Source organism: Pseudorasbora parva, chromosome 4 (genome assembly GCF_024679245.1).
Source record: "Pseudorasbora parva isolate DD20220531a chromosome 4, ASM2467924v1, whole genome shotgun sequence".
Taxonomy (NCBI): Eukaryota; Metazoa; Chordata; class Actinopteri; order Cypriniformes; family Gobionidae; genus Pseudorasbora; species Pseudorasbora parva.
Window position 1 is genome coordinate 3,710,444 of NC_090175.1, and position 72,089 is coordinate 3,782,532.

The following is a 72,089-nucleotide window of genomic DNA, read 5'->3' on the forward strand; positions in this document are numbered from 1 at the left end:
GAAAACCTGATGTCGGTACTTCTTCACGCTCTTGCCCGCATTCTCCACCAGTGTGACGGGGTGAAGAAGTACACGACACAGGATGGCAGGTGAAATCCCCGAAGGGTGGATTTATTGGTGTCAGAGGGGTGAATGAAAGTGAAAGTGCGGCGTGTAGAGTGCTCGGTGCTCGGCGTGGTTCTCTCTCTCTCTTCCTCGGTGCTCGCAGTGATAAGGGTCCATGCTCTTACTGTCCGAGTGAGGGCTGGTCGTCACACGCTGCTCTCTGAGGGGGAAACGGAGACAACAGTTAGCCGAGTCTTCTGGAGACATCTCTCACCTCTCTGGTCGGCGGGCGGGTTTATAAAGCCCGCTGATGATCTGCAGGTTTGACGGCTCAGCCCGTGATGAGCGGGTGCAGGTGTGACTGCCTCGTTTCCAGGGCGACGCTGATGAGCGCTCGAGACACTTGTCACACTACTTTATTTTTATTTAATGTTCTGGCCCACATGCTGCGATGAATGACGGCCCTTGAGTGGCCACTTGAGTGTGAGTATCGCTACTCACACCTCTACATTCTGTGCATGTGTGGAACAAGTCCAGCAGCAAGACCACAGCATACACTTTCAGTAGTATTAATACAAGTAGTCTGAATCCATACCATCCGCAGCTGTCCGTGTGCAAACTCAAAGTGGAGTATAACTGAGGTTCCCTTTCGAGAGAGGTTCTTCGTATTGCGTATGGGAAAAATTCATTTTCTCGAGAATATGAAGCAAAACTTTAAAATAAAGGTATCTATGTAAAGCACAGTGCAGCTGCACGGCAATAGCCTGCACAAGGAGCATTCTGATTAGCCGGGCCGCGGCAAATGCAGGAGCCTATGGTGAGGAGCGAAACACTGGGGGCGTTTCAGAGAGTCTGCTGAAAAAGGGGCCTATATTAGCATACAGGAGGCTATATAAGACCCTGACTCACCATAGGTGTCAGATTTTATCTCCTTTAGCGACACCGTCGCTGACCTCCGGAATCAAGCAAACCGCCGTCGAAAAGCAACCAGCGGAAAATTCCTGCAGCCCTGAGGACGCCGGATTCCCACCGGGTCTCTGCCTACAGCCACCTGCGTTTCCAGCTGCACCATCCGGCGTTAAATATCCTTTATTCTGTGTGTCTATGTTTAGTGTGTGTGTGTGTGTGTTGCCGCTGCAACGGCACTTCTAAGAGCTTACAGGCTTGTTCTATGCGAGGACTCTCTGGTTCCGCCGCGCCGTATAAGCGCTGCGGAAAAACGGAGCTCTTCTCGCTCTCCCTCTTCTCTCGTTCTGTCGCGCTGAATAAGTGCCGCGGAAAGAGAGAATGTTAGAGGACATGAGCAAACTCAAGCCGAAGCTCTTTTCACTCTGCCGCCGCCGCGGCTCTTCTTCCGCCGCCGCCGCAGAGTTGTCCTCACTCTTCCTCTTTTCTCGTTCCGCCGCGCTACCACCGCGGACAGAGAATAATACTAGAGTAAATAAACAAACTCGAACCGAAGCTCTCGTCACTATTCCGCCATGCTGTAGAAGCGCCACGGACAGACAGAATTTTCCTCACTCTTCCTCTTCTCTCGTTCCGTCTCGCTACCGCCACGGACAGAGAATACTAGAGTAAGTTAGTCAAGCGAGCTCAGGCTGTTGGGTATGTCAAGAATGTTCTCACTGCAGCGCATACTTAAGCCAACGAAGTTGTAATGGCTGCCTTGTCATGATAGCGCGCGCCCCTTTCACAGCGCATTTGCTGACTAGAGCGTGACTTGTCATAGCACGCTCTCACTGTCAGAGCATAAGGGCGTCGGAATATGGCTGCCAAGTTAAGCTCTTTTTTCACTCCATCACGTCCAGTCCCCTTTATTCAGGCGGCTGGAAGGGTTTTTACACTGTAGACAAAGTGTCCACTACACAGTGTGCACCCCTACATAAGCACTGTTAATTCAGCCCCACAAAATCACAAATAAATCCCGCTGCGGCCGGATTACACCATGGACTTCCTTATATTCTCCCTGTTCCCTTGGTTCAGGTGACTGAAGATGTAATATTGCAGTCAACTAGCCTGTGGTCAAACACGCTTGTCTGCACACGCGCTTTCAGTCTAGACTAGAGCATAACGGCATTGTGGAATGGCTTCCATACCACCTGCACTCCCTTACATTCTCCCAGTTCCCTTAGTTAAGTGACTGGAGATTAAATATTTTTATTTTTTATAAAAGGTATAATATATTGATGTAAGTAAATCTGAATCCTTATCCAAGTTCATGTAAACACTTTAATCGTCTACGGTTCTGGAATAAATATTGAGCTTAATGCGTTTTGAAATTTCCACATAAAGTAGACAAAACACAAATAGGAGATGATTTGTATATCTACATGTTTATATGAATAATTTCTGAACTTACCACAGCAAATGTGTCTGTTTAAGTATCCAGTGTTAACAGGATTAAAGCCTCTAAAAATTGTGTCTCTTCTTTTCTCCCTCTTTTAGTTTTGATTCTAGTTATCTGGTAACTAGACACAGAAACTCCACCCATATGAAAAACAAACACACACTCTCTAGCGGCGCAGATCGTCATCATATTCCGTGAGTCTCAGAGCTGGTGTCTTCAGGCAACTGAATTAAAGTTAAACACAATATGAAAACTAGACGTCAATTTTATGTGGTTTAACAAGGTAAATAATGGCTGTTTGTTGCCAGTCACCACTCCATTACAATCTAACCAACCTGTAGTTTAAATAATGACATTGTGTAGCCGTTCTTAAATGGACTATATGGACTGTTTCAGTGGTCTCTCTCACTTCTGACTCACAGCGGTCAGATGATCCAGACAGAGCAGGGACAGACTCCTGTCATGTCCCAGAAAGACACATGAAATGGAGGAGAGCAGACAGTGTGTGGGTGTAACGTCTGTCCTCAGACACATGATGTAAACACACACTAATAACTGCAACATCTCAATGTTTAGTGTCTGAATCTCTCAGTGCTGAATCTGAACTGTACAAATGTAACGTGACAGAAAGTGAATGTGCTTCACCATGTGCAAAGATTTACTGAAGATATCCAACAGGCTATATATTATCAAAACGACAAAATCCCACTGTAAATCAACTAATGGACAAAAGCCACTAGTTAATAATAATAATTTGTTACATTTATATAGTACTTTTCTAGGCACTCAAAGTGCTTGATTTGATTTAGTTAGACTACCCAACAAAATAAAATCAAATAACATGAGCTGCTCTGGACTCTGACTTTGCAGAACTGGTTGAACAGGTTATTGACACACATTGACCAGGAGACTGAGCGCTACTGGAACCAACGAGTCTCAGAGTTCAGTAACTGTGGTGACACATGATACGTCACAAAGATACAAATCACCAAAAGTGTCTGCAGAGCAACAGGAAGAGCTGTGGGAGATTGAGAGGTGGATAAAGGAACAATCCTTATCTCAAAGTTTAGCAGTAATTTGGTTTGAAATCAGCAATAAACTGCTGTGGAAAAACAAGACTGTAAAAATAATATAAAGAGACAGTCTCTACGACAGATGTTCACACTATCCCCAGCATTTATAATCATGACATGACATGTGTCATGAATATGAAGGAGTTTTTATGCATGTTTATGACAACTGTCATTAAGTGTCATTCACTTAATTATGTCATTTTTAATCCAATGATGACATTTCGGAGTTGTCTTTGTTATGAACTTGACATAAACCAATACATCATAACCTGTCAGTATCATTGTCATGACAACTTGACATTACCAAGACAACATAACCAGTCATAAACAGACATGAAATGACATAGCAGATTAATTATTACATTTAAGAAACTACTTAGCTTTATGGGTTAATATTACATTACATTAGTTGCTAGGCACCTGCCTCTTTGCCCCTTGATGCCCAAAGTGCCCTTTTTGTGAAGGCAAAAACAAACACACACAAAAAAAACACGATTATATTCATATATATATATATAATCAAAGGTCCTTTTGTGAAGGCCTGCCCAATCTAACTATTAGTAAAATTAAATAAATTAAACAAAATGAATCACATGATGACCTTTCACCCGATGACCTCATCTCTCACGCCGCTCGCGCGTGCCAGTGGAGAGTGGACTGAGAAGCGGATTCTTCAATACACCGGTAACGTTAAGTGTTGTTCTCAGCGAAGTGTTTGTTTAGTTAGTTATTATTTTACAAGAACGACGTGGAGAGAGCATGGAGCTGTTGTTTATATTGCTGTTTCCTGTATGTGTAGCTTGTAGAAGTAACGTTAACGTTAGTTTGCTGTTTGAGGGAGAAAAGTTTCACCGGCGTAGAGTTACACACAGTCTTGTCTTTGTTATTTTACTAAAAACTATTTATACTTTAAACCTATTATTTTTATTCTAGTATTTATTTAAAAACACTGGTAAAGGCTTATACTGATTTTTCATCCTCTGAATTAGCCTATATCTGTTTTTTATTATCATTAAAAATTAGGGCCGGGACTCGATTAAAAAAATTAATCTAATTAATTAGAGGCTTTGTAATTAATTAATCAAAATTAATCACATTTTAATTGCATATAAATATTTGACCTGAGAACAATGGGAAGAAATTTTTCACATGTATTTTTAGTATCCCATTGAATAATGACTGAATGCATAAGCTTAATCAACAAAATATTTATTTATTTCAGTCCAGCAGACCAGCGCAATGTTTGCCATTAAGTTTAGCAAAAGCATATTTGTGATATCTGAGGCTCGATGTGCTGCAGTGATACACAAATTCCTTGTTGTATAGCTTGCACACAACCATGCTCTTGACGACGCTTCCATTCTTTCGTTTTTTAAAACAAAATTTCCCATCAACGGGGCCAACCAAAGCAGTCTCATCAGCTTCTTCGTTCATGTTCACTCATGCCCTGCGTCTCAATCAGCTCCCTAGTTCACTACTCAGGGCACTGATCAGGACATAAGTCAATGGGCTGAGTCCCTGATCAGTGCCCTGACTACTGAACTAGGGAGCTGATTGAGACGCACCCATGGTTTGTTGTTGTCGTGACTCCGGAGCGCTAGTTGGTGTTCCAGTATAATCAGTCCGTCGAAACTCATTCATTGAAAAACGTTCCGCGGTGCAAAAATAAGTGTGGTTAATTGTTTTTTTTAAATTATTTTTTTGTGTAATTAATTAACGAGTTAAAGTCACGTAATTAAATTAATCTTAATTAACACGTTAAAGTCCCGGCCCTATTAAAAATATAACGTTATATCAATTCAGAACAGGTTTCGATCATGTTCATCACAGAGAAAAATGTGTAGCTTTAATGATAATTCAGAAAGGTTTTGATAATGATAATTCTATTATGTTTTCTGTCTAAAAGGCCACCGGTAAATATAACATTTATTATAATGGGTTTATATAAAGATTGTTTTAAGTTCACTTAAATTGAGTGTTTTTTAAAGCCTAATAAATATTGAAATTGGTAGCTTTCATTTATACTGTAATTAGGGATGTCCCGATCCGATCACGTGATTTCAGACTCGATCGGAATCGGACGTTACATCCCGATCAGGACTCGGATATATATGTATATTCTGGGGTGAGAGACAAAGTGAGCACTTGCACCGCGGTTCATCTCACATCTGATGACGCAATAATATAGGTTGTAACTTGAAAATAATGCTTTATGTAGGCGGCTATGTTTCTGTAGATGGATACACGTGCTGGCTCCTCAGTGATACATTACAACAGCGCTAATAAAAGAAAACCGTGGGCAAAACGGTCTATCTGTGTAAACTTTGTTCAATTCATGCGAGTGCTGCCGTATGTTTGAATATGAGCAGTCATTTTCAGTCATCCCCGGGTATATTCGGGAAGACGCGAATGAGAACGTGGGCGCTGATCTGTCTCTGTGCATCATCCGAAAGCGCGCACTTGTCTCACCGCGCGCAAATATTGAGCTCTCTTTCAAGTCTTGCACTTAAACGGACCAACTCACACAAGAAGTGTGTCAGCATGTCCATCTTGATGAGTATCCAAGCAAACATGGTCTGAATATGCTTTAAGAGGACTTTATACAGTCGAGAAAGACGACGCAGAGCCTTCCTTCAGGAATAAGTTTAGTTTTAGTTAGTTATTTGATGCTATAAAAACGGCTGTGGTGTCATGATTGACAGCTGAGATCGACGTCTTCTCTGAGTGAAGTTGTCACTGAGGCACTAACAGACTTTTTTCTGGATTTTTGGGAGCAGATTATTTAATTTAATTTCCATAACTGTTTATTTCACACCAACATAATTAATTGTTCTGCATCTGCAACTCCGGTCCCGGACTTTTTATATTTACTGTTGCACTAAAATCCAAAAGTGAAGAATTTATGTTATTTATTACTTGATTGTTCAAGCTACCTCACAGAAGTGCTCTGTTTGTTAGAGTTGTTGAGTGTTAAAATAAGGTGAATAAAATAAAAAATAAGGAACATCCTGGTTTGTTTTTTCGCTCTTCTTTATTAATGTATTATAGAAGTATCGGATCAGGACTCTGTATCGGCAGATACTCAAAATCAAATGGCTCGGACTCGGACTCGAGGGCAAAAAAACCTGATCAGGACATCCCTAACTGTAATGCAATGTCATAATGTTTCATAGAGACATTAGTATCAGTGATACTGGCCTTCATTCGTAAAAAGATGCCAATACAACACATATTTACAATATGTTGTCTTTAAATTGTTTCTACATTAATTTGGAGAGTAACTGAAATTATTACAATATCAAAATATTAAAAATGCCCATGTTTTTAAATCATCAATTATCTTGATTAATTACAGAAAAAAATTGATTAATTAGTTAATTTGTTTAAATCGATTCTCAGCACTAATTTTAATATGAAAAAAATATGTTTTTCTGTAACAGTAGTGTTTACAACACCAAAATCACTATAGCCTCTAAACTCAATAATATATCTCTGGAAATAATACTTTAAAATTATTATTAAAAATATCGATGTCAATATAAAATGAACCTGACCTAACATCAAAGTGCAGAGTACATGAGATATGGCCCTAGTAGATTTATGGAAACGGTGTGAAAATACCCAGGTTATGAATATGAAGGAGTTTTTATATTTTTAATGCAAAGATGACATTATGTGAGATGTGTTTATGACAACTTTAAATTTTTAAGTTTGTCACTATCACTAACAAGACATGTCACATAGTCATCTTTGCATTAATTGAGCGAACGACACTTAATGACAGTTGTTATAAACATACATAAAAACTCCTTCATATTCATGACGTGTCATGTCAGTCTGATGCCAACACCTTTAAGTAAAGTGTTAGCGCTTGTTTTAATGTCTATAGTCTCAGATATACTCCAGCAGTCTCAGCAGCAGAGGCAGCAAACCCACTAAAGGATTGATTTAGGAATTTAAGATTAAAAGATTTTACCAGAAAAGGTTTTAGAAGTTAATGTTAAAAATCTTGTAAAATATTGCTGTTTTTTTGTTTTTTGCTTGGTTTTTATTTTTATTGCATAAATGTAACTCTTGTATATTTGTAATTCAGTTTTTGCCATGAAAATAGCCACAGATACTGACATGACGTTAAATAAAACTATTCACTACTGTACGTAACGGGCCACGTTGATTTTGAATAATGACCATGTCCTACAGTTTACTATAACAGCTGTTCTTTACTATTCTGTATAACATAATCATAAGTATAACAGTTTCTAATCCCAGAGTTATTAATAGGTGGAAAGATTATTATTATTTTACTTTTAAAATATTTTTTTAACTTTTGACCTTTTAAAGGTTTCTTATCAAAACTGCATCACAGCAATTGCTGCCATGTCAATACAGAAACATCCGTATTGAAAGGAACGTTTCAATATATTGCTGTATTGATATTTTGAGCACAGCCCGATTAAAAGCCTTGTTCCATGTGCCCCTTTTATACTTTGAGCACCTGCCCCTCCAACGGTCTCTGCACGGCCCTGGTCTACAGAAACAATTTTTATACTTTCTTTTTCAGAGTACTTACATTTTAATTATGTATTGATATATCAATACAGTTTAAACAAATTTGGGGGGGGAGGGGCGTTTTTTTTAGCCAATTCTTACCTACCCTACCTTTAATTAATGATTGCTTGCTAATTGAAGACACCAGAGATGGTTGTTCTTCTGGAAGGTTCTCCTCTCTCCACAGAGAAATGCTGGAGCTAGTGATGGGCAGACCGAGGCTTCGTGAAGCACTGAAACAGTTGAAGCAAATGTGCCGAAGCTTCGAAACAACACCCGACACCCGTCTCCATGACGACATCTAGTGGACACTGGCGTGTATTGATCTGAAAGTGATCTACTATGTAAAAAATACATTTTTAACATCTGTCTGACAACTACTTGGTTTTGTAACCTGTAGCCTCCTCATTGTAAATAACATGTTTTTTTGTTTTTTTTGTTTGTTTGTTTTTTGTCATGAAAAATTAACTGTAATAAAAGAAATAAAGCCCCAATACATAGCCTAACATTTTTATTCAAAAAATATGAATTGCTCTGCTGTTGAAGGACTTTTTTTTTTTACATATAATTTCCAGCCTTTGAAAAAATGATTAAAAACAAATATTTTTTAGCAAGTGGCCTACATACAAATGAGGGAAAATTACTGAAAATTAAGTTAATGGATCATGCATTCTGGGTCAATACAATACACACTACACACATCTCACTTTATGTGTTGTTTCCAAATGGAAATGCTCCCACACCAGATGTGGTACGAGATTTTTGATAAAAAAGCATTGTCATTTCATCATTGCGATATTTTAGAGAGGCATACATTTTTAAGCTTTGATCATTTCAAACGTTTTAAGTACACTTGTTTAGTATACAAAATATTAGGCTACATAATCTTGCTTCCCCTCCACTGCATGGCTTTTTTCAAAGACTTGACAGGTGGTACACGGCCTATGTCAAAGGAGACTGCTTAACACAGTCTCTTAAAAAAACCAGAGGTGTACTCATATTTAACTGTCATACATTTATCAATTGTACATGTACACTTACACTGTAAATCTGAATGTAGTATAGAGGTGAATGAACAATGTCTTGCTATTTGTGTATTATTATTATTATTATTATTATTATTTTTGGTGAATGTGAATGATGTTGTATGATTGTTGGCTGTCTGTTATTTTTCTGTTATCTGCCTATAGGGACTGCAGATGAAAAATAGTTATTTTTTACTAATTCTGGCATATTTACATGGAGTATTTTTATAAAACAGTGTTCATGAATATGTTTGGTCCCTATTAAATAAACTAATAAAATAAAATAAAAATATATATCACCTATGGATATATATCTATATATCGTCTATATATTCTATATCTATAATTCTAACAGCCTATATGAATGTGTTACTATATCTATCCTATCTGTCACTGACACCTAATAGTCATTATATCTCATTTAAATCTAGCCTAAATATAACTAACCATAGCGCACAATAAATCTCACTTAGGCTATATCACAAAATCTCTCTCCTCTCACAAAAACCCATGAGGTGAAGATGGATTAACTTCCCTTTTAAACTGTGGGAATGAGGTTCATTGAGATGTGTGACTGTGTGGTTTGTTCCCGCCCCTTTTAATCAAAGCCGTTTCGAGAGGCGCACCTGATGAAACACTTGGGCGCTTCGTTTAGCCGTAGTCACGTGACATGGGTGTGTCGAATCACAGCTCGGAGCAGTGTTTCGACACATCTGCGCTCCGGGATCTCGATACAGTGTCGAAACGGCAGTTTCGCGTCAGCCATCCCTAGCTGGAGCTCTGTCAGATTGACCATCGAGTTCAAATGATAAATCATTTTTTTAAATGATCTAAACTCATTTGAACAGTTGCTATTTGCTGTAAGTCCACTGGAGGCAAGTTGAAGAAGAAGTGCAGTTCATTCAAAAGAAGGTCTAAAACATTAAACAAAAAACTTGACTGAACTCAACATGAACAGACTTGAAAAGAAAACAGCTTTGTCTTGAAGACAGATTTAACTTGAAACACTCACCAACAGTGGTTACAACATCAATACAAGATCAGGATGAACACAAGACCATGACCAACATGAGGGCTTAAATACACGATGAAGAGACAATTAGCCAATGATATGACCACACACGAGGGCTTGGGATTCACATGACAAAACCAGGAAGTGTATGGCTGAACAAAGCAAACTAAGAAACATGACAAACTCAAAACATGAAACCAAAAGCACACTGTGACATTCGCCCTATTAAGGAAAGAGGCAAAGTATCCCAACGTATTAAATCATTACAACATTTTATTAATATTGGTGAGAAGTTTAAATGAGCAATTTCTTTTCTTTTCAGAAATAATTATACACACGTATTTAATATTATCTCTGACATTTGAAGCCATTTCTGTTTAAATTGAAAGTTTCTTAGTGAGCTAACAACATTAAAGATAATTTACCATGTGTTATCGAGATCAAACACAAGATGCATGTAACATACCTTAGTTCTAGATTACTACATAGTATAACGACCTATTTACATGGAGTTGTGTTATAATACAAGTCTACAAAATACAACTGACAGATACATCAATCCCTTTTATAGTTATAGAAGTTATAATTTAGACTATATTTTATCAACAACACATAACCCGGAAGCTAACTAGGTTAGTTTGGTAGCTCGCTCGCTCCTTCTTGCTTACCTCACCTTCTGCAACACTTAAGTTTGTCATTTGACGAGGCATCTAGTCAATTTGTTAAAATATTTTTGTATGATTATTTTGCACATTTGTATTTCACAGTACACTCATGAGATTTCTTGGGAATGTTATCATGAATTAATATTTTCTAAGTGATTGCTGGCCAAGTGTATTTTGGATAAATCAATATTTGTCTTCTGTTCGGCTCTTGAGCTCAATTTGTCGAATCAAGACAGATCTTCTAAAAGGTAAGGCTCCTCTTCCTGAAGAATTGAGATGAATTTAGCTTTCACAGCGTCGCTCTGACTGCGCATAATGCCACAGATCTCCCTCATGCTGTCTGCACTGGTTAAATGGCCACGTGTGATTTGGGAATATTGTTCCTCATGAATTGTTTTCTGCTGAAGCAGTTTATCTGCAATGCTCCTAACATTTTTAACTCTCTGAACGAGATCGGACCAGCGTTTGTCAAACAATCGTGCTTTATACGCCTCACTATTCAGACGCGGCTCATCTTTCTTTTGATTTATCAGTTTTTTCTCAGTCCAGTTCTCCAACTGTTTAGCCAGGTTGTTCTCGCTCATCTTCCTCAGGATGTCCAGCGTGATCTTCACGGCTCCTTCTGGTCCTTCTCGCTCCACCATTACATCCACTGTCTCAATAGCATCTTTTCTCTCCAGAACAGCAGCTGGAATGGTGCCATGACTCTTTAAGAACCACTTAAACTTCTTTAGTTTGTCTGTGGTCAGTTCCTCCAGAGCTTTCAGAAGCAGCTCTTCAACGGTCGCCATCTTCTATCACTGGTGTTTCTGTGCTGGAAAAGAATATATATACTTTAAACAGCCACAATGAAACTAAATATCAAATTAGGATGAACTGAATTTACTACTGTGATAAAATACATTTAAAACCATCATCAGCATGGTCTGTGATCAGCGTGTCATTTTCTGTGCTTGTGCTCGTCTGAAATCATCTTTTTCAGAGGTTTTGTTTGTTCTATATTTTAACATTGTTGGTCAAATTCTTGTCGTTCTTGTTGTTTCAATGGTTTTTCTTTGTTTTACAGTACTCAAATTATCAATCAAAACTGATGTTTCAATAGTGGATTTTAATCTAAAGCAAGGTTTTCACTTTCAGTTTGGACCTAAAACAGGATTAACGTTAGTAGTGCACTTTTGATTTGGCTGTTTCTGATTATTGCATACTTATAGCTCTGTTTTACTGTCAACAAGTGTTTACATCTTATTAATATTGCAATGAATTTAACTTAAATATAGTTTGATGCTATTGTGAGTTGTGCAAGTGTTAGGTCTTACTCAAAATACTTTCACTCACAGTTCGGATTACGTAATCTTGATAATGTAAACCTTTTCAAACAGTAAATTATACAATAACCTCTAAACTGTCATAATGTCACGACGATAAACAGTATGCAAACTCAAACTTTAAAATCCACATTTTACATGACACATTTAAAAAGTACAAAACAACACATTTTCAAACATGCCGTCTTCAGAGCAAACACACATTTACTTTGCAATGTGTAAAGTAATAATTTCATCAACACTTCTCTTTGCAAAGCTAAATTAAATTGTTTTGTCTAGAAAAGGTGTAAAATATTGTCTTAATTTTATTGAAACTTAATTTTTGAATATACTGTTAAATACATATATTGACATCACTAATGAACAATTACTGTAAGTTACCGTATATCGTACCTTATTTAAAGCAGTGACAATCCTTAGAAACTGGACGGATATTCACTAGAAACTTCTCTTTCGGTAACAGTAAAAATGGAGCCTGGGCTGATTGAAGAGTGACGATAAAACTTGTTTGTCCTGCTTCTGTTGTAAAGAAAACACCTCTTCTTTTTCCACAGAAGTTCGAGGAGTCAGACCGAACAGAAATATCACCCACTGTCATTCAGAACCTGAAGAAGTTCAGTACAAAGAAATATCTAATAAACAAAACTTTGTCTTTCTTCTTCTGTATATTAGAATTAAATCAGCACCAGTTAACTTTTTAACCTTCATAATATATTTTCAAGACTCTTGTGATGATACGTCGACTTACAATATGTTGAATAACACGTCTGCCATAGCCTGATGGGGTCTGTATCGTTTTTAATCGTACTGGTAAACTTCAGGTTTCGTGTAGTAACCCGAGAACAAAAAGAACTACAAAATTTAACTGCTTTACGGCATATACGTCACTTCCACCAACACTTCCTTACATTCGGACGTGGAGCCCAACTATCGTTTGTTTGTCGGATGTTATAGTCATGTCCGAAGCAGCACAGAAAAATAAGAGAGCAAAGGTTTTGTTGGAGGAAAGCAATAAGAGGAAACAAGAAAATTATTGGATTAAAGGCAGGACGAGGATCAACATTGGGCCAGCGTTTGCTCGTTAGCATGAGCTGAAGGAGGCGTGCCCGGGCGATGCTGACTCGGCTGTCATGCTTGCTATGGTTATTATCTACCACTCAAACATTGAATTGAAGTATCATATAGAATCTGTAAAACGGTAACCAAAAGACTATAGGCTACTATAATGATGTTGGCTTGAAAACGTTAGCATCGCGAACATTTGGCGTCTGTAAAAATAGAAATATACGGTTAGAATGATAGAAAATATGGTTTGTACTGTATAAAAACCCTTACGCCTATGGAAAGCCCCAATAAAACATGTAAAAACAGCATGTGTGTCTTACTTGGAACTTGTCAAGTTCCCTCAGGCTGAATTACGTAAGTACAGTAGACTTCTGCCAATGAGTTTAACAAGGATGTAAAACTTACAAGCAGTTAGTCATAAGGTAGCAGAACGACCTCATCTAAATCTGTTGTCAGGAGCCGCTACTGCCAGAAAGGTAAGTCAAGTCAGCTTTATTTAGACCTGAATGGCTGTGATTCTGCGTTATTAATAAACAGCAGCGTTAGTGTTTCAAAGTCATTTCAATTTTAGTTACGGTAACATTTTAACTAAAGCAGTTGTACAGATGATAAGTGTCATGAAGTTTAATTATTAAGCAACCTATAGTTTAGGAAGTCCACAGCTGCAACGCTTTTCATTTCTTCGTAGCAAGTCCGTTCTGTTGAGAATATAATATAATTACAAAGTGTGTTTTAAAAGTTTACAAAGAAAGGCCTGCGATGTCTATCTGTGTAAGTGCTCAGTGAAGAGCATCAAAGATATCTGTTTATAACATGTTTTTGAAGCGTTGATCATTGTAGCCAGTCGCACATATGTTGAGCGCATGAACACAATGACCAATCAGAGGGGTTTGAGAATCCGCTCAACAGCGCTCATAATGCTAGAGGGAAATGCTGGTATTGACACATTTTTAAACTTTCAGAACCGATACTATAGCAATACCAATAGCACTGTTAATCAATTCATTTTTACCCGCAATCCAACTGTCCAGCAGAGAAAGGAGTCATGAAACACCTTCTGAAAAAAGCCACAGAAACCGGGACAGATCCATACCTGGCTGTTCTTAACTACAGAGCGTCACCACTGGAGAATGGTCTGTCACCAGGAGAAATGCTCATGAAAATAAATCTACGGACAAAGCTTCCATCAGCTAAGCATCACATGGCACGGGGTGAGTTGAATCCCTTAAATGAGAGACAGAGAACTAGCCTAAAAATCTAGACACACCCTAGCGACAGCAAATCTAATCTGCCCGCGAGTGTCGTCTAGGAACTCTCAATACCCTTCTGAGCTGTATTCGCCTAACTCTTGCCGGGCCAATCACATCGTGTATAGAGTCGGTGGGCGGGGCCGTAATGACAACGGCCGAGTTGCGTTTGCGTGCTTCTAGTAAACACAGAAACTGGCGAACGGCGGTCTTTCGAATCAGCTTTGACCGCGACTCTGGAAGACTTGGAGTTAAGCTTTTCTCTGAGAAAAGAACAAAGAGCGGCACTGAAGTCATTCTTAAAAAGGGAAGATGTGTTCAGAGTTTAGCCGACCGGATACGGTGAATGTTTAATCTGTCAGCGAGCTCTGCTTCACCTGCGTTGCTCTGGTTGGTGTAGCGCTATCCTATCGCGTGCAGAGGGAGTTTGAAAGACAAACATTTATCCGCCCCTCGAATTGAGCCCTGTCAATGGTGAGTTTCCAGACCAAACATCTTGATGTGGGTCAGGCTTGTCAGGCTAACAGAGAACAGCTAAACCACTGAATCTACTTTCTCAGGAAGAAGTGGTACGAGTAAGATGTGGTGGACAGTAGGGACCGTTGGCCAAAGTGGTAAAAGAGACAACATCCAGGTCATATGAAGTGCTGACAGAACATGGGAAAAAAATGAGGTGGAACAGAAGACACCTGCTGAAAGTGCCTCAGAAAGACATGAGAACCATGAACAATGACACACATGACCTGGCAAATTTAAAGCCGGCAAACTAGCCTGGATGCCAACCGAATTTAGCCCCGCCCACAAAATGTTTAGGTCCAGCAGTTCGGTCTGGCCTCGCTCCATAGAGGAGTAATTATCCCCGAACAGAAACTGTTTGGACCAATGAGATCATCAAGGCGGGCTTTAGACGATGACGGACGGATGATCAACAGTAACGTAATCATCACATCATCAAAGGGGCTTGGATTATATTTACTTGAATCCTAAACGGAGAGCTTGTTTGTATCTGCATCACCTTCACAATTTCTCTCAATGATGATGAATATTGTGGGGTAAGTACTCTGTGTATTATTATCTTTTTACAACACCGGCAAAGATCGTGTATTCCAGCCTGATTTCAGTGCGCGTGCAGACAGAGTTGCCAAGTTTTTACAACAAAACGCGCCAACTACTAGCCCTAAACAATAGCTTCTCGGGGGGTTCTCCGGGGGTTTGGGGTTTGGGGAATGGTGTTTGGGGGGTAAAATGTGTGTTATTTTGGCAAGGTTGCTGCTAAAATTCGCACTCATGGGTCTATATATCACATAATAGTCGCTTCAACCCGCGGAAAAAAAACACGGACTTCGCAACACAGTGCAGTTGAGCTCTGTTAATGCATCGCTTCGTTGCTCTGGTTGGTTTGCTCTATTGGCCTGTGATTATGAGACCTTTGTAAGTCTGTCCAATTGAGGTCTTTCCTGGTTCGGTTGAAACACGCCTCATAATCACAGCCCAATGGAGCAGTTTCAGACTCATATTCTGACTAGAGCTGAGTATGACCTCGTCAGGCTACGGACAAACAGAAATGCCAGACAGAAATAAGGTACCAGAGACTGTTAAAGAAATAAATGTATGCGTTGTGACACAGACATAGCGTCCTAAGAGATAAATAATAAGACCAGAAAGACAGATAAATAAATAAATAAAAGTAAAAAACAGAAAATAAACACCAACTTATGTAATAAACAGAAGTTGGGGAATGCACACAACAGATCTTACATTGCACAAGGTAAATTATTACATTTTGCTAATTACTTTTTTCAATATGAGAGATGTTTTAATACACTTCTTATTTCTAGTAATTGAGTTCAAAGAGTCATAGAAAATTTTAAGATCTTTACTGAAAAACATAAATGCAGGTGTGATAGACATTACTTTAGCTGTATCTATATGAAACTTCCCAAGAAGAATAATTAACTTTAATGCGTTATCAATTATATCAGATCCAGTATTACAGTCCAAGCTCTTCTATTTTAATTATTTTGTAAAATGTATCAAAAACCAACATAGATGCCTGCTTCCAAAAATGTTCTAAATATTTACAATTACAAAATAAATGTTGGAGAGTTTCAGATTCGAATTTACAAAAAGAGCATTCTGGTGAGAGGTCTTCTTTAAATTTGTTAAGAAACTCATTGCATGGATAATATCTGTGCAGTATTTTAAAATGAATTTCCTTTACCTTATTTGGCAGTAAAAACGTATTACTGACCAACTTTTCTCAATTGAAGCTATAGGGAAAAATTGTTTCCCTTTCAGATTAGCTTTTGGGTAACAACTGATATCTCGAGTAATACAATTTCTGATGTAAGCATTATTACACTTCATATCCAATATATTAACTCATCCAATAACAAGTTTTGGAGTCTGTTGACATACTGAATTGTAACTGAGATGAGCTTTCATAAGTTGAAGCAATTTAGTGGAAATTTTTTTCACCATCATAAGGAAATCTCTATTTGAAGACTCGATCCCTAATATAGAATGAAATTGCTGATAAGTATAAATCTCACCATCATCATTTAGTAAATCTGAAATAAATATAATTCCCTTATCAAATCATTCTCTTTTAAATATACTCTTTATTTTAGATAACACGTGTTGGTTATTCCATAATATGCATGAGCGTGGAGAGAAATTATGTTTATGAGAAATTATTAAATGCTATTTTCCATGCTTCTAAGGACTGCTTGTGGAAATTAGATAATTTGATAGGAAGTTTGCTGCATTTGAAGTCACAATCCAATTCAAGTCCAATTAATTTTAATAAATAAATGAAGATGTATTGATATGTGTTCTTGCATACTGAGATAATCACTAGATGGCGGTAGAAGGCCATAGTTCAGAGAAGTGGGCCGGTGTTGAGGAAGGGGGGAACTAAAATAAAGACCACGATGTGTGAGGCTCGTCAGTACATCTGACAGAAATAAAGTCAGTCTGGTTAGTAATGTGTGAAGCTGGTAATGCTGTTTGTGGAGTTGTTTAATCCTCTAATGTGAGATCGTCAGAGATTTAATGTCTTCTTTTATCTTCAGTTGATTTCATATAGCCCTATGGTAATTGTTTCTCGTGGGGTCGTAAGGTATTTTCATAATTTCCAGGAGCTGGTCTGTGATTTTATTGCCTTCCGAATCCAGAATGTCAGGCAATAAAATCATTATTCATTGATTTTTAAATAATATTATTTATATTTAATAAATAATTGAAAAGACGGCAAAGCACCTGAGCTTTAGAGTAATATTTTAATTCAGTTGTTAGTTTGCTCTGCCCATTTCACCACGGACAATTTTTCTAACCTGGGACAATATTAAGCAGGCTTTGTTTAGCATTTGATACTGGGGCAATGCCAATTATATTGCCATTGCAACCCAAGTGGCAATTTTATCCACTTTTTTTGTTTTTTACTGTTGAATCCATTTTTTTATTCCTTTAATTTTCCAATGCACAAAAATACATACAATAATACATACATCTTTTTTTTTTAATTCTGAGAAACAAATGAAAAACACAGAAAATAAATATTGCTGTTACTCAATATAATGCACAGTGATTGTCGAAAAGTATTTCCCTTTAATTGCACTTTTATCTCCCACCGCTAGAGGGCGGTGACTTCCAGCTTATTGATCTTCTGCGCTTCACACGGCACGCGACGGGTCGCGGTGAGCCTCTAACTTTAAAGCTGTGGGCGTTCATGCAGAAAAGTAAGTTAATTTATAATTTATTGTGGAAACTTACACATGTTAATGATACTGATGTTGCTGGGATGTTGTATTAACCTTTTAGGAGTATATTTGCGTAATATGACGTTCTTTGTCAATCGACCTCAGAAAGCTAGCGTGCTATACTAAACCATGTGGTACAGTCAGTGTATTGTTGTTATATTAATGTACAGATGTTGCTCTGTAGGCCATATTAAGATAATTGGTAATGATACATAATCATAATTGTGACTGTCAACGATTAGCAGACAACTATGTATCTGTTTGTTGAACATATGTATGTCTGTTTATGGGTATGTATTATCTACATGGTGATTGTATATTTAAAGATTGTATCTTTAACATATGTATTATCTTCATGGTGATTGTAATATTATTTATCTAATTTATACAATTTTAAAAAACTGTTGGAGCCATTTTTTTATTCCCTTAATTTTCCAATGCACAAAAACACATACAAGAAAAAACAAATGTAAAAAAAATCTGAAAAACAAATGAAAAAAAAGAAGAAAATAAATATTCCTGTTACTCAATATAATGCACAGTGATAGCCAAAAATACATAATTTAACCCATAAACCTGTTATATTAGGAATGTGTGTAGCCTATTATTTTCACACAGGGAAAAAATAAAGATAATCACTCTAATCAAGATAATCATTACTTCAAAATTAATAATAATAATAAAATGTGACCACATTTCCGTATAAGATATAATGCTACATTAGCCATCCTTTCCACTGCCATATGTTCTAATGATGAATTTAACCAGTGGTTGATATTTAAAGACTGCTTTGTTTTCCAGTGTTGGAGAAAAGCTTTTCCTTAGGTAATATTAGAGCAATGTTAATGTTAACTAAATTTTACATAATATAGTGCAACATCAGTCTCCAAGAACATCCTGATCAAACAGACTGAAGGAGATAATACAGTCCACAATTTCTCTATAACCTCCAACCAAAAATTCTGATCAGGAGTACAAAACCATAAGGATTTTGAGAGATTGGGCACAGATGGGAGAATTAGAAAACCCCATTTTATATTTTCTATATTGTGTAAAAATGTACTCTGTGCAAAATCTTATATTGAATAAGTTGTAAGTAACAATTATTAATCAAAGAGAAGAATGCATTTTTACAAATTAGGATCGTGGGGAAAGGATTTATCTGAAGAAGAAAAAAAATTAGTAGGTAGATAGAATAAATTATCTGTACTAAGTATATGTAATTTAGATCACATTTTGAGGGTTTGACAAATGTAGAAATGTTTTTATCCGAGTAACAAATGCAGAAAGTTAAGGCATGTTAGAAATAATATTTACTTTATTCCTAATTACCTCCTTTATATGTAAATAATGAATAAATTCTCCTTTAGGAATAGCATATTTAGATGTTATAAATAAAGGAAATAAGTCTGTTATCAGAAAATAGATGATGAAGATGAGTTGACTCCATCTACAGAGATAAAGAGGTTTACTGTTAAAATAAAATCAGGATTATACCAAATCGGAGAATGTCTACAAGGATCCATTGTAGATTTCTTTTTTTTTCTTTTTCAAGTTGTAAGAGTTGAAGAAATGCATTTATTTTTAAAAGTAGTTTTTTTTAATTGATGTTCCAATAAAATGAAAATCGTTTAATTTAATATTACCATCATATTGTTCCAAATCAATCCATGTACCTAAATCTGAATTAATATGCATCCACTTAATAAGAAATGTATTGGTTTCCCAATAAAAATCATACATAATTGTAGCAATTTAGGAGGTTCAAATTGAATCATTCAAAATTATCTAAATTAATTTGACCAGTTACTATTCGCTGTAACAAAGTCCACTGAAGGCAAGTTGAAGAACCCAAGTGCAGTTCATCAAAAGAAGATCCAAAGCATTAAATTTTAGGGTCCTATTTTAACGATCTGAAACGCAAGTGTCGAAGCGCAAGTAACTTTGTGGGCGGGTCTCGGCGCTGTTGCTATTTTCCAGGCGGGATAAATGGCTCTTGCACCCGGCGCAAATCTAAAATGGGTTGGTCTGAAGAAGCTTCTTTATTCATAGGTGTGGTTTGGGCGTAACGTGAATAAACCAATCAGAGCGGCATCCAACATTCCCTTTAAAAGCAGGTGCGCAAGTTCCATTATGGGCTGCTATTATTAAGGCGTATTTACCAGGCGCACGCCAGGAGCGGTTCACAGCCGAGGAGACTGATGTTCTTGTAAGAGCAGTGAAAGACAGAAAAGTTGTGTTGTATGGGGATGGGAGAAACCCACCCAAAATAGCATCGGTTAAACAGGCGTGGGAGGAAATAGCCACAATTGTTTCATCAGCTGGCATCCCCAGGACGTCGCCCCAGTGCCGCAAGCGCTACAATGACATCAGAAGACGGGGAAAGTTCAAGCTTGCCAGCATCAATCGGGCACGCCGTGTAACGGGAGGTGGATTTGCCTCTTCTCAGGACCTGACGCCAGCAGAGGACATCGCTGTGTCCACCCTCACCGCTGAAAGCGTTGAAGGATTTGGGGTTTTTAGAATCGGCACCCAATCAGAAACGCAAGCAGTCCAACCCCAAGGTACACATTCACATACAAGGTTTCTTATGAAAATATTGTAATCGTTATTTACATGAAAAAGATTTAACGCAGCCACACAATAAAGAAAAACAATGTAACAGCTTCGCAGGAAGACCCTGGCCTCACGAGCCGTGCGCATGGGCCATCTGAGGAGGGATCCGCGCAACCATCAAGGTCCAGACCTACTACACGCCGTGGCAGCATTGCTAGACCGGAGGACCATCCCTTCCTGCATCTCCAGCAAACCGGATTTGAAATGCTGGAGCGGGAGCTGTCTGGGATGCAGCAAAGTGTGAATGGCCGTCTTGACCGGATGGCGATGTTGCTGCGGCCTCTCGGGCGCATCTCAAGCCTGGAGAGGATTGCTGCAGCCATGGAGCGTGACCCTTCAAGTGCACCACCACCTCCTGATGTGCCTCTTCCTCCTTCCCCCACTCCATCTCCATCCACCCGTTCCACCAGGCGCACATCGTGCAATGCCATTCCCAGACCCTCAGGTGTCCAATCCCGCTGTGGCACACGTCGCAAAACTACCAGAGGAGGGAAAAAGAAAACCTTTTTCTGTTTAAATATTTTTAACCTCATTTTCCATTTGCATTTTTTTTTATCAATTACTGTTTGCTATTGATTTTTATTTTTGACAAAATACAAAGAATGTTTTGGACTCGTTCTCTCTGAATCATGAGTATGGTTATATTTTTGCAATGTAGTATAACATTAGACCGAGATAATTTTGCTTTCCTCACTATAGACGATGCAGCAGTTCTTCTGTCAAATAAGCTCTCCTCTCCCGTGCTGCTGCTGGGGCATTTGGGTTAAGTGGCATCGGCACATGCAGTTCACCATCACGTCTCCTTGAGGCCTCTAATATTTCCTCATCTATGTCAACAACACTACCTTGATTTATGGAAATGTTGTGTAAAACACAACACGCCACAAAGAATGCTGCGACCTTTTGAGGACTGTACTGTAAAGTGCCTCCTGATCTATCCAAACACCTGAAGCGCATTTTCAGTATGCCGAACGTTCATTCAATTACACAGCGTGTTTGTGTGTGTTTTCTATTAAACTGCATTTCACGAATTGTTGCTGGAATCAAATATGGTGTCATCAGCCATGTCTTTAATGGATACCCATTGTCCCCTAACAGCCACCCATCGAACGGGGGATTCCCCTCAAAGATAGCAGGAATTGTTGAGTGGAATCGTTTTTCAAAAGTTGGGATTCAGCTTAACAGGTTAAACTCAAAGGCTCCATGCAATATGTTCTTGCAAATCGAAGGAGTACTGAAATAAGACTAAAGAAAAACTCTGAAAGGGCCTCAATCTACTCAGGAGAGATTGCCAAGCTTATAAAGACAGGATATGTATCCAAGCTCAACCAAAGAGAAGCAGCCCAGAAAGAGGAGTCATGGTACCTGCCCCACCATCTGGTCAGCCGTAACAACAAATCAAGATTGGTTTTCAACTGTTCATTCACACACCATGGTCTATCTCTTAAAGGGGGGGGGGGGTGAAACACTCAGTTTCAGTCAATCTCATGTCAATCTTGAGTACCTATAGAGTAGTATTGCATCCTTCATATCTCCGAAAAGTCTTTAGTTTTATCATATTTATAAAAGAAATATAGGCTGTACCGAGTCTTTCCGGAAAAAACCGAGCGCCTGGAGGCGTATCGTGTGGGCGGAGCTAAAGAATGACAAGCGCGCAAAGCGGTGACGTCCTCAAGCGTGGAGAAACCCATGGCTATGTCAGCTAATACAGATAATGATCCAGAATCAAATCTGAGGGAGAAATAAATTGAACAGGAGAAACGGCAACATCAGGACGTCCGTCTCTGTGGTATGTAAGTTACTGTATTTAATGGCCTCTCCATATTTCTCTGTCTTTACTCGCAGTGTATGAGGACATGATTCGGTTTATGGACTATTGTATGCAACTAGACCTTAGAAGTAGCAAGCAAAACGGTTTTGCACGTCAGAATACTGTAACGTTATACAGAACAACAATGGAGTAACCGTTAGCGCATTTGAATGACGAAGCACGCGATCGTGTCGTTTACTGATGTTTACTCATGCGTCCGTAGCCAAAAGCAGAGACATTTGAAGCAGTTTAAGTTAACTCACCGGCTGCTTCCAAAGCAGGACCGAAGCTTTATCGCTGGGACTGCTCCGTCAAAAACACACTTCTTTGGTCTGATTTGGTGAAGTTCTGTGACAGCAGTGGCGTGTAAATCCATTTTGAGACAGAACTGAAACGATGTTGTGAAGCTTCCCGTCATTTCTGCGTTCAAATCGGTTCAAATGCAGCGCTGCCTTCCCGGAATGCTGTGCTGAAGCGTTGAAGTCGCTCGACGTCACCCATAGGAATAAAGAGAAGCGCGGCGCCACATAAGTGTTCACGGACGACTGGATCTGCATCTGAGAGACTGTTTACAGCGTGCTCTAGTCACGCGCGCACGCACCCTACCGGGAGAAGAGCCCGTACGGCCCATACAAGGACCTTCCGCTCTTTTTAACGTCAAGTAGACCCATACTCAAAAAAAACTCTCCGAAACTTGTGAGAAACCGGAAGGAGTATTTTTGACACAGAAATACTCCATCAAACGCCCAACATTAGTTTTTGAAACTTTGTCTATGTTTAGGATGGGAATCCAAGTCTTTAACAGTGTAAAAAGCTCAGTATGCATGAAACAGCATTTCACCCCCCCTTTAATGATCAACTCCTGGCAGGGCCTGCGCTTGGACCATCACTTTTGGGTGTCCTGCTCAGATTCAGGCAGCCTCAAGTGGCTTTAAGTGCAGATATCAAGGGCATGTTCCATCAGATCCACCTCCTGCCGAAGTACAGACCCTTTCTCCGTTTCATTTGGAGAGACCTACAGAGTGAGAACCCAAATGGCAGATGTATACAAATGGCAGGTTCTGGCCTTCGATACAACAAGCAGTCCATGCTGTGCCATTTTTGCTCAATTTGGAATCAAAATATCCAGGGTTGCAAGAAATGGTACATCAGAGCTTTTACATGGACAACCGCCTAACAAGTTTTCCTACTGTAGTGGCAGCCAAAGAACTGTGGACCAACTATGCAGTATGTTAGCAGAAGGAGGGTTTGATCTCAGACATTGGGCTAGTAGTCACCCAGCCGTGGTCACTCATCTTCCTGCTGAAGCCCACTCCTCTGCCACAGAGCAGTGGTTAGTGCAAAACCATGTTGATCCAGTGGAGACCACATTGGGCCTCAGGTGAAACTGTGCAACTGATACTTTTGGCTATCATTACCAGCCCATCAAGCATGCAGCACAGACTATGAGAACTGCTTAACAGGTGCTGGCATCTCAATATGATCCACTGGGGTTCATATTACCTTTTACCACCAGAGCTAAGGTGATCATCCAACAATTGTGGACTAAAAAGAGAGACTGGGATGACTCAGATCTACCCACAAACCTTCAGGCCGCTTGGATCAACTTGGAAAGTGAGCTTATACATCTCCATGCAGTATCCATTCCTCGCTGTTACACACCAGCTTCCACAACTGCAACAGAACAGCACAGTTCACTCCATGTGTTCTGCGATACATCTGAAAGAGCATATGGCGCAGTGGCATATTTGTCAGTTCAAACTGGAAGTGACGTGCATGTACCTTTCGTAATGGCCAGATAGCCGGTTAGTCCGTCTTGCTCTGGAGTAGGATCCACTGACTAACATGATTAGAGTTGGGGGCCGTTTAAGGAGGTTGGAAAACTTAGACCCAGAGCAAATTCACCCATTGTGCTAGACCCAAGACGTGCAGTAACAAAGCTCCTTATCAAAGAATTTGATGAATGACTCCTACACCTAGGAACAGAGAGTGTCTATGCTGAGATACAAAGACAGTACTGGATTCTCAGAGGACGCCAGGCTATAAAGCACCATCAACTTCTTTCAACTTCGTCAGAGAATTACGGGAAGCTTTCTCAATGATGAATCCACAGCTCAAGACCCAGCTTTCAAAATACCAAATTAGCTTCAAGTTTAATCCCCCCCAGGGCGCCACACTTTGGCGGAATATGGGAACGTGAAGTCCATTCCATAAAGAATGCTCTCCAGGTAGTGGTCGGAACCCAAGCCGCCACAGAGGACATCCTGTTTACCGTCCTAGTGGAGCTAGAGGGGATTGTTAATTCAAAACCACTTTGATGTTTCAACAGATGTTGCTGAAAGTGATCCTATCACTCCAAATATTCTCCTTATGGAGAGCAGGATGCCTCGCTTACTCAAGTGGCATACACTCTAGGAGATATGGGGCAGTGAAGATGGTGTCACTGCCAGAATATGGTGGACCAAATCTGGATACAGTTCACAAGAAACTAACATGAAAACTACATATCAGAACCATTGTATATGGTTTAATAAGGTAAATAATAGCTGTAATTCACCAATCTCTATTACATGCTAAACTCTAGACCAGACATATAGAAGCCTTTAGAGAGAACCATACAGCAAAAACCGTAGAGTTAAATAAACTGTCCCAGGAGTAATCCGACTTTGATGATATTGCCCAAATTAAAATCAGGTTTTTGCATAACATCAAAGGACATTTTTTTCTGTGACGAACTTTCTGAAATTCCTACACTTTTAGAAATGTATGTATATGAAAAGTGATGGCCACTTAGTGAAAAAGACACTTGCACAATTATGCCAGGAGTGTTCATTAAGATTTTTAAACATTATTTTCTTTATTTATAAAATGTCATATTTATGAAATAATGTTGTCTACCGTCACACCATAGGACAATTTTGAGATCTGGCTCAAAGTTGTAAAAAAACTAACAAAAACTTGGGTATTAAAACAAATTCATGTAAAACAAGAAAATGTTTAACCATTTATAGTATTCTAAATTATGAAAATGTGAAAAATTATGTTTTATCTTCTGTGACAGTGAAGAAGCCACGTCACGTCAATTACCCATTTACTTAAACAGGAGGTTTTAAGATGTAGGAGGTTTTTTTCAGACTTTATCCTCTTATCTAACTCTAACTCCTCCTATCATAAAAAATGGGTGGCTGGGCACTTATAAGAATGATCTTTGCTCTAGCTTCTTGTTTGTTTTCTCTCTCAGATGGTTCTTAGTTTGCTTGTTTTTTTTTTCTTCTTCTTCATGCCTTCCTCTCTGGTGGGCGACATGTCCTGTCAATCTATGTTTATGTTTTTTGTTTAGTTTTTTCCCTACGCTTGGTATTGTTCTCTCTCTAAATGGCGCTTGAGATCGACCTGTCCTGTCCCGTGTGCACTGAGCTCTTCAGAGATCCAGTGTTACTGAGCTGTGGTCATAGTTTCTGCCGTCGGTGCATCAATGATCTCTGGACCTCGAGCAGATCCAGAAACTGTTCCGTCTGTCGACAGCTCTCACCGCAGCCACCGGTGTCCAATCTGAGCCTGAGAAATGCTTGTGATTCCTACCTGAGAGAACAAAACACAAAGAAAGATGGAGGACGAAAGTGTCAGATGCATAGAGAGATGATTGACCTGTTCTGTCAAACAGATGGAAAGGCTATTTGTGCAAAGTGTAAGAGAGATGAACACGAATGGCATGTAACACTGCCCTTACAACAGACTGTACGACAACACAAGGTAAGAAAATGTGTGTGATGCTTCCTAACAGATACTAATTTGGAATGATTTAATGCTTGGGTATGGCAGCCCAGTTCATTAAAACTACAAATATATTTAAACAGATTTTTATGTGAATATGTGTGTTTATCTTTAAAGGGGAAGCTGAAAGAAGCTCTTCATTCAGCTGAAAAGACTCTGTTGTCATTACAGAATGGTACGTCACGGAATAGCAAAATCGCCAGGTACATTAAGGTGAGGCTCGTGTAAAGAAATTCCACAGTTGTTTTCTTTACAAAACTTCAGCTAGCTTTTCAAGGTACACCCAAACGAGGACTGTAGGCTGAATGGTTATACAAAATATGAATAGACATGTCTTGGTTTAACTTGGTGCTTGGGTGCACAGAATTTAACGGCAAAAGGGTAGAAATAAAACTATAATTGCAATATAAAGTAACAATATTAAGGTACATTCAAGTACAAATGTGCCTACATTAAATTGACATAAAGCAAACATACCATAGCATTTACATAAAACCAAACCATGTCCATATACATTATGTGCAACCTTTTCTTTCATCACTCTCAGAGAACATGGCGTTATATCTGACGATATATCTGTGATTAAAAGTGAATCATGTTTATAAGGCCAGCAAGAGTACATGATTTGGATGCTTACGAGTGGTTTTCAGTTGTTCCTACATTTTTTGTACATTTAAAAATGAAAATTATTAATAAATTATAATTTGTTCATGAACAATAACATATGAACTGCATATGAACATTATATACAGATTGACACGTGAATGAGAGCCAATATCTTCCACATGATCCTAATGTGATTTAATTCAATGTAAAGTTTAAAGTGAAAAGGAGTTTGGCAGATTTGTTGTTAGGTCACTGAGAACAGCATGGGAGATGTACTAAGTCTTGATTTCTCATACTATTTATCCATTTTGGATGATGTTTTTACATATGATATCCCCACAGTCTCAAACTGAGACGACAGAGAGGAGTATCAGGATGGAGTTTGAGAAGCTCCATCAGTTCCTTAGAAAGGAGGAGGAGAGAAGGATAGCAGCTCTAAATGAAGAAGAGAAAGAAAAGGGAGTAGAGATGGAAAGAGGAATACGAGAAGGAATACTGTCTCTATCTGACATAGTCAGAGAACTGGAAGAACGAATTGAGGACGATGACATCACCCTCCTGGAGGTTGACACACACACACACACACACACACACACTTCCCCTAAACCTACCCATCACAGCAAACATTCTGCATTTTTACATTTTCCAAAAAACATAATTTAGTATGTTTATGAATCCATTTACATTATGGGGACCACTGGCTGTTGATCTCAGGTTTATATTATAATATAATATAAACAAGTACACACACACACACACACACAGGTATTTCTGTCATTACAGGGACATTGTAATAAAGACATAATAGCTTTTATACTAAACTGTATATTCACTTCCCTTACACTCACCCTACCCCTAAACCTACCCATCAAGTTCCAGACAATTAAAACAAATATTTTGTGACTTTTGTGCTGGCTAGGCTGGGAATCAGCTAAAACAGTTTAGACAGTTTAAAGGGGGGGTGAAACACTCAGTTTCAGTCAGTGTCATGTCAATCTTGAGTACCTATAGAGTAGCATTGCATCCTGCATATCTCTGAAAAGTCTTTATTTTTTAAATAATTATATAAGAAAGATGCGCTGTTCCGAGTCTTTCCGGAAAAAGCCGAGCGGGTGGGGGCGTATCGTGTGAGCGGAGCTAAATAATGACGTGTGCTCGCTGCTGCTATTGTGTTGAGTCGAGTGCGTCGTAAAGCTTTGTCATCCCTAACAGCAGGAAAAAACTTTATTCAAAATAAAAATATGGCTTTTAATCAGATACAGCCATACATCTATGATCCGGAATCAGACCCAGAGGCTGCAGTTGAAGAGGAGCAGCAGTAGTTAGTATACACTAACTATATAATATGCTTAGCGGCTTGTGTTATTTACATATTTATACTTGAATTATATCGTCGTATTTTTTTTCTTTGAAGGTGTACATGTGGGAAGTGCAGTTGTGCACGTGTGTATGTGTGTGTGTGTGTGTGTGTGTGTGTATGTGTGTGTTTACGCGTGGTTTGTGTAGATAATTGTAGTAAGCGGACTGGTTTTGCACGGCAGGCTAAGTTAGTGTTTACATAGAAAGACATGGAATAGTAGCGCATTTGAATGAAGAAGCGCGCTTATTTAGTTCAACATATTTCCCCACTCTTTGTGTATTGTTGTTTGGAGTGCTTTTACAATACACAAACATAAAGTTACACATATAGTGGCCAGCTAAACAAATGTACACGCACTACACATCGCATGCTCCATTGATCAATTAACTATACGTGATCATGTTTGGGCTACTTGATGAGCATAGGCAAAAACACAGACATTTGAAGCAGTCTTACTCACCGCCTGCGGTTCTAACGTTGGGACCTTTATCGTTGGGACTGCTCCATCCTTCAGCATTAGGCGATCAGAAAATCCGGCGTCGAGCTGGGCCTTGTTTATGAAACAGTCGGCACCAAAATGCAGTGAACAGACATAAACCTTTGCGGAACTCAGTTGCTGATCCGGAAAAGCAAATTACATCCACTGTTGCCTTATCGCGGGTTTTTTTGGCAATCTGTACAGGACTGTCTTGGTCTGGCAACCAAAAACGCACTTTTTTGGTGACATTGTTAATTTCTTGAAGTCACATCACCTGTGCAGCGCAGCCTACGAGCCCTGCTTTGATGGGCGTAGCCTGTTGCTTTCGCTCTCTCTCTCTCACGCTCTTCCGGTAGAATTGCCCGTACAAGGAAATTCCGACCTTTTAACGTCAAGTGGACCCATGATCAAAAAAAACTTGCCGAAATTTATGACTAACCGGAAGTAGTATTTTTGACAAAGAAATACTCCCATCAAACGTCCACCTTAACTTTTGAAACTTTGTCTATGTTTAGTATGGGATTCCAAGTCTTTAATAGTGTAAAAAGATCAGTATGCATGAAACAGCATTTCACCCCCCCTTTAAGTTAAAGCTGTAGATGCTATTTACACTAGTGAAAATAGTGATAAATTCTGTTTACTATATGTAAAAGTAGCAGTTGATATAAGTGTAAATAGTGATTAGATGTTATTTATACTTATTCATTGTGGCAGTTACTATTAGCACCTCAATTCTTGCACAATTATCAGGATGCAATAATAAAATATAGTAAAATGTAAATTATTTTATTAGATAAAATTATTAAATGAATGCCACCTTACTGGGACAATACCCTTCCTAACCCCTACTCCTAACCTTATCCAATAAATACTTTACTTTAAAACACTTGTTAGGCACTTTATTTCCACTTTTAGAACATTTTCTTCATCTGTATTGAAAATGAATGCCTTTCCGATCTGATATGTGACGGGAAAAGGTACAAGAGTGAGTTCAGCTGAACTCAGGTCGATCGCATCAAAAAATGTGGCTTTCCGCGTTGAACTCTGTGCGGCCTACGTCACTGCCCAGTCAACAATTTATTGGTTAAAGTGATCTCACCATGAGGTCCAGGATACTTATGATGTGGTCATAATGTGAGGTCAAAGTGCACTCACCGCATGCACTGCAGCATGAATCTTTTGATTGTCACCATTGTTGAGATTCATACACTGATTCTTGATGTCTCTGTGCTTTCGTAAATGATTATGACACTGTTGGATCTCATACTGTCTAATCACAGTGCTATTATAATTAGAAATATTAAATTAATAATGCCTCACAAAAACTGCATTCTAAATCTAGGTGATGATTATGTTGCTCTTATCAATAACAACCCAACACCACCAGGATGCACTCACTTTTGGCTTTTCTTGCCATAATATACAAACACAATATACAAATATATAGACGCACCCTAGCGACAGCAAATTTAATCTGCCCGCGAGTGTCGTCTAGGAACTCTCAATACCCTTCTGAGCTGTAAACGCCAAACACATGACGGGCCAATCACATTGTGTATAGAGTCGGCGGGCGGGGCCATAATGACGACGGCCGAGTTGCGTTTGCGTGCTTCTAGTAAACACAGAAACTGGCGAACGGCGGTCTTTCGAATCAGCTTTGACCGCGACTGGAAGACTTGGAGTTAAGCTTTTCTCTGAGAAAAGAACAAAGAACGGCACTGAAGTCATTCTTAAAAAGGGAAGATGTGTTCAGAGTTTAGCCGACCGGATACGGCGAATGTTTAATCTGTCAGCTAGCTCTGCTTCACCTTCGTTGCTCTGGTTGGTTGTAGCGCTATCCTATCGCGTGCAGAGGGAGTTTGACAGACAGCCGTTTATCCGCCCCTCAGATTGAGCCGTCCATGGTGAGTTTCCAGACCAAACATCTTGATGTGGGTCAGGCTTGTCAGGCTATACAAACACAGTTTGTTTGACAAAAATAAAGCTCACCATGTGACCACTGTGATAGTGTTGAGAAACAGGAAGTAGAATGTCCCCCATTGGCTGATATTTGAGCCGCCTCCTCTTAACCTGCTCAACATATTGAGTTCACAATGAGCTTACATATCACTCACTGTGTGTCACCATATGAGAGTCATGGGATGTTACTGTGATCAGCACATGAGCTCACGTGTTGACTGGGTGCAGACATTTATGGTGGCGCATTTTTTCGGTCTGTTGTAGCACGACCAGACATTACTGGGTGGAAATAGCATTTTTTATAAATAATTAAAATGAACTGTGAATACATGTGGTTTTTAAGGGTCAGATTAGGTAGAATTAGGACTACTAGGCCTACAATTACCCACTATAACATGGTGTATTTTTGTGCTTTTTTCTCAGAATTATGATGAAATTATGAACAGGTATTTCTCATTGCTGCTTTATTATTATTACTATTATTATTAGGGGCCAAGCACCGAAGGTGCGGAGGCACCTATTGAAATTGTTAGTGTTCCTATTATTAGGGGCCAAGCACCGAAGGTGCGGAGGCACCTATTGAAATCGTTAGTGTTCCTATTATTATTATTCTGCTTCTTCCGCCATAGGAGTCTCTGGCAGCCCATAGAACCGTATGGTAAAAAGTTGTGAAATTTGGCACACTCATAGAGGCCAGTCTGACCTGTCACTATAGCAAATTTGGTGCCTCTAACTCAATCCCTCTAGCGCCACCACCTGTCCAAAGTTTCACTCATATTTATGCTTATAACTTTTGACCCCTAAGGGCTAGAAACAAAATTCTTTTTTCATCGGATTCCTTGGCTCAAGCCGATTCGATTTCACCCTATGATGTCATTTTCCGGTATGCAAATTTTCCCGCCATTTTGAATTTTCTGAAAAACCTACTTTTTCGAACTCCTCCTAGGCCGTTGCTCCGATTTTCACGAAAATTGAAACAGATCATCTTCAGAGCATGTTGACAAAAAGTTATGGAATTCAAGTTGATTCGTCCAATCGTTTTCAATAAACGCACAAACAAATTGTACGTGGAGGTTGCAAAAACACACTAAAGGCTATATCTCCGCAACGCTTTATCGTATTCAAACCAAACTTGGTACATGTCATCACAAGCATGACCTGAAGCAACATGCAGCGTTTCGGCGCAGCGCCACCTACTGGTCCGGAGATACGAAAAATGCATATTTTGGCTTATAACTTCTGAACCGTTTATCCAAAAATCATAAAATTGGTCTCATTAGATTCAGGGCGTCATGCTGAGTCGACTGATATCCAATTTTACCATGTCGGCCATTTTGGATGTCGGCCATTTTGAATTATGTGCAAAAATGCTGTATTTTATGAACGCATGAACGGATTGTTACGAAACTTGGTATGGGTCATCACCACGATGCCCTGAAGTAGCCTGAGAAGTTTCGAAACAGCGCCACCTAGTGGAGAATTTTTTTTTTCAAACGCTTATAACTTTGGGTGTGGTTGACATATTTTGATAGGAGTGTGTTTTTTGGTCTCCTGAATCCTTGCCGACTCCAACGATACCAGACTTGCCAGGTTTCGGCATATGGTTTGCGCAGAGTTGTAATTTAGTGCTTAAAAAACATTTGCTGATATCTTCGAAACCGCTAGTCCGATCGAGACGAAACCAGCCTCAGAAGTTCGGAAACATAGGTCGATAGCTATACGCTAATGCCCAAATCTCAAAATATTGATAGTAAGGGGTAGTAAAATCCAATCAAAGTCAGGTGTCAGTCCTTTTTTACGTGTTTTTTCATATAAATGTCTATAACTCCAAAACAAAATGAGATATTTTCACCAAACTTGACACACATATGTATGGGCTCACTATGAGGACACATAAAAAAATTGGTGGGATTGTGCCTCTTGGTGGCGCTATAATAAAACAAAACATGAAATTCCCATTGACTTCAATGCAGTATTACGGTTTAAAATGCTAATGCTATAATTTAAGAATGCATTAGCGTATCGTTACAAAACTCGGTATGTGTCTTCCGCTCCATGTCCCGAAGATACTCAAAAAGTTTCGGGGTAGCGCCACCTTGTGGTCAAAAGTTGTAATAAAATGTACAGAAATGCGAATAACTTTTGATTAAATTAACCCATTGTAATGAAACTGGTCATAATACAGTCAATGGCTCATGCCGAGAACATGGATACCAATTGTGCCATATTTTGCAAACCTATCTGTCCTCCGTCTTGTTATTTGTTAAAAACCTACTTTTTCAAACTCATCCTAGACCGTTTGTCCGATTTTCACCAAAATTGATCCGTATCGTCTTCAGACCATGCTGACAAATAGTTATGGATTTCGGATTGATAGACAAAACAGTTTTCATATACCACTGCAACAGAGTTGAGCCATGATGCAAAAATTACTCTTGAGGCTGTATCTCTGCAATGCTTTGACATATTGACACCAAACTTTGCATGTGTCATTGTCATCTCAATCTGACTAAACCACATCAGTTTCGTAACAGTGACACCTATTGGTCGAAAGTGATAAACCATTAAACCATTATTATTGACTGTATTTAAAATTTGACTGCTATTTTGCCTAAAATCAACTTAATAGGTCCTTAATGGCTCATTGTTGCAGTTGGCTTGAGACTTCCAGCCATGCTGGCATGTCTTGTCTTCTTCTTTGCGCTTGGCCCCGATAATGGCTGCTTGCAGCTATATTTATTATTCTGCTTCTTCTTCTTCTTCTTCCGCCATAGGAGTCTCTGGCAGCCCATAGAACCGTATGGTAAAAAGTTGTGAAATTTGGCACACTCATAGAGGCCAGTCTGAGCTGTCACTATAGCAAATTTGGTGCCTCTAACTCAATCCCTCTAGCGCCACCACCTGTCCAAAGTTTCACTCATATTTATGCTTATAACTTTTGACCCCTAAGGGCTAGAAACAAAATTCTTTTTTCATCGGATTCCTTGGCTCAAGCCGATTCGATTTCACCCTATGATGTCATTTTCCGGTATGCAAATTTTCCCGCCATTTTGAATTTTCTGAAAAACCTACTTTTTCGAACTCCTCCTAGGCCGTTGCTCCGATTTTCACGAAAATTGAAACAGATCATCTTCAGAGCATGTTGACAAAAAGTTATGGAATTCAAGTTGATTCGTCCAATCGTTTTCAATAAACGCACAAACAAATTTTACGTGGAGGTTGCAAAAACACACTAAAGGCTATATCTCCGCAACGCTTTATCGTATTCAAACCAACCTTGGTACATGTCATCACAAGCATGACTTGAAGCAACATGCAGCGTTTCGGCGCAGCGCCACCTACCTGTCCGGAGATACGAAAAATGCCTATTTTGGCTTATAACTTCTGAACCGTTTATCCAAAAATCATAAAATTGGTCTCATTAGATTCAGGGCGTCATGCCGAGTCGACTGATATCCAATTTTACCATGTCGGCCATTTTGGATGTCGGCCATTTTGAATTATGTGCAAAAATGCTGTATTTTATGAACGCATGAACAGATTGTTATGAAACTTGGTATGGGTCATCACCACGATGCCCTGAAGTAGCCTGAGAAGTTTCGAAACAGCGCCACCTAGTGGAGAATTTTTTTTTTCAAACGCTTATAACTTTGGGTGTGGTTGACATATTTTGATGGGAGTGTGTTTTTTGGTCTCCTGAATCCTTGCCGACTCCAACGATACCAGACTTGCCAGGTTTCGGCATATGGTTTGCGCAGAGTTGTAATTTAGTGCTTAAAAAACATTTGCTGATATCTTCGAAACCGCTAGTCCGATCGAGACGAAACCAGCCTCAGAAGTTCGGAAACATAGGTCGATAGCTATACGCTAATGCCCAAATCTCAAAATATTGATAGTAAGGGGTAGTAAAATCCAATCAAAGTCAGGTGTCAGTCATTTTTTACGTGTTTTTTCATATAAATGTCTATAACTCCAAAACAAAATGAAATATTTTCACCAAACTTGACACACATATGTATGGGCTCACTACGAGGACACATAAAAAAATTGGTGGGATTGTGCCTCTTGGTGGCGCTATAATAAAACAAAACATGAAATTCCCATTGACTTCAATGCAGTATTACGGTTTAAAATGCTAATGCTATAATTTAAGAATGCACTAGTGTATCATTACAAAACTCGGTATGTGTCTTCCGCTCTATGTCCCGAAGATATTCAAAAAGTTTCGGGGCAGCGCCACCTTGTGGTCAAAAGTTGTAATAAAATGTACAAAAATGCTAATAACTTCTGATTAAATTAGCCTATTGTAATGAGACTGGTCATAATACATTCATTGGCTCATGCCGAGAAGATAGATACCAATTTTGCCATATTTTGCAAACATATCTGTGCTCCATCTTGTTATTTGTTAAAAATCTACTTTTTCAAACTCATCCTAGACCGTTTGTCCGATTTTCACCAAAATTGATCCGTATCGTCTTCAGACCATGCTGACAAATACTTATGGATTTCGGATTGATAGACAAAACAGTTTTCATATACCACTGCAACAGAGTTGAGCCATGATGCAAAAATTACTCTTGAGGCTGTATCTCTGCAATGCTTTGACATATTGACACCAAACTTTGCATGTGTCATTGTCATCTCAATCTGACTAAACCACATCAGTTTCGTAACAGTGACACCTATTGGTCGAAAGTGATAAACCATTAAACCATTATTATTGACTGTATTTAAAATTTGACTGCTATTTTGCCTAAAATCAACTTAATAGGTCCTTAATGGCTCATTGTTGCAGTTGGCTTGAGACTTCCAGCCATGCTGGCATGTCTTGTCTTCTTCTTTGCGCTTGGCCCCGATAATGGCTGCTTGCAGCTATATTTATTATTATCATTATTATTTTTTTTAGTTTTTTTTTAAATTAAAATTGTAAATTGTGTGTGTGTGTGTGTCCGTGTGTGTGTGTGTGTGTTGTGTGGGTTTAGAGCTAAATATACACTGCCAGATGCAGAAGCTCTTATCGATGTTCCTAAACATCTGGGCAACTTGAAGTACAAAGTGTGGGAAAAGATGAAGGACATCTGCCCTTACTGTGAGTACTAGTTCATTCCTGTAAGAACCACTAAGTGTGTCAACAAAATGTAGGAGTGGGCAATAAGGCAAAATTATAACAACATTTCAGTCAGGGTCAAAGTCTGTCCATTTTTTTTTTTTGCAGTCTATGACTCACATCATGGCATTATCCCAGGATAACTTTCACTTTACTGTGCGATGGTGTTGTTCACAGTATATTCACTTACACGCCAATTGCCAACAAAATAACATGACAGTACAAACACACACTTGCAGAATTCCAGAAACATAAACTCCATCCACTGCAATCCGTGTATTATCCGTTCAATCATTTTTTTGATTTAATATTGAAAAGAGAACAATAGAAAACAGCTCATTTTTCCATATTTTGTTTTTCGTTCAGAGGTAGAAAAATGAATAAACAGTGTGAATATTCGATTTCTTCATGTGGGCTGATTTTACATAAATCCCAGCGCAAGTCCGAATCGATGATGAAACAATGGAAGAACACATTTTCAACCCAAATCTTGAGCAGGTTCATTTCTCATTGATGCTACTCAGTTTGAGATTCGTTATGAAACGTTTCAGCTGTAATTTCTCACCATTAGCATTAGCAAGTGTGGTTCATCAACAAAACGATGTGTGTGTGTGTGAGTGTGTAATGTATTACAGTGCACATTTGGGAACTGTATCAATGCATACGTTAGCTCAGCACTAACGTGAATGACTGATCTTGACAAATCTTGCTCCATCCTTTATCTTTACTCAAAGTATAAAGCACAAAAGTTGATCTGCATTAATAGACAGTTTTAGGTAATACTGCAGCCCACAGCTGATTTACAGTAATATTTCAGTAAGACGGTAATAACGTGAGTTAGCTGGTTAGCCAGAGACCTACACAATATGAAACACAATAAACACATTGAAGAGCACAGCGTCTTCTCGACATGATGCTATCCCGTATCCGCTGCAGTGTTTGAGGGGGTTCAAGTTTTCCCTGGTGTCTGCACACGCAATAAGGGGACGGACAATATGCTAATGTTTAGTTTGAAAAACGATTAATTTAATGGACTCAGTCGACTCTTACTTTTGAGAGACAATCACTTTATATGCTGGACTTTCGGATTAAAAGCTTTGCAGGATGTTTTCTTCCACTAAGAACTATGGGTTCAACTTTGGGTGAACATCAATGTCCAATCACAGTGGAGGAGAGGCGGGACAAATGCCACAACCACCAACCGGCGCTTTGAACAACGACTGATGTTTGACATCACAACACCGCGAGAGCGCTTAATAATCAGGGATGCAAACTAATAACGTTTTCTTGACCTGGTTTTCTTGGAAGCCTTCAGTAAATTTACATATACAACTTTGTTTTTACCGATACAGACGAAAATGAAAAGACGGCTTCAAACAAAGCTCAGCTTTGAAAAGAGAAAAGATACAGGGCAAGAGAAGGAGAAAGAAAGAGAGATGATGATGGCGATGAGACAGAAAGAGCAGGTAGCCCACTGTGCTCAGAATAGAAAAAGCATTAGCCTACAGTATATTCCTAATTGCTACATTGGTTATATTTTCACATTGATTTCTATCTTTGACATGATCTTACTCATTCAACATTAAATATATCAAGGTTATATGTTCAAATAATGTTCTTTACATAATGTAAATCACAAAAATTAACTTTAGCTAGGTTTTCAAAGACGGAGTCACACATATGTCGTCTTTGGCTCAATTTAACAACAAAACAGATTTTCTAATTTGGAGTCTAATTTCGTTGCAACATTTAACCAGATTCTCATTTATAAAAATCTGTTGTCTTCTTAAAATAATGTGTACTGCACACTGACATGGTTTTAAAGCTACAGTTAGCTGATTCTTTGATTTTCTTGTCTTAAAATGCATATGTAAAGGAGGGAAATGTTTTTTTTCAAACCCTCCAAAATTCATATTTGGACCTCGGTATTTAGAAAATCCTGGGTACGGCCATGTGTGGACATATATTATGTAATATATTTTGCAGTATATTTCCATATATTTTTGCTCTGTAAGGGCAGTGGTCAGAGGAGGACACTTGAAAAAGGTGACAAATTGCATGATACTCTATATATGCAGTAGCTACACAGACCGCGGCATGCATATGTTGAGCATGTTGGCATGGAGGTGCCAGGACTGCAACTTATAAGAGTGTGCACTGAAGCACAATACTATGATTTCTCTTCAAAATCAGATTGTGGAAACATTTGAATCAATCACAATCTAAACTCTTGATATCGCACACCCATAATTTCTTGTTCTTTTCAGACCCAGTGATCCTGAACCCAAACACAGCTCCTGCAGATGTCGTCTCTGTGTCAGATGATCTGACCTCTGTGAGCTCATGTTTCCGTCAGCAAGATGAGCCCAACCCTGTTCCTCTGCACAGGAACCGTGTGGTGCTGGGGAGTGTGGGATATGCTGATGGAGTTCACACATGGGATATTGAGGTGGGAAAAAGTCGGCACTGGACACTAGGAGTGTGTCTTGGATTGGTAAAAAGAAATGTTGAACCTTTAACCCCTGTAAATGGCTTCTGGGGTCTCAGACGTGATGGAGACTCGTACAGATATCTGACCACTGGGATGTCGAGATTAAACGTGAAGAGAAATCCAGAGATAGTGAGAGTAAAGATTGAGTATTATCATGAGGATAATGATGGGGTTTTTTTTATGATCTTTCGAAAGCAGAAATGCTGGAGGAAGGTGAGATTTTCTGATGCCAGGAGTGACTCATATCTTGCTGAATTTTCTAGAGTGCCATTGGAGAATGAACTCTTTCCCTTTGTGATCCCCGAAGATCAGTCTGTCCCGCTGCGTGTCGTCCCAGCTAAAGTTATTCTGAAAGTTGAACAGAAACTATCATTCATGGACACACATAAAGTCTTGATCTTAATCTGCAGTGTTTTTGTAGTGGTTATAGCGATGATTATGTCATGGAAGATACAGCATTAATATCTGAGGGAAAAGAAAGCATCATCTGTTATTCTGTGAGAGGGAAATTTGGGTTAATCAAAACTCAAGTTCTTCATTTGGTGTGATCTTATAAAAGCTAATGTAGATGTCATCACTTTCAGAGGATCTGAGAATTAGTGATGTTTTATTAAACAAATTTTGAGAGGAGCACGTGCAGATAATTAAACCTAATTAAACACAAGTGGAGCGAGCACTCTCAGATAATTAAACCTATAACATGAGTGGAGCACATCAAGCTAATCAACGATAAGAGGAGTGTATACAGCAGATTTACCTTCTTTCGTTGACCATTTTCATCCCTCCACCACCCCATCTCCTCACTTGATTCTAACAAACTCTTATTAGAAGTCAAAACAATCTAGGTTTGGGTTTGGGCCAAACCCAATCAAACTCTGGGTTTGGGCCAAATTCCGAGCCCGGAGCCCTCCCCCGGACAGCACGCCAAATACGCATTAATATGACTGAAAAAGAAACTTTTAAGGGTCAGATGAGATTAAAATGTAATGTAACATTTGTACAATTCAACACTGGGTTACTGGTATTCTTCAATAAATATTTGCACATGGTGAATCACATTCAGTGTCTGTCATGTTATATCTGTGAAGTTCAGATTGAGCACTGAGAGATTCAGACTAAGGTTTTTGCTCAGATCAGCAAGTGTCACCTGACCCAGATGAGGCATACAGGTCCTTCTCATAAAATTAGCATATTGTGATAAAGTTCATTATTTTCCATAATGTAATGATAAAAATTAAGCTTTCATATATTTAAGATTCATTGCACACCAACTGAAATATTTCAGTTCTTTTATTGTTTTAATACTGATGATTTTGGCATACAGCTCATGCAGGCTAGTTAGTGTTTACATAGAAAGACACGGAATAGTAGCGCATTTGAATGAAGAAGCGCGCTTATTTAGTATATCATATTTCCCCCCTCTTTGTGTATTGTTGTTTGGAGTGCTTTTACAATACACAAACATAAAGTTACACATATAGTGGCCAGCTAAACAAATGTACACGCACTACACATCGCATGCTCCATTGATCAATTAACTATACGTGATCATGTTTGGGCTAACACAGACAAAAACACAGACATTTGAAGCAGTCTCACTCACAGCCTGCGGTTCTAACGTTGGGACTGCTCCCTCATTCAGCATTAGGCGATCGGGATAATCCTGTGTCGAGCTGGGCCTTGTTTATGAAACAGTCGGCACCGAAATGCAGCGAACAGATATAAACATTCGCGCAACTCAGTTGCTGATCCGGAAAAGCAAATTACATCCACTGTTGCCTTAACGTGGGGTTTTGGGGGAATCTGTGCAGGACTGTCTTGGTCTGGCAACCAAAAACGCACTTTTTTGGTGACATTGTTATGTGCACATCACCTGTCCAGCATCCTACAAGCCAGCGCTTTGATGGGCGTAGCCTGTTACTTTCGCTCTCTCCCTCGCTCTCTCTCACGCTCTTCCGGTAGAATTGTCCGTAAGGCCCATACAAGGAAATTCCGCCCCCATTAACGTCAAAGGGGACGCATGATCTCAAAAAACTTGCCGAAACTTATGACTAACCGGAAGTAGTATTTTTGACAAAGAAATACTCCCATCAAATGTCCACCTTAACTTTTGAAACTTTGTCTATGTTTAGTATGGGATTCCAAGTCTTTAACAGTGTAAAAAGATCAGTATGCATGAAACAGCATTTCACCCCCCCTTTAAAGCACAGCTTCTCTGAGACTCAGTGAGATTATGATGACTCTCTGTGCCAGTAGAGGGAGCACGACTCTCTTTCAGAAGAGCGGAGTCAAAAACTGAAGTGAACGAAGTGGAAAATATATTTTAAACAGCTTTGTTTCATATTAAAAATCAAAAAGCACAGAGTTTTTAATTATTGGATGGCAGGCACACTACAAATGTTTTGTGAAGTTGTGTTCTCGCATTAACAGAACACAGCACAGATTTAAGACTGATCTTGAGGATGCATATCATTATCAATCAAAAGATGTGGACGGAATAGAACAGAGTCAAAACCTCGCTGTGTTTTGGTCAACGATTTAGGCTGTCCAAAACCATTTAGTATGAAGATAAAAATGACTTTCAGTAATTTTGGTTTCATCAAATGATATAGGTGGATGTTTTGTTTGTTCTATATTTTAACATTGTTGGTCAAATTCTTGTCGTTCTTGTTGTTTCAATGGTTTTTCTTTGTTTTACAGTACTCAAATTATCAATAAAAACTGATGTTTCAATACTGGATTTTAATCTAAAGCAAGGTTTTCACTTTCAGTTTGGACCTAAATCAGGATTAACGTTAGTAGTGCACTTTTGATTTGGCTGTTTCTGATTATTGCATACTTATAGCTCTGTTTTACTGTCAACAAGTGTTTACATCTTATTAATATTGCAAGGAATTTAACTTAAATATTGTTTGATGCTATTGTGAGTTGTGCAAGTGTTAGGACTTAGTTCTCAAAATACTTTCACTCACAGTTCGGATTACGTAATCTTGATAATGTAAACCTTTTCAAACAGTAAATTATACAATAACCTCTAAACTGTCATAATGTCACGACGATAAACAGTATGCAAACTCAAACTTTAAAATCCACATTTTACATGACACATTTAAAAAGTGCAAAACAACACATTTTCAAACATGCCGTCTTCAGAGCAAACACATATTTACTTTGCAATGTGTAAAGTAATAATTTCATCAACACTTCTCTTAGCAAAGCTAAATTAAATTGTTTTGCCCCTTATAATATAATTTTTAAGATTCTTGTGACATCGACTTACAATAGGTTGAATGACACGTCTGCCATAGCCTGATGGGGTCTGTATCGTTTTTAATCGTACTTTCAAACTTCGAGTTTCGTGTAGTAACCCGAGAACAAAAAGAACTACAAAATTTGACTGCTTTACGGCATATACGTCACTTCCACCAACACCCACACTTCCTTACATTCGGACGTGCGAGCCCAACTTTGTTCGTCGTATAATATAGTCATGTCCGAAGCAGCAGAGACAAATAAGAAAGAAAAGGTTTTGTTGGAGGAAAGCAATAAGAGGAAACGAAAGAGTGCTGTGATTAAAGGCAGGATGAGGATCAACATGTGACCAGGGTTTGCTCGTCGGCGTGAGCTGAAGGAGGCGTGCCCGACCGATGCGGTCCTGCTTGTTACGGTGATAACCGACCACTCAAACACTGAACTGAAGGATCATATAGATTCTGTAAAACGCTAACCAATAGACTACTATAATGACGCAGGCTTGTAAACGTGAGCATCGTGATTATTTGGCGTTTGAAAAAAATAAATCCCATGAAATTATACTCATATGACATGCTGAAACATATGCCACTGACTGTAACGTTACCTGGGATGAAGACATTTCACACGCGACGCCAGAAGAACTCCTCCTCAGTGTTCAGGGGAACTGTTAGTGCTGCACCGACCCGCGGGACGCTTTTATGAAGTTATTTGGCCCGCCCCGCACCACTGGATATATTTTTACAACCCGCCGCACACCCGCGACCATTAAATAGACATACGGGGTCCGCGGGTTATGAGACGACCCGCGCATCACTAGTTCAGGGCTATCAGGGCTGTCATGTCAACAAATGCACGCGCGATGGCATCCCCTGATGTAGGATGACAGAGCTTACAACAGTAGTTGAGGACATTATTTTTTCCAAACTGTAGGGGGACCCCGAGAGCAAAAGTTGCCAAGTGCGGCTTTAAAGCAGTGACAATCCTTAGAAACTGGACGGATATTCATTGGAAACTTCTCTTTCGGTAACAGTAAAAATGCAACCTGGGCTGAATGAAGAGTGACGTTAAAACTTGTTTGTCCTGCTTCTGTTGAAAGAAAACACCTCTTCTTTTTCCACAGAAGTTCGAGGAGTCAGACCGCTGACTGAAATATCACCCACTGTCATTCAGAACCTAAAGAAGTTCAGTACAAGGAAATAACTAATAAACAAAACTTAGTCTTTCATCTTCTGTATATTAGAGTTAAATCAGCACCAGTTAACTTTTCAACCTTCATAATATATTTTCAAGACTCTTGTGATGATACGTCGACTTACAATAGGTTGAATAACACGTCTGCCATTGCTTGACGGGGTCTGTATCGTTTTTAATCGTACTTTTAAACTTCAGGTTTCGTGTAGTAACCCGAGAACAAAGAATAACTACAAAATTCGACTGCCTTACGGCATATGCGTCACTTCCACCAACACTTCCTTACATTCGGACGTGGAGCCCAACTACCGTTTGTTTGTCGGATGTTATAGTCATGTCCGAAGCAGCACAGAAAAATAAGAGAGCAAGGGTTTTGTTGGAGAAAAAGCAAAAAGAGGAAACAAGAAAATTATTGGATTAAAAGCAGGACGAGGATCAACATTGGCCAGCGTTTGCTCGTTGGCGTGAGCTGAAGGAGGAGGAGGCGTGGTAATGTATGGTTATTATCTACCACTCAAACATTGAATTGATGTATCATATAGAATCTGTAAAACGGTAACCAATAGACTATAGGCTACTATAATGATGTTGGCTTGGAAACGTTAGCATCGCGAACATTTGACGTCTGTAAAAATAGAAACATACGGTTAGAATGATAGAAAATATGGTTTGTACTGTATAAAAACCATTACGCCTATGGAAAGCCCCAATAAAACATGTAAAAACAGCATGTGTGTCTTACTTGGAACTTGTCAAGTTCCCTGAGGCTGAATTACGTAAGTACAGTAGACTTCTGCCAATGAGTTTAACAAGGATGTAAAACTTACAAGCAGTTAGTCATAAGGTAGCAGAACGACCTCATCTAAATCTGTAGTCAGGAGCCGCTACTGCCATAAAGGTAAGTCAAGTCAGCTCTATTTAGACCCTGATGGCTGTGATTCTGCGTTATTAATAAACAGCAGCGTTAGTGTTTCAAAGTCATTTCAATTTTAGTTACAGTAACATTTTAACTAAAGCAGTTGTACAGATGATAAGTGTCATGAAGTTTAATTATTAAGCAACCTATAGTTTAGGAAGTCCACAGCTGCAACGCTTTTCATTTCTTCATCGTAAGTCCGTTCTGTTGAGAATATAATATAATTACAAAGTGTGTTTTAACAGTTTACAAAGAAAGGCCTGCGATGTCTATCTGTGTAAGTGCTCAGTGAAGAGCGTCAAAGATGTCTGTTTATAACATGTTTTTGAAGCGTTGATAGCCAATCGCACATATGTTGAGCGCATGAACACAATGACCAATCAGAGGGGTTTGAGAATCCGCTCAACAGCGCTCATAATGCTAGAGGGAAATGCTGGTATTGACACATTTTCAGAACCGACACAATAGCAATACCAATAGCACTGTTAATTATTTTATAATAAGTCTCATTGTATATGCTCATTTAAATATATTTTCTGCAGTTTCAGCCTTTCCCAGTTTTATTAGATGCTGACTTACTTTTTACATGATTTAACTCAAAATAATGAAGTAAATTTAACTTTTTTTAAAGTTTTACAAATTTGAACTCAATTTTTCAAATCAGTTTAAAGGTGCACTATATGTAGTATTTTTGCAGTATAATATCCAAAAACCACTAGGCCAGTGTTATATATTTTGTTCAGTTGAGTACCTACAATATCCCAAATGTTTCCAATTATTTGTAAATTGTGAGAAAATTGCTATTTTAACTTTACACCTAATCCTTTACACTACAATTTGTTGTTTAAGTAGGTGACATAATGCTTTTATTTAACCAGACAAGCTACTTAAGAACAAGTTTTTATTTTACAACAACTGCCTGGCAGGAGAATTAGATCTTCTGAAAAACATATTGTGCTGTACACACACATATGCATTCATTTAATACATTCACATGCTGTAAAAAAAAAAAAAAAAAAAAAACACTCCCAAGTATTGTGTTGCACATTTCACTCATTTGGGGCAGCAAAGCCAAAAGCTGAATGGCCATAACCAGTTCTTTTTTTGGAATAGTTAAAAGAAAATGATGAGATGATCTGGATGTACAATCAATGCTGAATATTTACAGTTTGTAAACAGATAAAAAGTGTTAAAGCGTTATGGGAAGCAGATATTTTGAAAAGCTTGCACAATCAAGTGTGGGCAAGACAAAAAAAGAACAAAAAAAATGTAGTATTTCTGGAAAAACCTTAAGAGAAAGCAAAGCTCCCAAACAAAGTACAAGGAAATGCAGACACTACACACAGCTGTGTTCAACAAGAGATGTCAGTAGCCTATATAATTCCCTTTAGCAAAATATTAGTACATTAGTACTCTTTTTTATTTTATATTTTACTTTAGTTACTTAGAAAGATTTTGGGAGAAAGAGTTCTTCTGAACACTTTCAGAAGAAAAAAGCCCTGCAGCGTATAGACCTTAATGGCATAAAAAAGCTCCTAGATCACTTGTAATTTTCCACAGCTCGTGTTGTCTAGAGTTTTTTGTCTATTGAAGATATTTTTGCAGTGTTTCATCAGAAGAACAACCCAAAAACACATTAAATAACAGCACAACCCACTGAAGAGATGAATGTCTCTCCCTCACAGCCTCGCTTTCATTCCTGTCTAAAGTCAATGATGGTGCTGCTGTGAATACGGTCTATTGGAATATTACTAGTCTACAACAATGAGTCTTTTACACTTTAAAATCTAAATCCTATTCATGTCACTCATATTTGTTATTCGTATAGTCTCCATATTTTAAATATGTGTCTTCTTTCTTAAAGGGGGGGTGAAACACTCAGTTTCAGTCAATCTCATGTCAATCTTGAGTACCTATAGAGTAGTATTGCATCCTTCATATCTCCGAAAAGTCTTTAGTTTTATTATATTTATAAAAGTAATATGGGCTGTACCGAGTCTTTCCGGAAAAAAACGAGCGGCTGGAGGCGTATCGTGTGGGCGGAGCTAAAGAATGACGAATGCGCAAAGCGGTGACGTCCTCAAGCGTGGAGAAGCCCATCGCTATCTCAGCTAATAGATATGATCCAGAATCAAATCTGAGGCTGAAATAAATTGAACAGGAGCAACATCAGGACGTCCGTCTCTGTGGTATGGACTGTATTTAGTGGCCTGTCAACATTTGTGTGTCTTTACTCGCAGTTTATGAGGACATGATTCGGTTTATGGACTATTGTATGCGACTAAAGCTTAGCAGTAGCAAGCAAAACGGTTTTGCACGTCAGACTAGTGCGTTATACAGAGAACAACAGAGTAACTGTTAGCGCATTTGAATGACGAAGCACGCGATTGTGTCGTTTTCTGATGTTTCCTCACGCGACGATAGCCAACAGCACAGACATTAGAAGCAGTTTTACTCACCGGCTGCTTCCAAAGCAGGACCGAACCTTTATCGCTGGGACCGCTCCGTCAAAAACACACTTCTTTGGTATGATTTGGTGAAGTCCTGTGACAACATTGACCGTGGAGATCCGCAATGTTGTGAAGCTTCCCGTCATTTCTGTGTTCAAATTGGTTCAAATGCAGCGCTGCCTTCCCGAATGCTGTGCTGAAGCGTTGAAGTCGCTTGACGTCACCCATAGGAATAAAGTGGAGCGCGGCGCGTCATAAGTGTTCACGGACGACTGGATCTGCACCTGAGCGCGTGTTTACAGCGTGCATTTCCTCTCTCGCTCTGGTCACGCACGCGCGCGCGCACCCTACCGGGAGAAGAGCCCGTACAGCCCATACAAGGACCTTCCGATCTATTAACGTCAAACCGAGCCATACTCGAAAAAACTCTCCGAAACTTGTGAGAAACCGGAAGGAGTATTTTTAACACAGAAATACTCCATCAAACGTCCAACATTAGTTTTTGAAACTTTGTCTATGTTTAGGATGGGAATCCAAGTCTTTAACAGCATTTAACAGGATTTCACCGCCCCTTTAAAGGATTAGTAAACTTCAAATGAAAAAATTATAATTTACTCACCCACATCTCATCCAAGATGTTCATGTCTTTCTTTCTTCAGTTTAAATAAAAATTAAGTTTTTTGAGGAAAATATTCCAGGATTTTTCTCCTCATAATGGACTTCAATGGGAGCTAACGTTTGAAGGTCCAAATCAATCCAGTTTCAGAGGAAGAGCTTCAGAGACTCTGATGATCTGGAGGAATAAAGTCTGATCCAGACTAACCATCGGACATTTTCCAAAAAAAAATTAAAAAATGATAACCTTTTTAACCTGCTCATCTTGCGCTGTTATGAAATACACTATGGATCACGCAATCATGTCCGAAATTTCACGCTACATGTAATCAACACCACCGCCCCCGCGCAAACACTGAATTGTTGTGCTATATTTTGTTATGTGTATCTGGAATCAAGACTGTTTTGTCCTTTTTCTTCTAGTAACAGAAAATGGACACTGGTAAAAAACTGATTATGGAAGCTCTTGAGGAGCTTATTAATGCAGAATTAAAGAAGTTCATCTGGCACCTGTGGAATGGCGTAGGATCAGACATCGATCGTATTCCTCAATCAAAGTTTGAGAAGGCTGATCGCCAGGATGTGGCGGATCTCATGGTAAAGCAGTACAGTGAGAAAGCCGGGGATGTTGCAGTACAAGTGCTGTGCAACATCCAGCACCATGATCTCGCAAAGAAACTTAATTTGAAACTTCAGGAAGGTAAAGAAAAAAATATGTATACTGTTTTATAATTTAGTGTTGCACTTTGACGTGTATCATACATAGTCATTCCATACAGACAAAAATAGGTACACAAAAACTACCCAAACACTGAGCTGTCACATCTGACCCAGGATCTGAGTAACACAAAAACTACCCAAACACTGAGCTGTCACATCTGACCCAGGATCTGAGTAACACAAAAACTACCCAAACACTGAGCTGTCACATCTGACCAAGGATCTGAGTAACACAAAAACTACCCAAACACTGGGTTGTCACATCTGACCGAGGATCTGAGTAACACAAAAACTACCCAAACACTGGGTTGTCACGTCTGACCGAGGATCTGAGTAACACCAAAACTACCCAAACACTGGGTTGTTACGTCTGACCCAGGATCTGAGTAACACAAAAACTACCCAAACACTGGGTTGTTACGACTGACCCAGGATCTGAGTAACACAAAAACTACCCAAACACTGGGTTGTTACGTCTGACCCAGGATCTGAGTAACACAAAAACTACCCAAACACTGGGTTGTTACGTCTGACCCAGGATCTGAGTAACACAAAAACTACCCAAACACTGGGTTGTTACGTCTGACCCAGGATCTGAGTAACACAAAAACTACTCAAACACTGGGTTGTTACGTCTGACCCAGGATCTGAGTAACACAAAAACTACCCAAACACTGGGTTGTTACGTCTGACCCAGGATCTGAGTAACACAAAAACTACCCAAACACTGGGTTGTTACGTCTGACCCAGGATCTGAGTAACACAAAAACTACCCAAACACTGGGTCGTTACGTCTGACCCAGGATCTGAGTAACACAGAAACTACCCAAACACTGGGTTGTCACGTCTGACCCAGGATCTGAGTAACACAAAAACTACCCAAACACTGGGTTGTCACGTCTGACCCAGGATCTGAGTAACACAAAAACTACCCAAACACTGGGTTGTCACGTCTGACCCAGGATCTGAGTAACACAAAAACTACCCAAACACTGGGTTGTCACGTCTGACCCAGGATCTGAGTAACACTAAAACTACCCAAACACTGGGTTGTCACGTCTGACCCAGGATCTGAGTAACACAAAAACTACCCAAACACTGGGTTGTTACGTCTGACCCAGGATCTGAGTAACACAAAAACTACCCAAACACTGGGTTGTTACGTCTGACCCAGGATCTGAGTAACACAAAAACTACCCAAACTCTGGGTTGTTACGTCTGACCCAGGATCTGAGTAACACAAAAACTACCCAAACTCTGGGTTGTTACGTCTGACCCAGGATCTGAGTAACACAAAAACTACCCAAACACTGGGTTGTTACGTCTGACCCAGGATCTGAGTAACACAAAAACTACCCAAACACTGGGTTGTTACGTCTGACCCAGGATCTGAGTAACACAAAAACTACCCAAACACTGGGTTGTTACGTCTGACCCAGGATCTGAGTAACACAAAAACTACCCAAACACTGGGTTGTTACGTCTGACCCAGGATCTGAGTAACACAAAAACTACCCAAACTCTGGGTTGTTACGTCTGACCCAGGATCTGAGTAACACAAAAACTACCCAAACTCTGGGTTGTTACGTCTGACCCAGGATCTGAGTAACACAAAAACTACCCAAACACTGGGTTGTTACGTCTGACCCAGGATCTGAGTAACACAAAAACTACCCAAACACTGGGTTGTTACGTCTGACCCAGGATCTGAGTAACACAAAAACTACCCAAACACTGGGTTGTTACGTCTGACCCAGGATCTGAGTAACACAAAAACTACTCAAACACTGGGTTGTTACGTCTGACCCAGGATCTGAGTAACACAAAAACTACCCAAACACTGGGTTATTACGTCTGACCCAGGATCTGAGTAACACAAAAACTACCCAAACACTGGGTCGTTACGTCTGACCCAGGATCTGAGTAACACAGAAACTACCCAAACACTGGGTCGTCACGTCTGACCCAGGATCTGAGTAACACAAAAACTACCCAAACACTGGGTTGTCACGTCTGACCCAGGATCTGAGTAACACAAAAACTACCCAAACACTGGGTTGTCACGTCTGACCCAGGATCTGAGTAACACAAAAACTACCCAAACACTGGGTTATTATGTCTGACCCAGGATCTGAGTAACACAAAAACTACCCAAACACTGGGTTGTTACGTCTGACCCAGGATCTGAGTAACACTAAAACTACCCAAACACTGGGTTGTTACGTCTGACCCAGGATCTGAGTAACATTAAAACTACCCAAACACTGGGTTGTTACGTCTGACCCAGGATCTGAGTAACACAAAAACTACCCAAACACTGGGTTGTTACATCTGACCCAGGATCTGAATAACACTAAACTACCCAAACACTGGGTTGTTACGTCTGATCCAGGATCTGAGTAACACAAAAACTACCCAAACACTGGGTTGTCACGTCTGACCCAGGATCTGAGTAACACAAAAACTACCCAAGCACTGGGTTGTCACGTCTGACCCAGGATCTGAGTAACACAAAAACTACCCAAACACTGGGTTGTCACGTCTGACCCAGGATCTGAGTAACACAAAAACTACCCAAACACTGGGTTGTCACGTCTGACCCAGGATCTGAGTAACACAAAAACTACCCAAACACTGGGTTGTCACGTCTGACCCAGGATCTGAGTAACACTAAAACTACCCAAACACTGGGTTGTTACGTCTGACCCAGGATCTGAGTAACACAAAAACTACCCAAACACTGGGTTGTTACGTCTGACCCAGGATCTGAGTAACACAAAAACTACCCAAACACTGGGTTGTTACGTCTGACCCAGGATCTGAGTAACACAAAAACTACCCAAACTCTGGGTTGTTACGTCTGACCCAGGATCTGAGTAACACAAAAACTACTCAAACACTGGGTTGTTACGTCTGACCCAGGATCTGAGTAACACAAAAACTACCCAAACACTGGGTTATTATGTCTGACCCAGGATCTGAGTAACACAAAAACTACCCAAACACTGGGTCGTTACGTCTGACCCAGGATCTGAGTAACACAGAAACTACCCAAACACTGGGTTGTCACGTCTGACCCAGGATCTGAGTAACACAAAAACTACCCAAACACTGGGTTGTCACGTCTGACCCAGGATCTGAGTAACACAAAAACTACCCAAACACTGGGTTGTCACGTCTGACCCAGGATCTGAGTAACACAAAAACTACCCAAACACTGGGTTATTATGTCTGACCCAGGATCTGAGTAACACAAAAACTACCCAAACACTGGGTTGTTACGTCTGACCCAGGATCTGAGTAACACTAAAACTACCCAAACACTGGGTTGTTACGTCTGACCCAGGATCTGAGTAACATTAAAACTACCCAAACACTGGGTTGTTACGTCTGACCCAGGATCTGAGTAACACAAAAACTACCCAAACACTGGGTTGTTACATCTGACCCAGGATCTGAATAACACAAAAACTACCCAAACACTGGGTTGTTACGTCTGATCCAGGATCTGAGTAACACAAAAACTACCCAAACACTGGGTTGTTACGTCTGACCCAGGATCTGAGTAACACAAAAACTACTCAAACACTGGGTTGTTACGTCTGACCCAGGATCTGAGTAACACAAAAACTACCCAAACACTGGGTTATTATGTCTGACCCAGGATCTGAGTAACACAAAAACTACCCAAACACTGGGTCGTTACGTCTGACCCAGGATCTGAGTAACACAGAAACTACCCAAACACTGGGTTGTCACGTCTGACCCAGGATCTGAGTAACACAAAAACTACCCAAACACTGGGTTGTCACGTCTGACCCAGGATCTGAGTAACACAAAAACTACCCAAACACTGGGTTGTCACGTCTGACCCAGGATCTGAGTAACACAAAAACTACCCAAACACTGGGTTATTATGTCTGACCCAGGATCTGAGTAACACAAAAACTACCCAAACACTGGGTTGTTACGTCTGACCCAGGATCTGAGTAACATTAAAACTACCCAAACACTGGGTTGTTACGTCTGACCCAGGATCTGAGTAACACAAAAACTACCCAAACACTGGGTTGTTACATCTGACCCAGGATCTGAATAACACTAAACTACCCAAACACTGGGTTGTTACGTCTGATCCAGGATCTGAGTAACACAAAAACTACCCAAACACTGGGTTGTCACGTCTGACCCAGGATCTGAGTAACACAAAAACTACCCAAGCACTGGGTTGTCACGTCTGACCCAGGATCTGAGTAACACAAAAACTACCCAAACACTGGGTTGTCACGTCTGACCCAGGATCTGAGTAACACAAAAACTACCCAAACACTGGGTTGTCACGTCTGACCCAGGATCTGAGTAACACAAAAACTACCCAAACACTGGGTTGTCACGTCTGACCCATTGTTTTCAAGCTGGTGTTTAATATAATGAAAAATGGTGTTGTTCTGGAATTATTTCTTATACCCATTACTTTATGTAATATCTCTGATGTTTAGATGGTCTCAAATAAAACAAACATCCTCTCTTTCCTCTCTCCTTCAAGCGGGTTGTGTTCATCGATAAGGAAGAGTTTCTCCTGAACACATGGGATGGCCTTTCTTTGGACCTGCTCCGCTCCTGTAAGGTGCTCAGAGGCGTCGGGAAGCTCTATGAGGGTCATGATGAGTTCATCTTCAGCCTTTCTTCATCTCGTGTTACTCACGGTCTAATCAAACATCTTTTTATTTGTTATCGCACATTCAGCGGGGAAAGGGGGCCTAAAGTGACGCCTGATGAGATGTTATACTTCACTGCTGGATAAAATGCTGATTTTCGCTAGTTGTGTATAATGGGTAATGTTATAGCTTGAGCTTAATTTTTTCATTGGTTATAATAATTCTCACAATTGAATAATAATAATTAATGTTACACTGTAAAAAAAATATTGTTGGTTTAACTTAAAAAAGTAAGTAACCTGGTTGCCTTAAAATTGAGTTTAATGACATTAAAAATTTGAGTTGATACAATGAAGGAGATTGGTTTAATAAATAGAAGCTCAAAATATTATTGATTCTGAACCACATAAAACGTGATAAATCATGAAAAATGCATGTTTCACTGCGTCTTCACAAATAGGCCTGTCACGATATCAAATTTTGCTGGACGATAATTTGGCCAAGAAATTATTGCGATAAACGATAATATTGTCGTTCTGAGACCATTTTCCTCTAAAATAATGATAATGGCATAATAATGCAGGTACATTTTTTTTAAAGATCAATAAACTTTTATTTCTAAAGACTATTTAACACTGAAAACGGAAAACATTTAAAATATCAAGAAATAAATAATTAATCAAGAAATAATTAATAAATAAATCCTTACAATAAAATGAACAAAAGACCAAAAACAATAAATAAAATGGATGGAAACTGCAACAGATGAGGAGCATAATTTTGGTTCTGTACAGATCTTGTTTTTGTTTTTTCCTTTTAATCGTTAACACTCCAGAAATGTACTTCAGCCTATGATATATAACTTAATTATCAGCAGTTTACAGCATTAAAAAAAGTTCTTTTTCTTGTGATCATGCTTAAACAACTTGACCATCTCTGAGGGAAGCTCGGTGAGATTACAGAAAGAGAGAAGACATTGATGACACGCTTTTCATTTATTTGGCAAAAAAAAGAGGAGGTTGTGTATTACTATCTCTACAGGACCTTGTGTGGCTTTAGCACACAAAGATTGAACTGAAGAATTAACTTGCATTTATCAAACTGCCAACTTCAGTGTAGCTTAAGCCTAGTTCAGACTGCACGATTTTCAAACTCGTCGGGTCACTGCTCTATTCACACTGCATGACTATCTGGGTTATTATTCAGTCACTGCTGTGTTCACACTGCACGATGGTTTGACGACAGAGGAGTTCACACTGTATGACTGAACAAGAGGAAGAATCGCCGACAACTCTCTCGCTCTCCGGTGTGCAAACTACGTTTCCCAAACACACGTGCGATGTGCCGAGTAAACAACGCGAGATCACACGTGCATCAGACCGGAGTTCTCGCGCGAGACTTGGAATTGTTATTTAAAATGATAAACTGCACAAAGTTTGCTTCAAATTGTATGTGCGCTGATTTGTGGAGAAAAAGAAAAAAGATTATGGAGGAAGAAATTGTTGGAGAGACAGAGGGAGCCAGGATTGTGTTCTGCAAAGACAGTTTGAGGTAAATAAATAATTATTTAATGTGCTGCTGCTGTGGCTGGATGTGCAAATGTTTGGCCTTTGTTTCTGTTTGATAGAATTGTAAATATATCTATTAAAATAGTGAAATTATGCTCTATAACTCCTCCCTGAACGTCCTGCTGCCCTGTATCTCACTCTCCCATTGGCTGTCGGTGTAATTTTCAGTCAGAACGCAGTTCACACAGCAGGAGTTTGAATCGCAGACAGGTCCAGATATTTAGCATGCCAAATATCTCACCGGCGTCGGCGACTCGTCGGCGATTCTCTCTGATCGCGTCTTTGATTATTCACACTGCGTGATTGTCACTCGCGTGCACGAGCACCGATTTGCCTGTGATCTCGGGCATTTGTCGGCGATTTCACAAAACCTGTCGGCGACTCAAAATCAGGGCAAAAATCGGGCAGTGTGAACTAGGCTTTAAGCCTCGTTAGGCCAGAGACACACGATGTTAATTAACAAAGATTCGGGAGGAGGGCTTTCAGATAATTGACACAGGTGGAGAGCACTCAGCTAATCAACGAGAGGTGCATACATATACACAGCAGTCTTACCTCCATTCTGTTGACAGTTTATCAGCATCCCTCCTCCACCCCTTCTCCACATTTTGCTCTTTTAGCTCTAACCACTTACACGAAGGGGGGGGTACTCTGGGTTCGGGCCAAGTTCGAGCTTGAATCCCTCCCCCTGGACAGCATGCCAAATACGCATTTATATTACTCTATATAATTATATGTAAGTGTGAACTCGTGAAACTGCAAGCGTGGCGTTTCTGTTGTGTGTCAGCCGCGGGGCGGCTGCCTGGCGTTTTCTGCTTCTTTGCACACCAGAAGCGTGTCTGACGCGGCGCTGCTGCTGCTATTGATGTACAGGGAAGCCCTATACTTCATGTTAAATATAAATATATTGCCTAGTGATACAGCAAAGACAACGTCGGCAGTAGCCTATTGACCATACATATGGTATTGATGGCAAAATAGGCTACACAATATTTCGTTCTGTATTGACAGGTTTAATATTTCAAAAACGATAATCATGTTTTTTATTATTACAATTAGGCCTATATCTACATTTATGTGAACATACAGACTTTCAAACATGAAAATGTCATTTATTAATATGTATTCGTGTCAAAATGGCATATAAACATCTTTTCCTATTCTATTTTGCCTAGAAACGCTTCCAACACGCTCGCGGGTCGCGTGAAAAATAGGCGTCTCTTTTATTTGAAGCATGCACGCGTTTTCTGCGCGGCTCGGACCGCACGTGTGACGCAGGCAGTATGCAAGCTCTAACCGGTTAACATGGGAGCCGTAATAAAAACGGACATGCCACGCAGCCGAGACGCTCACGGCACGCTTGCAGTGTGTCCCCGGTCTGCGCGTCCGCACGAGCACGAGGGTGCACACGGCAAAAATAACATCAACGCGGAGTGCACGAGACCCCATTTCGCTTGGAGATGTGCACGTAAAATTTTGTAACTGCATGCAGCTCCAAAACCGAAGAGCCACGAGCTCCAGGAGAATCTGGCCGAGCATGACGTCCGTCTCATAACACCGGCGCCCGGTCTGTGCGTCGAGTTTAAACTTCTCCCCAAACGAGGCGCGCACGCAGTCAACGAGAGAGACAAACAAGCATGCAAATGGAAATTATCGCAGCCGGAAAAATGATCGAGCTCATTTTTTTTTATAGTGCGATTAATTGATTTATTGACTATCGCGACAGGCCTATTCACAAATAAAACACACATATTTAAATATTGACAAACACTTAAGATTGTCGATTCTCAAAAATGTTCATTGCATTAACTCAAATTTTTAATTTCAATTAACTCAAAACTTTAAGGCAAACAGGTAACTTATTTTTTACAGTGTAGAGGATGATGAATGATTCTGATATGTACATTTACTTGTTTAACATGTTATGCTCTGACCGGTTTGATTGGCTCATTATTTCTATGCTGTATGTTTGGTGGAGTGTGAAGAGTTTCTGGGAAAACAAGAGTGATTGTATGAAAAAAAAAGGTTTTGCTTTTCAGTATATATATATAATTGTCTGCATTAATACAGTTAACCTCGAATCTAAATAAACTGTATTTGATCAGCAGTGGTGGAGCAATGATTTATCATTATCTTTGTTTGTCTTCCTGCTTCTGTCCCGTTATATTGTGTCTGTATCATTGGCTCTCGAGTGTAATACAGACACACTAAGCCGAAAGTATACTTCGTTTTCTTACACAAGCGTATGCGCACGGTCGAAAAATATACTTCTATCGAGTCGCACTCACACACAGGCGTTCGACGCATGCACAGTTTTGGGCAGTTACACATGTAACTTGTATTCTTTGATTCTAGAGTTGTATAAATTAGTACTTTCTGTAGTAGATGTCCCAAAAAGGGACTGGTAGAGTTGAGCGCATGCGCAGTGACGGTAGTAAACATGTTTTATCGTATCAGATGTGTCTGCCGTGGATTTATTACTACACTTTCTAACCTCTTCCCTCAATCTCTTGTCTCTGTAGACCTCTATTGTCCTAGTTTGGTAAAGACTAAAAGGGATACAGCAACGGACACTGGGCATGCGCACATCAATATTGCATCTTTGAATTACTATATTTGCATTAAGGTTAGGTTTAGGGTTGGGGTAATACGCTTCTGATAACAAAACTCATATCACGGGTAGCTGTGGAACTCCAGGAAGTAGGTTTTAAGGCTTTTTTATTCACAAAACGTTTTAGGCTAATATTGTAAATCTACAACTGTGTTGGCTTTGCGCAATACTATATGAAAGAAACAAAATAAATTATTGATTATATTACAACATGATAAATGATAACTCATATTTAAACGACTATTGCTTTGTGTTGTTGGCCAGATAAAATAACAGAGACAACAACAAAAAACGGACATAAGACAATTTTACAGTGCACCAAAAAGCCATTTATATCATTACAAGTACAATTTTGGTTTCCCCTTCAAAAATTGCCCTTTAATTTTGCCCATTATAGTTTATTTTTTCTTTAGCTGTTTTTGAGTTGAAAGTATAGTTCCCTGAAGCCTCCAGCTCCCCCTGCAGGACACATGATGCAACTACATTCCTCCAGTCTGAGACATGAAAATAAGAGCCTGCAGTTCACATGAACAAACCCAGAGTTACACTGTACAGATGTTACAGTAAAGAGACATTTTCACCTCATCTGACACTTACGTTACTTTAACTTCTGCAGTCATGCCCTCCACACTGTATCATGTCAGCGTTAATGCTGGTAACGTTGTTCAAAAGAAAAGCACAATAAAGTATTGATAAATAAATAAATATATATATATATATATATATATATATATATATATATATATATTTTTTTTTTAACTGCAGCAACACAATGAAGTCATATTAATATATTATATCTTTTTTTAAGAACAATAGGGGAAAAAATGACAAAGATAAACAGTAACATCTAAAGTTGAGGTAGCAAATAAATAAATAAATATTATCTGTATAACATTTTGATACAAGAGAGAGAAAAACCCTTGACTGAGCAGTCACATGATGTGCTTTACCCCAGAGATGTATGTGCTAAGCAGAATCAGAACAGTCAGAAAAACATGAGTTTGGACGACACGCAGTGGAATGGACTGATTTTCTAGGATCACAAAGTGAGCACTCAATCCTGCAATAAATGCTCCTAGCATCAAAAAGCTGCACCTTCCTCCAGCGTTTCCAACTCTGCAAAATCAGTATGTGCAAGCTAGCATGTACATGACCTAAAATCTAATAGACTAACAGCAACAAAATAGTTTTTTTGTGTGTCTCAGTTGTTTCCCTTAGCTGGTTGTTTAATCTGACAGAGAGACACTGAAGAATCATATGCTTTAAATCCAGCATATAGCGGTTCAGTGAATGTGGTGTTGAATGTGTGTAAGTGTGTGAGTGTGTGTGTGTCAGAGACGCTGAAGAAGGACAGAGTGCCAGCCGGCCAGTCCAGATACACTCCTACTCTATTAGAGGGAGGTGAAGGGGCTGGCACATATGTGCTCTTATTAATATGCCATACATGGAATCCATTACCAGTGCAGAAAAGACTCCAAGATATGTCACTGCATCCAAACCAAGAGTCACTCACTCCTTTCCTACTAATTCCTTTATATGTCACTGCTATATCAGCCTTAAATCCACTCCATTCAGCCTCCCAGTAACAGCGTCCAGTCAGACTCTCTCCACACAGAACCTGCTCATTGTTCTCAAATCTGTCAGGATGATCAGGATACGGCTGCTTGTCTTCCACTCGTGTTATCTTCCTGTTCTTCTCAGACAGAATGAGTTGATTGTGTGCTGTATTTGGATCCAGCGTAAGATCACAGGCATCTGAACACAAGAAGAGAGATACAAATGTACATGTGACAGCTTTACAGCTCTGTGTATGAGTGAGTGTGTGTGTGTATGAGTGAGTGTGTGTTTGTGAGAGAGAGAGAGAGAGAGAGAGAGAGAGAGAGAGAGAGAGAGAGAGAGAAGACCTACATTTTCTCAGTCCTGGTGTGATTCTAAAAGGGTTTCCATGATCCAAACTAGAAAAATACAAATACATGTATTAATTATTGTTAATTTACTGTCGCTTAATTCTGTTTTCAAGATTGCCTAAAAAAAGCTTTTAGTTGAGAATTATTTTGCAGAATAACTGGTCAGTCTGTAAATGTACTATCTGAGTGACCATGCACATTTGCTGTAATTCTGCACAATAGTTAGATTTTCCCCAAATCAACAGTTTAATATGGTCTGTTACATATATGTAATTGACTGCTGTGCCAGTCTAATGATGTGATTTTTATCAACGGGAAAGTTTTTTAATGCAGAAAGTATATGTCGCTAATGTGTGCTTTGGTCCGAGTGCTGCCATGGGCCAAGGTCCAAGAGTCACGGTTCACTACTGGTCTATATCATGGTCATTTGCCAGCATTGACAGTTTAATTACTTCAAAAGAAAATGTTTTCACTTCTTTGGTGAGAAATATTAAGTAGCAGTTTAGTAGCAACACTGTTTTATTAATTAAAATTGTTGGGCTGTTTCTGTACTGGGGCTGTCAAAAAAAGTGAATTTTGAATATTCGTCGAATTTACAAAAAAATAAATAAAAATAACCACATTCGAATGCAAAAACCATGCATTTAAGTTTTTGGCACGCGAGACATGATGATGATGACAGTTTGGTTATCTAGTACAGTGCGGCTGTGTTATTCATTTGAAAAAAAAGAGAGGACTCAGAGTCAGAGAGAAAATGGTTTGATAACCTGTTCGACGGCGTATCGTTTACAGTCAGACAGAGCAGTGCAGAAGGCGGCGATCAGGGCTTTGGAGCATGAGATGGATATAAATGAAAGAGAAGATTTGCTACCCGCTGACAAAAATTATCTCAGTTGGTGGAAAAAATAATGCAGTACATGTGTATCCTCATATTGCACAGCTGGCAAAGGCATACTAGCAATGTAGATGGAAACCAATGTTTATGTAGATGTTTAGTGAGTGTAAATGGATTGTTTCTGAATGTCAGTTTGCCATTTTTTGTTTACATTATGTTGTCTGTGTTTTCTCAGGTTACTGATGAATTTGCAATTTTATGCACTTGTGTTACCCTTACATGCTTATTAATTAAATTAATATTAAGAAATATATATTTTTTAAATGTTAATGTACTTTGAAATGTGAATATCATGTATTTTAATTTCAATAAAAGAGGCAATGATTGATTTGGTTTACATTTTGCTTGTTGCGCTCACTTGCTCCCTCTTGTGGATATAGCAGACAATACAGTACTTTTCCCTTATAACATTAAGTATTGCCTTTAGAATTTGAATATAATTCGAATTGTCAGCCATTTTGACACTCCTATTCTGTACTCCTGAAGTTTGAAAGCAGTTCATTAATATAGAACAATGATAAGGTACCTGTGCTACAAGTGCATTAAATGGTCTTTTGCTTTATATAGCTTTTTGATTTAGTGTACAGTATAAAATATCAGTTTTAGACTTGGAAACATTCCTTTTGCCATTATTTGTAATTATCCACTCAATAACAAATTATATAGTATACACAAAATTCTGATCTCACTATCATCATGACAAATTATATCCCTGAATATTTCTGATGTACTTAGTACTTGATGCACTTGACAAACCCCTGAGTAGGTTAATGCCCCACATACTTGAGTATCTCAAGTTTAGAGTTGGGATGCTTCAGTTTGTCAGAGAACGGCTTAACTCCTGAATCTCCTGGGTGATTGTAGCTCAGATCCAACTCTCTCAGGTGTGAGGGGTTTAAACTCAGAGCTGAAGACAAATAACCACAGCCTTCTTCTGACACCATACAGCCTGACAACCTACAGACACAGTGATGATGGGAAAAAAAGGTTTGTTCTAAACATGAATAACTATGAATGGTCTAATTTAAAACAACCCAAGTATTACACTTAAAAATTTCACTGGGATGTGACATTGTCAACACAGCTTTGTAACTTTGAGTGCCCACAATATCCAAATGTATAAGATAAATAAGGTGGAAATTAAAATAAGTGTAAAGCATGACTGAATTTGAAATTTGCTACTTTTATAAATTAATATATTATTCTTATCCCGTAGCTTCCCTTCAGCATTTCCAGTTTATATTAATTTCTCATGGATTCAAACCTCAGTATCTCCAGCTGGCAGTTTGTACTCTTTAGTCCATCAGAGAGTAGCTTCACTCCTGAATCCTGGAGGTCATTGTTACTTAGGTCCAGCTCTCTCAAGACACAGTTTGAGGATTGTAGCGCTGATGATATAATTTCACTATGCTGAGCAGTGAGATTACAGCCATCAAGACTGAAAGACATAACACACAAGAGTTTTATGACAGCTATTGATAGTAAATTATGACAATCCTTGAATGTATAACAGCTGTTGCTGCGATAAGCAAATTTAAAAAATAAACATAAAATATTAAATGTTTGTAATCATGTAACATTGTGCCTGGTCAGCTCACTATGATAGATAACCATGTATATAATATAGTTAATATACTTATCTTTACAGTTATCATTGTTGTTATCATTCTTGTTCTGAAAAGGCTTTTAGTTTCTTAAATGTGAACACACTCACATGGCTTTAGTACAGTTGACCACAGCTGGTATCAGTCTTCTTCTACCTTCATCTGATGTGTTGTATTTCCTGAGGTCCAGCTCATCCAGCACCTCATCTGACATCTGAAGCATGTAGGCGATCGTTGAGCAGTGAGCAGGAGAGAGTTTCTTCTCTGAGTGTTTGTCTGATTTCACAAACTCTTGAATCTCTCCAGACAGAGTCTGATCTTTGACTTCCAGCAGACACAGAAACAGATTGATGGATCTTTCAGTGGAGAGTTCATGTCCATCTTTGATCTTCTCTTTAATGTACTGTGTGGCTCTCCTGATGCTCTCCGAGCTGTTCTCTGTGTGTGTCAGTAGATCCTGTAAGAGTCTCTGATTGGACTCCAGTGAGATGCCCAGGAGGAACCGCAGAAAAAGATCCAGGTGCCCATTCTCACTCTTGAGGGCTTCATCTACTGCACCTTTAATCATATTATGTATAGAAGCAAAATTTCCTAGTCCAGCCATAGTTTTACTTACATGAAAGTAGAACACATAGAAAGCAGCGAGAAACTCCTGGACGCTCAGATGAATGAAGGTGTAGACTTTCCTCTGATGAATCACAGATTCCTCCTTGAAAATCTCAGTGCAGATCCCAGAGTACACTGCGGCGTCAGTGACGTCTATACCGCTCTCTCTCAGGTCCTCCTCATAGAACATCACATTGCCCTTCATCAGCTGTTTGAAAGCCACTTCAGCAAGTTTCACAATCACTTCTCTGTTGGACTGCTGGAGTTTCTCCGGATCTCTCTCTTCATACTTCTGATTCCTCATGTTGATCTGAATCAGCAGGAAGTGGATGTACATTTCAGTCAGAGTTTGAGGGATTTCTGCACTCAGATCTTCTTCCAGGAGCTTTTGAAGCACAGTGGATGAGATCCAGCAGAAGACAGGTATGTGGCACATGATGTGGAGGCTTCTTGCTCTTCCGATGTGTGAGATGATTCTGTTGGCTTGATTCTCATCACTTATTCTCTTCCTGAAATATTCCTCCTTCTGAGGCTCATTGAATCCCTGAATCTCTGTCAGACGGTTGATGTATTGGGAGGGGATCTGATTGGCTGCTGCTGGTCTGGAGGTGATCCAGATGAGAGCAGAGGGAAGCAGTTCTCCTTTCATGAGGTTTGACATCAACACACCCACTGATGAAGTCTCAGTCACATCAGAAACTTTCTGATCATCTGAAAACATCAGTGTCATTCTGTTTTCATCCAGACCATCAAAGATTAACACAACTTTACACTCCTCATAAATCTTTAAATCTAGATCTTGAAGTTCAGGATGAAAGTCCAGCAGAAGTTTGTGAAGACTGTACTGATGATCTCGGATCAAGTTCAGCTCTCGAAATGGAAGCACAAACATGAAATCTACATCCTGATTGGCTTTTCCCTCGGCCCAGTCCAGAATGAACTTCTGCACAGAGACAGTTTTTCCGATTCCAGCGATGCCTTTAGTAAGAACAGTCTTGATCTGCTTTTTCTCACATCCTGGTTCAGGTGAGGCTTTAAAAATGTCATTGCAATAGATTGGAGTGTCTTGTGAGTGTTGCGTTCTGGCGGTTTTCTCCATGTGTAAAACCTCATGTTCTTCATTCACTCCTTCTCTCTCTCCCTCTATGATGTAGAGTTGTGTGTAGATCCTGTTCAGGGGTGTTTCGTTTTCTAGGAGTTTGATTCCCTCGAATAATCTCTCATACTTGTTCTTCATGCTGGTTTTGTGCTGGTCTTTGACTCTCTGCAGGCCTCTAGTCTCCAATGTGTGTGTCTGCTGAACTGATTCAGTTTTGTCTTGGCTGATGTGGGCTGTGATGCTTAATTTGTGCTGGTCTTTGACACTCTGCAGGTTTCCAATCTCCAGAGTGTGTGTATGCAGGACTGATTCAGGTTTGTCCTGCCTGATATTAGTCTGATAGTGGGATGTAGAGGATGTCCCATATCTGGTCAGATGTATCTCCCCCCTGCTAGATAAAAGCAGCAAAAACACAACTGCAGTTATATATTGTGAGAAAATATATTTTGTATTCTGGTGGTATAAATAAAAATAGAAATACATGTTATATTTACATTTGACAGGGATTTGACAGAGCAATAGGGATAATGCTTCATCAAAATGTTAATTTAATTTTAAAAAATTGCAACAACCATGTTCATATTAATTAAATAAGTATCATACTTCTAATAAGTTTGGGGTAGGGGTTAGAATATTAGATATGAGATTCACTACAGAAAATTAGCAAATCAATATTTATACTAACAGAGAATCAGAGGTCTCTTGTCCACCACTTAATGCTGGGGGTTGCGCCATGGAAAAGCTACTCTTCAAAGACACACTGCTGAGTTTTGAAGACTCTGATCCTTGTCTCTGCCTCCTGCTGATAATGACAACAGACAAAATAGCATTTTACACATACTTGTTTTATAAATTCAATGATCTAATGAGTACCGCTATTGGTTGCGCTATTGAGTACCGCATGGAGTAGACATGTTCTGCTTAGCTCTTCTCCATATTTTAAGTTATTGAGTCATTGTTTTAATTTCTCAGGTTTTTTTCTTAAGTGTGTCTCAACAAGAGAATTACGGAGGTGGAGAATGCTACTGCCGATTACGACCGCTGCCTTTCCCTCGTCGAGCAGAAGTGCTCAAAAGTATAGTCAGAAAACAAAACCCTTCGTGAGGAAGTGATCGATCTTGAAGCTCGTTCCAGGCGGCAAAACATTAAAATCGCTGGCTTACCTGAGTAGATAGAAAGTGGACGCCCCATGGAGTTTCTGGCGAAGTTTATTCCAGATCTGCTGGGTGCTAGCAACTTTCTTAAGCCGTTGGAAGTGGATCAAGCTCATAGTTTGTGGAGGCTACTATCTGGAGAAGACGCGTGTGTGATGATAGCCCGGATACTGGATACACAATTAATTGGCAGAAGAGTGAATTCATGTCTTTAAGTGCTGATCTTGATACTAAATTCCTTGGAGGACAAATGGCAAATGGAGGACTCTTCCTGTTTCCATGGTAGGCCGCATTAACGCTGTTAAAGTGGTTTCTGTACAGAGATTCTTGTATCTCTTTCAAAATTATTTCTATCTTCTTGTCAAAGGCTTTTTCAAAACATTAGATTCAATAATAATACCCTTTATCTGGGGCTTTAAAGCCCACAGAATATCCTAAATACATTTGCAGAAACCAAGAGAAAGGGTTGAGGGCTAGGGCTACACTGTTTCCTGCATTTCTACTGGGCAGCAAATGCGAGGGCACTTGTTTATTGGAAGGAGGATTATAATATAGAAATCTCGACTGACACTTCCCCCTGGGTTGCTATTGAAAAAAAAGTTGCTCCAAGCACTCCTCTTTTCAGCTTCTTTATTGCCTGCATCTGTTAAGGTTGATAATTTTATTGTTTCAAACTGTTTGAAAATATGACATCAAATTAAGAAGGGATGCAGATTGCCTGACACTGCTATTTTTGCCCCAGTATCAGTCACAATCATGCATTTCCCCCTTCTCTCTTAGATGCTACATTCAACATATGGAGGCTGAATGGTATTGTTACCTTAGAGGATTTATATATTAATAAGTATTTTGCTTCTTTTTCACAACTAAAAGAGAAATTTTCCCTCACCACAACACACTTTTTTCGACATTTACAGATTCAAAATTATGCGCGTCACACAGTGCCTAATTTCGAGTCCCTGTAAAATATTTAAGTGGTTTTCTGACATGTACGGTTTTGTGTTTAAGCATGATACAGAAATCACACTATTTGGATATTCTCTTTCTATGTCAAACTATAATCTCTCTGTACAAAGTACCATTATTTATGGAATGATAATTGCTAAGAGCATCATTCTAAGACTCTGGAAGAACTGTTTGACCTATATTACTGGAATATTGCACATGGAGTGAGTCCGGTATGGAATTATAGGTAACCTTGCTTAATTTTACAATATATGGCAATCATTCCTGGATCATCTTAACCAGTTTAACAGTGACTCTGATCAGTAATGGAGGGAATAGTATGCTGTCCTCTCTGCCCTACGGAGTGCTTGTTTGTTTTTATCACTGAAACTGCATATGAAACTGCACTGTGGTTGTTCTTAGTTCCCTTTCTATTTTTATTTAGTGATTTTATCTTTGTTTATTCAACTTTTTTGTTAATAAATAATGGTTGATGAGGATGATGATGATGATAATAATTATTTACAATTTATATTATTGCTATCATATAATTTATTGATTTGCTTTTGTTTTTTACTTGTTTTTTTCCCTTTTTTTAATGTACCTTTTCTTTAACCTTTTTGTAAAATGTTAAAATCCTAATAAAAATACTATTTAAAAAAAGGACCATACTCTTGACACCTACGCAGTATTGGATGATGAATTGGAATGCACTATGCTCCTTCCAAAAGCTGTTGGATTACAAGAAAAAAAGGATCTTTTTCTTTGCACAATGTGACAGGCTGTCCAAACGTTGGGATCATCCATCTCATTCTACATATCTAGTGTCTTACCTGGGGTCAGAGGTTGCATCACTGAAGTCAGGAGGATTCTTTATGGAGTTGTTACTCTTCACAGACACAACACTGGGCTCTGGTGACTCTGATCTCTGTCTCTTCCTCCTGCTGATACCGACAAAATACATACAAGATGCCATTTTAGACATACTATATTGACCTTATGTAGCTAGTGCAGCATTCATTGTGTTTCCTCTTCCAGTTTGATGTACGAATCATGCACAAAGTCTACACCAGTCCAGTTGTCCATCTCATTGTCCTCTCAGCTATCCCAGACTCGGATATCTGAGTAGAATCTGAGCAGTGAGACTTTCTTGGTAACAAATCATGGTGCTGACTAATTTATAATGCACACTGATAACAGTTTATGAAATGGATGCCCAATAGCGCTCTTTTTTAATGTGGCAGAACATGCATGTGGACTGTTTGGGGCCTCCAGGAATGTGGTTGGGAACCACTGCTCCAAGAACATAAAGCACCAGACATTATCACTCTGCACCTGTATCCATGCTCAACTCCTATGTGAATAGAGAACGCTGATTAATGCAACTCCCTACAGCCTGGCTCCCCCTCTGCATATGCTTGTACCAATAAATCTGTTGAACTCGATTCCTTCTCTGAGTTTGGTGTTCTAACCAACACACTCAGACCAACTCTACCTTCTTAGCGACAACTGGTACCTTACAGTCCTTCGACCCTCAGCTACATTAGGTTTGCGCTGTATGCTTGTACTGTAAAAATACTGCAATATCAATTATTTTCAAACTGTGCAATATCATTAATTTACACATTTTGATACTTGATATGCTGCTGTTCATAAATTCACAGCTATGATATGAACAGATAATGCTCCCTCTACGTGCTCTAAACTCATTAAAGTTGGGAAAAAACTGAAGTAGCTACAGATCTTTTCTTCCATGTTGTGATGTACATCCGAGTGAAACTATAGGGAACCCCTCCCTATATATAAAATATCCATCGTTTGTTGATTTGATTTTGAGATGGAAATACACCTCTTTACCATATTCACCAACATGAAACTGATGATTCAAACAAGAAAGACAGCAGGGTTTTAACAAACTAAATGACTTGAGAATCTGTCATTTAGACGGCTAAACCTAAACCTAAACTGTCTCACGTCACCAAAGTCAGCTAAATCCCAGCACATAGAGACTCTTTCACCTAGATATTATCACATAGAGACTGTGTCTGTTCCCCAAATTAGTAAATACAAAAAAACATCAAAACCATTCAACAGTAAAAATTGAATTGATGTCCGACAAATAAACAACAGATATAATACAGACAAACAATTGATAAAGCTCGGGTTGCTGAATATTCGATCCCTTTCGTCAAAAACGCTTATTGTTAATGATATGATTATAGATCATAACCTAGATGTGCTGTGTTTGACAGAAACCTGGCTAAAACCTGACGATTACATTACTTTAATTGCACCCCCCCGAGATTATTGTTATAAATACAAGCCACGTCTGAAAGGTAAAGGGGAAGGTGTTGCTGTAATTTATAATAATATTTTCAGTATTACTCAGAAGTCTAGTTTCAAATATAATTCCTTTGAAGTTTTGCTGCTTTATGTAACGTTGTGTAGTGTAAATGATAAATCCCGTTTGACATTTGTGTTGGCTACTGTAGTAGTAAAGTACTTAGTAAAGTACTAATTGTTGGTAAATGTAATATCCACGTAGACAATGAAAAAGAAAGTTGAGAATTTTAACATAGGGCTCAATGAGATTCTGCTCCCTTCTGGAGCCTGCCTCTAGTGGACAGTTTAGGAATTACAGTTTACATTACTTCCATATTGGCTTCAAGAGAGATCGCGGGAGGTTGCCGCTTGCTTTGTATATAATCTTCCTCATCAGTTCCATCTCCTCAGCATTACAGATAGCCAAGAGGAACTTGATGCTGCAACAGAAACTATTGACTCTCTCTTTACTAGCACTTTAGACATAGTTGCTCCCCGGCACTTAAAGAAGATTAAAGCAGATAATCCAACGCCGTGGTACAACGAGCACACTCGGGCCCTTAAAACAGCAGCCAGAAAAATGGAGCGCAGCTGGAAGAAAACAAAACTGGAGGTTTTTCGCAATTTGTGGAAAGAGCATGATTGCATACAGAAAGGCCATAAAAACTGCTAGATCTCTTTTAGAAGAAAACAAACACAACCCTAAGTATTTATTCAATACAGTGGCTAAATTAACAACAAATAAAGCTTCAACTTCTGATGTTTGTAAACAACACAGCAGTAATGACTTTATGAACTTACTAGTAATACTGATAACATTAGGAATAAAATGATAACTGCAGCCGTCTACCACAGTATCATTTCAGACAGAGCATTGTAGTGTTACTGATGAAAAATTACACTCATTCACTGCTATAGGAGGAGAAGAATTGGCTTGTTAAACTTGTTAAATCATCAAAATCAACAACATGTCTGCTTGACCCTATACCGACTAGGCTACTAAAAGAGATGCTTCCAGAAGTCATAGATCCTCTGCTTAATATCATTAATTCATCCTTGACATTAGGATATATACCAGCAGCCATATCACCCTGTAGCCCAAGACTAGTTTCTCACTGAAGCTAAGCAGGGCTGAGCCTGGTCAGTATCTGGATGGGAGACCACATGGGAAAACCAGGTTGCTTCTGGTAGAGGTGTTAGTGAGGCCAGCAGGGGGCGCTCACCCTGTGGTCTGTGTGGGTCCTAACACCCCAGTATAGTGATGGGGTCACTAAACTGTCAAAGAGCACCGTCCTTCGGATGAGACGTTAAACCGAGGTCCTGACTCTCTGTGGTCGTTAAAAATCCCAGGATGTCCTTCGATAAAAGAGCAGGGGTATAACCCCGGCATCCTGGCCAAATTTGCCCATTGGCCCCTGTCCATCATGGCCTCCTAATAATCCCCATATCCTGATTGGCTTCATCACTCTGTCTGCTCTCCGCCATAAGCTGGTGTGTGGTGAGCGTTCTGGCGAAATATGGCTGCCGTCGCATCATCCAAGTGGATGCTGCACATTGGTGGTGGTTTGAGGAGATCCCCCCCCCCCCCTTCTATGTAAAGCACTTTGAGTGCCTAGAATACCGCTATATAAATATAATGAATTATTATGTACCGAAAACGTTTAAGTTGGCTATAATTAAACCACTTATTAAAAAAACGCAACTTGATCCTAAAGAATTAGTCAATTACAGGCCAATCTCGAATCTACCGTTTCTATCAAAAATACTAGAAAAGGCTGTGTCTTCACAATTATGTTCCTTTTTAGAAAGAAATGGTATATGTGAGGATTTCCAGTCAGGATTTAGACCGTATCATAGCACTGAGACTGCTCTAATTAGAGTTACAAATGATTTACTCTTATCATCTGATCGTGGTTGTATCTCTCTATTAGTGTTACTCAATCTTAGCGCTGCATTTGATACTATCGATCACAATATTCTTCTGAATAGAATCGAAAATTATGTTGGCATTAGTGGAACTGCATTGGCATGGTTTAAATCGTACTTATCTGACCGTTATCAGTTTGTAGCAGTAAATGAAGAGATGTCACACCGATCACAAGTTCAGTATGGGGTACCGCAAGGCTCAGTGTTAGGACCGTTGCTTTTCACCCTGTATATGCTACCACTGGGAGATATCATCAGGAAGCATGGCGTTAGTTTTCATTGTTATGCTGACGATACTCAGCTCTATATTTCCTCACGCCCTGACGAAACCTACCAACTCACAAGATTAACGGAATGCATAGCTGATATAAAAAATTGGATGAATAGTAATTTCCTGCAACTTAATTCAGATAAAACTGACTTTTTAATTATTGTAGAGAAAAGCTCCACAAGTAGTAACCGAGAATACTGTCTAATACTTGATGACTGCTCTGTCAAGCCCTCGTCGTCAGTGAGGAACCTGGGTGTGCTCTTTGATACCAATCTCTCATTTGAGAGCCATGTTTCTAGCATCTGTAAAACTCTAAACTAATGTTAGTCTCTCTGTTTATCCCGAGGTTTACTGCAGACGGCCGGATCCAGGCCGTGTCCATATCGGATGGTAGACCTGCGTTTGGACATGACCAGCTGATCCTGTAGTGTCTGCCGAGACCGTGTCAATTGGTGTCTCTTCTGAATTTGCCTCACCGGCACGTCATCCTCAATAAACTCGTCTCCGCGCAATAACTCCGATCTTTCAAGTATTCATACTCTTGTGTAATCGACGCTCCATCCTAAATGAACCCGTCTCTTGCGTGATACCCAAAATGTTGAATATTTCTATCTAATATGATTTATGACTTGCAGGCTTGCCAGAATAATAATCATACACTGTTTAATAATAGGCCGGAGGAGAACTGGCACCCCGACTGAGTCTGGTTTCTCCCAAGGTTTACTTTTCTCCATCATGCCCTGATGGAGTTTTGGTTCCTTTGTTCGCCTTTGGCTTGGCTTGCTCAGGTGGGAACACTAAAATTATGATCCAAGTTATTCAACTAAATATATAAATTAAATGTATTAATTAGGTCATATTTAATTCTATAAACTATCCAAATCACTTAATGCGTTACATTACTCCTGTATTACTTTTGAGTTACTTTCACCAAAATAACTACAGAAGTAGCTCTTAACATGCTAAGATGTAGGCTACCAGAGAGCATCTTACATCCAGTAGAAGGCGATATGATGAACCATAATGACTGTGCCCTAGGCTAACAATAGAGAATTGTCTCAAGACAATGCAAGAAATCATGAAAGACAGAATAACAAACGATCCAATTCATTTATAAGTATTGTAGAGGTAAAGTGATTATCTGGCAATATCTGGGAATATAGCTTCTGTTCATAGACACAACAGAACTGTGTGTAAACTCTAAGTTATGACAATATGCGCATTTGTTCTTTTCTTGTTGTTGAGACATCGATAGTTATTTCGGTTTTAGACAAAGGTTGCATTTGACTGCATTTACATTTGACTATTAGCCTACGTTTTTGTTCTTATATGTGATAAACTAAGCAATGCGCATCCAACGCGCGAATGTACAGTAGAGATGTGATGGTGTGTACATTTTCCCACCGGTTAATCAAAGTGTGATGTGACAACACCAGTAATAACGGTATCTGGGCTTTTAAATCACTAATTATATCTAACCGAAAGAAACATGCACACTGCTGCTCAGGCATTAATAACGGCCGGATTCAAAGCGAGTACTTTCAATGAATTGCTATGAAAGTTATGCTTCCATATGAACTAAAACGCGCCAGTGCGCGCACACCGTGAATGACAGCTCGTCAGTAAATGCGCGCTCTGTGCGGCCAAGCAGATTTTAGTTTCGGTTTAAAATTAACCTATTATTCTTAATGAAAAACATAACACAATGACAAACTCCCTTTATTAGGCGGTTTTACATTTCACTTTGAAACCAAATCTTCCGCGATCATCTGTCAGCTCAAGATCTGACTCCTGCTGCGACGACGCTCATTCGGATCATTCTTAGCAGACATCTTCAGTTTTTATTTGAACTGCCTGTTCTCTAACTGAACTAAATTACTTTATTACTATAAAAAAAATCAAAACCATGGTGTGCAGAAGTCTTATTCTGTCGTCTTCACCCAAATGTTTAGTTTTGCTCAGCAGTGCGCGCCTCATCTCTCGTCCGTTCTTCGGCGCGCTCGCCGTTGTGCTTTTCTTTTAAACGAAAGAGCCTTTAAACCTTTAGCAACATTTCCTCTGGCCAGCCCGAGCACAGATCCTGAAATCATGCCTGCGGCACTTCTGTAAAATCCGCCCTAAACACGCACTGGACTATGTCACACAATAGGCTACAAATGTACACCAGCAAGAGGGAGACGTAAATCGCTATACAAATATATCAGAAACTGTCATTTAGTCCTTATAACCTGGACACCACACGCGGCTATTGAATGACCACGAACAGGGCTGCACGATTTGGGGAAAATATATAATTGCGATTATTCTGGGTAAAATTGCAATTGCGATTTAAAATGCGATTATTGTTATTATAATTTTTTTTTACAAATGTAAAGTGTGTGTATATAACATTTTGTGTTTTTATATTAATGTGACAAAAAAAATTATTATGATTATTATTACTGCTAAAAATATTTTTAAAAATAAGAAATATTACCATTACAATAACATTTTCATAATTACAAATAAAAAATAGTATGTCAGAATAAATATAACAATATAATACTAATACTAATTATTATTATTATTTTTGTAATATTTTACAGAAAACATTTTACACACAAAAAAAAAAACTTGCTGGGTAACCTATTAATATGCAGACAGCCTATGACTAAAAAACATTAGAAAAGTCTAAGCCTAAGGAGTTATTCTTAAAGTCTGTCTTTAATATGAAATATGAACCTCTTGTGCATCCACTGTGGGGGAAAAAACTCCTGTACATTGAAGAAAAACATGGATTGTCCAACACATTTATAATTTTTAAAGTTTATTAAGTTTTAAAATGTATTAAGTATTATTTTCGTATTATTGATTACCCAAAGGTTTTTAATTCATACTGAAAGCCAGAGGGCGCCCTCGAGCGGAAAACGCCACATTCGCCTCAGAGAAGTAATTGACGATAGTTTTCAGGAAACACTCGCACACTCCACTGACGATATGAAGTGAGGTAAAACATGTTATTAAACGTTGTCTTTTGTTGAACAGGTTTATGAACGCTTCACTAGTTTGTGAAGATGTTG

At 39.2% G+C, this 72,089-nt stretch overlaps 3 protein-coding genes across 14 annotated transcripts in view; 1 reads left to right on the top strand and 2 right to left on the bottom strand.

The window, feature by feature from the left end:
- Positions 1-10,830: 10,830 nt before the first annotated feature.
- Positions 10,831-12,521, bottom strand: LOC137072712 (guanylate-binding protein 4-like). Of its 2 annotated transcripts, none has more exons than XM_067440642.1 (2): positions 12,434-12,521; positions 10,831-11,529 (listed from the first exon to the last, which is right to left on the bottom strand). In XM_067440642.1, the coding sequence occupies exon 2, from the start codon at positions 11,504-11,506 to the stop codon at positions 10,943-10,945; it is 564 nt and encodes a 187-aa protein (XP_067296743.1). In that variant the 5' UTR covers positions 11,507-11,529; positions 12,434-12,521; the 3' UTR covers positions 10,831-10,942. The 2 variants fall into 2 exon arrangements, with proteins under 2 accessions (XP_067296743.1, XP_067296744.1); XM_067440643.1 differs by having other exon boundaries at positions 10,831-11,524; positions 12,434-12,509.
- A 5,472-nt stretch (positions 12,522-17,993) lies between these two features.
- Positions 17,994-39,365, top strand: trim35-1 (tripartite motif containing 35-1). Of its 5 annotated transcripts, none has more exons than XM_067440526.1 (7): positions 17,994-18,092; positions 25,880-26,292; positions 26,431-26,526; positions 27,262-27,483; positions 31,140-31,162; positions 35,702-35,808; positions 38,094-39,365. In XM_067440526.1, exons 2-7 carry the CDS (start codon positions 25,915-25,917, stop codon positions 38,777-38,779), a joined length of 1,512 nt encoding a protein of 503 aa, XP_067296627.1. In that variant the 5' UTR covers positions 17,994-18,092; positions 25,880-25,914; the 3' UTR covers positions 38,780-39,365. The 5 variants fall into 5 exon arrangements, with proteins under 5 accessions (XP_067296627.1, XP_067296631.1, XP_067296628.1 ...); XM_067440530.1 differs by having other exon boundaries at positions 18,017-18,092; positions 26,065-26,292; XM_067440527.1 differs by having other exon boundaries at positions 18,052-18,092; positions 24,869-26,292.
- Positions 39,366-57,067: 17,702 nt separating this feature from the next.
- Positions 57,068-72,089, bottom strand: part of LOC137072649 (protein NLRC3-like) — a 20,068-nt gene continuing 5,046 nt past the window's right edge. For 3 of the 7 annotated variants that reach the window (XM_067440547.1, XM_067440545.1, XM_067440544.1), the window contains exons 4-10: positions 65,345-65,455; positions 63,098-63,214; positions 60,818-62,803; positions 60,368-60,541; positions 59,887-60,060; positions 58,210-58,256; positions 57,068-58,056 (exon numbers count right to left, since the gene is read on the bottom strand). In XM_067440547.1, coding sequence (XP_067296648.1) covers positions 57,503-58,056; positions 58,210-58,256; positions 59,887-60,060; positions 60,368-60,541; positions 60,818-62,803; positions 63,098-63,214; positions 65,345-65,455 — 3,163 coding nt within the window. In that variant the 3' untranslated portion in view covers positions 57,068-57,502. The remainder of the gene's footprint in view (positions 58,057-58,209; positions 58,257-59,886; positions 60,061-60,367; positions 60,542-60,817; positions 62,804-63,097; positions 63,215-65,344; positions 65,456-72,089) is intronic. The other 4 variants (XM_067440546.1, XM_067440549.1, XM_067440548.1 and 1 more) reach the window with 4 other exon arrangements.

What these genes read in the sequence shown, in the direction of transcription:
- LOC137072712 (XM_067440642.1), bottom strand. Translation starts at nt 11,506, where the DNA reads ATGGCGACCGTTGAAGAGCTGCTTCTGAAAGCTCTGGAGGAACTGACC.
- trim35-1 (XM_067440526.1), top strand. Translation starts at nt 25,915, where the DNA reads ATGGCGCTTGAGATCGACCTGTCCTGTCCCGTGTGCACTGAGCTCTTC. An exon ending in AGACTGTACGACAACACAAG is followed by an intron (nt 26,293 to 26,430) that starts GTAAGAAAATGT and finishes TTATCTTTAAAG; the next exon opens with GGGAAGCTGAAAGAAGCTCT. An exon ending in ATGACATCACCCTCCTGGAG is followed by an intron (nt 27,484 to 31,139) that starts GTTGACACACAC and finishes CTTTTTTCTCAG; the next exon opens with AATTATGATGAAATTATGAA.